The sequence below is a fragment of the Mytilus edulis genome, chromosome 7, assembly GCF_963676685.1.
Source record: "Mytilus edulis chromosome 7, xbMytEdul2.2, whole genome shotgun sequence".
Taxonomy (NCBI): domain Eukaryota; kingdom Metazoa; phylum Mollusca; class Bivalvia; order Mytilida; family Mytilidae; genus Mytilus; species Mytilus edulis.
Window position 1 is genome coordinate 65995596 of NC_092350.1, and position 72089 is coordinate 66067684.

At 32.6% G+C, this 72089-nt stretch overlaps 2 protein-coding genes and 2 long non-coding RNA genes across 5 annotated transcripts; all 4 read right to left on the reverse strand.

The window, feature by feature from the left end:
• Positions 1-4347: 4347 nt before the first annotated feature.
• LOC139483592 (uncharacterized) lies at positions 4348-20828 on the reverse strand. Its single transcript, XR_011655040.1, has 5 exons — positions 20687-20828; positions 19187-19235; positions 18595-18744; positions 12267-12370; positions 4348-4502 (listed from the first exon to the last, which is right to left on the reverse strand). It is a non-coding gene; the product is annotated as an uncharacterized lncRNA (long non-coding RNA).
• Positions 20829-24555: 3727 nt separating this feature from the next.
• Positions 24556-36142, reverse strand: LOC139483344 (basic phospholipase A2-like). Its single transcript, XM_071267367.1, has 5 exons — positions 36086-36142; positions 29644-29698; positions 28652-28802; positions 26594-26697; positions 24556-24698 (listed from the first exon to the last, which is right to left on the reverse strand). Exons 1-5 carry the CDS (start codon positions 36140-36142, stop codon positions 24580-24582), a joined length of 486 nt encoding a protein of 161 aa, XP_071123468.1. The 3' UTR covers positions 24556-24579.
• An 8464-nt stretch (positions 36143-44606) lies between these two features.
• LOC139482014 (acidic phospholipase A2 2-like) lies at positions 44607-55514 on the reverse strand. Of its 2 annotated transcripts, none has more exons than XM_071265650.1 (6): positions 55351-55514; positions 53069-53091; positions 52044-52092; positions 50995-51154; positions 47943-48073; positions 44607-45297 (listed from the first exon to the last, which is right to left on the reverse strand). In XM_071265650.1, exons 2-6 carry the CDS (start codon positions 53081-53083, stop codon positions 45164-45166), a joined length of 489 nt encoding a protein of 162 aa, XP_071121751.1. In that variant the 5' UTR covers positions 53084-53091; positions 55351-55514; the 3' UTR covers positions 44607-45163. The 2 variants fall into 2 exon arrangements, with proteins under 2 accessions (XP_071121751.1, XP_071121752.1); XM_071265651.1 differs by lacking the exon at positions 55351-55514 and adding an exon at positions 53646-53754.
• A 10468-nt stretch (positions 55515-65982) lies between these two features.
• LOC139483593 (uncharacterized) lies at positions 65983-71247 on the reverse strand. The gene is made up of 3 exons (XR_011655041.1): positions 71055-71247; positions 68576-68658; positions 65983-66266 (listed from the first exon to the last, which is right to left on the reverse strand). It is a non-coding gene; the product is annotated as an uncharacterized lncRNA (long non-coding RNA).
• Between the last annotated feature and the right edge of the window lie 842 nt (positions 71248-72089).

Sequence of the window (72089 nt, forward strand, 5' to 3'; positions counted from 1 at the left end):
AAAATGAAACTTTTTCTAAGTCACTATAGAAATATTTGGAAAAATATACTGTTAACAGGCTAAGGGATTATCCTTTTACCTCCTGAAACTGCACTTTATTGTATGGGATTCGACTTTGTTCGTTGATATTACACCTGTTGGTAATCAAACCACATCTTTGTTTTAGTTGTGACACTCATCAACTCCTCTAACCTATGACAGTGGTGTAGAACAAATCTAAAATATGTCTTTTAATATATTTTTGTTTTGTTTCTACATGATTGTTTTAAATATATTTGTGTTTATCTTCTTGATTCAGCCAATTCAAAAAGCTAAAAGCCATTTAGTGGACACACTACAAAACACACACTTCTTTTGGTATCTTCTTTAAATCCACCATTTTCTACTACGAACCTAACTATAGTATTCATGTTTCTCGACTTAAATACACATACATTATTTGTCACTGAACATTATACAAGCAGCAATTATTCAACCAACCTTAAGTGCGATGGACTTTATTGCTATCACTGGCAATTTATCTATGTTTATATATGTAGCATATTTTTGTAATATTTCTTTTTTAAATGCAATTTCAAAATCTAAAGGACTATGCGTAATTTTATTGTTCGTAGTCCCAAAGACAAAATGACGTCACTTTATTGGTTGAATTTCAATTGTTTAGGACGTTGTTGTTATAACCAACTAGAACACACCCGCGACATTCAGAGCGTAATTTAAAGTATGTAAAGTGTTGTTGGAAGAATTTCGTAAAATATTGAATGACTGGTGAATTTCACCAAAAGTATTATAAGTCATAGGTTTTTTTTTTATTTCCAAATTCCCAGTTTTAGGTTTTCTATCAATTTCAATATGAACATAATACATTTAGTATGTTATGGACATTTAAGTGAGGAGCCTGTAATTCAGTGGTTGTCGTTTGTTTATGTGTTACATATTTGTTTTTCGTTCATTTTTTGTACAAAAATAAGGCCGCTAGTTTTCTGGTTTGAATTGTTTTACATTTTCAGTTCGGGGCTTTTTGAAGCTTAGTATGGGGTATGGGCTTTGCTCGTTGTTGAAGGTCATACGATGACCTATAGTTGTTAATTTCTGTGGCATTTTGGTCTCTTGTGGAGAGTTGTCTCAACATGGCAATCATACCACATCTTCTTTTTTTTGTAATCAATGAATTTTGTAAAAGATTTAATGACTGAAGAACTTCAAAAAAGGTATTAAAAGTTCACATGAATAATTTTAGCGCTTATCTATATATTATGAACATTCATTACTATATAAATATAGTGTCTTCACTTTCAATTCTTAGTTTACTAATCGATCCATGGTGGTTATTGATATAGTATACAGACCCTCTCTATTTAATAAACTCTGTGACCGCCGTGGATAGTAAACTTGAATATGATAGCAGATAGAATTCTGAAAATACACTTTATTCTTATTTTATGTATGATCAAAGTATACAGAAAAACGCAAACCGGAAGTCTAATCAGACTTAAAATTTCGTCCAATGACGGGACAATATCCGGATGCCTTTTTTCTCGTTTTCCCAGAATAACAATCTGAATACTAGTAATTATATGAATGGATGACAAATGCGACTATGCACTGTACCTATAGGACACAGAGTCGTGTTGATTAATTTATTGTGGAAAGAAGAGAAGGGACACACAAATGAGGTCTCCTCGTTTAATAGTATAGATTAAAGGTAATTGATAAAGTTCATACATTTTTTTTTGTCTCTTTTCAAACGTAATAATGAGCATTTTGGGTTCGTCATAATAGAAAATCAAAGTTTCTAAAATACATGAAACTTTGATAAAAAATAACTTATACAAATAAGAGGTTATTAAAATACTGAAACAACATATATGCAATGATAATATAACACACAAGACTAAAACACTTGCTTGTGGAAACGAAATGGTAAATTAACAAAACTCAAATTTTTAGTTTAATTGCATCCTCAAAACATGGAAAATGGTAGAAAAAATATTTGGCATATCATGGGAACAAACGCTATAATTGTCAACAGTTTATGGTTGTTTTTAAATTGAAAGTTAAAACATGAATACTTCAATATATTTTGAATACTGAGTTTTCCTATTCCTATCTTTCATGAACAAGCAGGGAACAAATGACATTAAAAATTCAAAGTCATCAAAATATGAAACAAAACAAAACACAATTGCACTTTTCACAACTCGCCTGCTTGATAAGCATGGACGAGCTTCTATTTTCTGTATAGATAAATTGTCAGTTTCAAAAGTCACCCAAGGTTTTTGGCAAAAAGATAATATGTATCATGTCCTTATGTCAACTAGATATTAACAGGACCAGAAGATGTAATCATTAAATGAACATGCGTTACCTCACAAGTTTAATGTCTGCATCCTACTGTGAAACAATTGAGCTAACTAGTCTTTTGGTTACTCCGTACTCTTAATTGATGTAATAGATAGTTATCAAAGGCACCAGGCTTATAATTTAGTACACCAGACGCACGTTTCATCTACATAAGACTCATCAGTGACGCTCATATCAAAATATTCATAAAGCCAAACAAGTTCAAAGTTAAAGAGCATTGAGCATTGAGGATCCAAAATTCCGAAAAGTTGTGCCAAATACGGCTTAGGTAATCTATGCCTGGGATAAGTAAATCCTTATTTTTTCGAAAAGTCAAAATTTTGTAAACAGGAAATTTAGATATACAAACTATCAATATTGCAACAAGAATTATATATACATTTTTAATCGAACCAACTAGTCTATTGGTTACTCTGTTTTCTTCATTCATCAAGAAGTTTACAAATAATCAATGATGCCAAAAAAAATATATATATGCATCCTTCTCCTTGTCGATACATATAGTTTTGGCATTACACAAGTGATGTCTTCTTTGACTGTCCGTGACGTAAAAATACTAAATTCCTGGTATATGTTTTAGTTGATTTTAGTCTCTGATGCATTATCTTTTATTATTAATTGTTTTGGCTTTTAACTAGCTGTCAGTAACAGCGAGTACTTTCAAATCGTAATTTCTTGTTGATTTGACCTGTTGATACTATTTGCAATGTTGTTTTGTTATCTAATGTTTACATGTATCTGGTCTCTATTACAGCTTTGATTGTTTTGAAACTACTACAAATTGTCATTTCTTCGTACTATGAACATACAAATTATTCTCTTTCATTTTAAATACTGTTCCGGCACCTTTACATGAAGAACTCAGAGTTATATCGAGCACTTATTGTATTGTTGATATTCAACACACATGTACCAAGTTTCAAATCAGTTTTATTGACATACAAGAAATTTCTTGGTATTCCTAAACGGACGATTATAGAGACAGGAGAAGAAGTATACTTAACAACAAAATTATTTTCATTTACCTGTGTATAATATGACGTAATTATTTTCATTTACCTGTGTATAATATGACGTAGTTATTTTCATAGTTGATGTTTTTCTAAGATTGTTTAACATTTTACAGCGGTTTTATACTTTTACTTTAATTATCCGTTTTTTTACTATGTATTTACATTGTATCTCAGTTCAGATTTATTCGTTCATTGTTTGTAAACTTGTGTTACTACGTTTTTGGATTGAGTTTAGTCATTTCTATTGATATTTTATATTGTGTCTTTCTATGTTATGGTGTTATACTACTGTTTCAGAATAGGGAGAAGGTTTGGTACCATTTAAACGTTTACTCCCGCCCCAATTATTTAAACCTGTCCTAAGTAAGGAATCTGATGTTCAGTGGTTGTCGTCTATTTATGTGGTTCATAAGTGTTTTTTGTTTTTCGTTTTTATATATACATAGATTAGGCCGTTGGTTTTCCCGTTCGAATGGTTTTACACTAGTAATTTTTCAGGGTCCTTTATGGCTTGCAGTTTTGTGTGAGTCAAAGCTCCGTGTTAAAGGCTGTACCTTGATCTATGATGGTTTACTTTTATTAATTGTTACATGGATCGGGAGCTGTCTTATTGGCACTCATACTCCATCTTCCTGTATCTATTTTAAGTTAATATCATAAATGTACTGAACTTTCTTTTATTAAACCTTGTGACATCTATAACTTAAGGACAAAAGCTGTCTGAATAATTAGAAAAAGCGCCTTTGAATAAAATAACATTTGCGAAAATATATACGCCCAAAGCTGTTAAAAAAAGACACACGAATGATCAAATTTTTAAAAGAAAATTATCAAATTCTTCACCTGTTTGGCTTGATATAACGACACCAACTTTTTTCTCGTTTCTGTTTGTAACATATTTTGCTTTGTATCTCATCATACATTTAATGCAACGAAACGTGATAATGGTAATTCAAGTGAAATGACAAACTTTAATTGGTTAACACATTTATTAGTTACATCCATCATCACAATATTCATCTTGGTCAGCATTGTAATATTCCGGATTAAATTCTTTGTTCTGCAGGCAGTCTACAAATGTTTTGTCACACTTACATACTCTCCCCTCACAGGAATTGGGACTATCTAAAAAATATAACATTGAAATATCATAACACTGAAATTATAAAAAAAAAACAAGAATATGTCCAAAGTATCCGTACTATCATTTTCTATGTTAAGTGGACCGTGAAAATGGTTAGATACTCTAATTTGGGATTAGAATCAGATATATCACATCATGGAAAACATGTGAACTAAGTTTCAAGTTGATTGGACTTAAATTAATCAAAAAATACCTCAACCAAAAACTTTAACCTGAAGCGGGACAGACGGACAAACGAACGTTCGGACGAACAGACAAACTACGAACGAGCTGACGCACAGATCAGAAAACGTTATGCCCATCAATGGGGCATAAACGTACTTCGTTTGATGTAATTGTATGTATGAAATAATAAAGACTTAAGTGTTTATACTTGTGACAAACACACGAAATGAGTGACCAAACTTAGATAAGAAAATTTACAATTATAACAATTAAAATAAATAACTGAAGGAAAACTGACAATCCTAGTCAATGAAGATCTGAGTCGAGAGCACCCGCACGAGCGGGGTTCGAACTCACAACTTCAGTGTTTAATGTTTAGTTTTAACAGTAGTAACTTCTTTTTTTTCTCTTGATAAAATGTCATTCAAATATGTACAATGAAACATTCACCAGACAGTACCTGGTGTCACAGTAACTTCTTAGACCACTCGGCCGCCGAGGCCCCTTACTGAGATGAATTTCAAACGTACTAGTTAACACTGTACAAAAACGGACATATTATTCTGACTCCAGACAAACCAGTATTTGCTTTTTCTTAAACAACAATATTGCACATGCTGTTAACACTTCTTCATTGGTACAGCTATTTCAGTGGAGATCGCTGTATATTAGTAACAGGGTATCTTCAGGTATATTTTTAAATTCCATTAGTATATAATATATAGAAATTAATACATGGACTTTTCAATATCGGCCCGGGTATCATCCAGAAACCCCCATATCAGCCCGAGACGTAGTCGATTTGCTGATATGGGTCGAGGGATGATACCCGGGTCGATATGGAAATGGCCATGCATTAATCTCTTTATCATATACTTCCGACAAGTGTTTTATGCATGGCAAATTAACAAATAAAATAACTAAAACAGTCAAAAACTTTATATAAAAGTTAAATTATGAATCCAACAAATCCAACAAAAAAATGGAATTTGCCCAACAATAACATCACTACCTCCATATTTATTTATGTTACTATTTCCTAACGAGGCATTTTGAAACATTGAAAATTTGGAAGAGTTTTATGATCATTATTTATACTCCATGTTTGTTGTACTATAAAATGATTCATAATTGTCAATATATAAATAACACATAGCTGAGAGGGTGATAGAACAGATTGTTACCCCGAGCAAACATTGTAAACTTAGGCGAAGCCAAGGTTGACAATGTCTTTTCGAGGGGTAACAATCTGCTTTATCACCCTCTCAGATATGTGTTATTTAATTTATTATACTGAATGTTCTGTTATTACTGTCGATTAAATTTCAAATGCAAAGTAATAAACTATGACGTCTAGTACATAACAACCATCCGTATTTAATAAAGCGCACGCTTGATCAAGCGTCTCCGTGAAGGGTAATAGAGTATTTTGCATAGGATAGAATCGTATTTAATAAAGTGCACACTTGATCAAGCGTCTCCATGAAGGGTAATAGAGTAAATGAACACCCTCGTATTAGCCAATCAAAATCTGGCATTTTGACATGAAGTATAATAATGACATCTGTTTGCAAGTACTAAACTATCCCCACAAAAGTTCCCGTAAATTTTGACGTCGTCATAAAAAATCACGTCACACTGGAAAAGTAAACAACCGATACCGGAAATGCCGGAAGTAACTTGCACGAGAGGCACTATTATGGGTTTTGTGCACGAGATGCCCCTGATATGGGTTATCAGCCCGGGTGGGAAATTATGGCTTGTGTACTTCCGTTCATTACACATATGCAACAGCTATCATATCAACATGATCAATGCTAAGTATATGATAAATATATATTTTATTATTTTCTGTGACTGTATATTACATTAATTTGTAGGATCCTTTACTATAGATAATTTAGCTGATCTGTAACAATAACATCTTCATGCCTTATATATCATGTACTGTAGTACGCCGCTAGATTAAAACTGATGAGGAAAGGTAACACACGGCCAGCAAAAGCTCTTTTTTGAGAGCCCAGGTGGTCGTGTGGTCTAGCGGGACGGCTGCAGTGCAGGCGATTTGGTGTCACGATATCACAGTAGCATGGGTTCGAATCCCGGCGAGGGAAGAACCAAAAATTTGCGAAAGCAAATTTACAGATCTAACATTGTTGGGTTGGTGTTTAGACGAGTTGTATATACATTATGTACACAGCCATGTATCACCATCATTGATGACGATCCGATGGATACATCTGTTGTAGAGTTGTCACTGACTCAGACGTACTTATGAATATAATTATTTTCTGTGCCTGTATATTACATTAATTTGTAGGATCCTTTACTATAGATAATTTAGCTGATCTGTAACAATAACATCTTCATGCCTTATATATCATGTACTGTAGTACGCCGCTAGATTAAAACTGACGAGGAAAGGTAACACACGGCCAGCAAAAGCTCTTTTTTTGAGAGCCCAGGTGGTCGTGTGGTCTAGCGGGACGGCTGCAGTGCAGGCGATTTGGTGTCACGATATCACAGTAGCATGGGTTCGAATCCCGGCGAGGGAAGAACCAAAAATTTGCGAAAGCAAATTTACAGATCTAACATTGTTGGGTTGATGTTTAGACGAGTTGTATATATATATATATATATATATATATATATATATATATATATATATATATGTATATATATATTATTTTTCATTAATCCATTATTAATTATTGATACATTATTAATCCTTAATACATTATTTATCATTAATACAGTATTTGTCATTATTACATTGTTTATCATCAATACATTATTTTTTCCTGTAATAACACTAGTCAGTGCTTCGGTACTGACATGATTAAACAAACTTTACTAAAATTGTCCGTTTATAAATTTTGAAATTATTATGAAACTAAGGTTTCAACTCCCTCAGGCAAAGTTGGCTTTAGATGAATTTGGCTATTTATTTTAGGTATTTTTAACATATAGCTCTTCAACGATTTTCGGTACTTATACATCTTCGGATTTCAAATGTTTGGCTTTGAGCGTTCCTGATTAAGGTAAATCCAGAAAAGCGCTTCGGACGAAATAAATTATTAAACGTGTTGTTTTATATTTTTACATCACTGGGTCGATACCTCTGCTGGTGGACTATCAGTCCCCGAGGGTATCATCAGCTCAGTAGTCAGTGCTTCGGTACTGACATGATTAAACAAACTTTACTAAAATTGTCCGTTTATAAATTTTGAAATTATTATGAAACTAAGGTTTCAACTCCCTCAGGCAAAGTTGGCTTTAGATGAATTTGGCTATTTATTTTAGGTATTTTTAACATATAGCTCTTCAACGATTTTCGGTACTTATACATCTTCGGATTTCAAATGTTTGGCTTTGAGCGTTCCTGATGAAGGTAAATCCAGAAAAGCGCTTCGGACGCAATAAATTATTAAACGTGTTGTTTTATATTTTTACATCACTGGGTCGATACCTCTGCTGGTGGACTATCAGTCCCCGAGGGTATCATCAGCTCAGTGGTCAGTGCTTCGGTACTGACATGATTAAACAAACTTTACTAAAATTGTCCGTTTATAAATTTTGAAATTATTATGAAACTAAGGTTTCAACTCCCTCAGGCAAAGTTGGCTTTAGATGAATTTGGCTATTTATTTTAGGTATTTTTAACATATAGCTCTTCAACGATTTTCGGTACTTATACATCTTCGGATTTCAAATGTTTGGCTTTGAGCGTTCCTGATGAAAGTAAATCCAGAAAAGCGCTTCGGACGCAATAAATTATTAAACGTGTTGTTTTATATTTTTACATCACTGGGTCGATACCTCTGCTGGTGGACTATCAGTCCCCGAGGGTATCATCAGCTCAGTAGTCAGTGCTTCGGTACTGACATGATTAAACAAACTTTACTAAAATTGTCCGTTTATAAATTTTGAAATTATTATGAAACTAAGGTTTCAACTCCCTCAGGCAAAGTTGGCTTTAGATGAATTTGGCTATTTATTTTAGGTATTTTTAACATATAGCTCTTCAACGATTTTCGGTACTTATACATCTTCGGATTTCAAATGTTTGGCTTTGAGCGTTCCTGATGAAGGTAAATCCAGAAAAGCGCTTCGGACGCAATAAATTATTAAACGTGTTGTTTTATATTTTTAATATGCACTTCATATCAAAACAGTATCCCGTATTGTATTAGTGTTTGCTCTTACTAATTAAAGCTGCATTTTATAACATAAACTCTCTTATGTTTGTATTTACAAAGTTTTCTTATCTTATCTTATCTTATATGACTCGACCAGGGCTCAAACCCTCGATATGTCGCACTCGAGGCAAGCACGTTAACACAACGTAGACACAGTATAGCATTGTTCCCAGTCATACGTTGAGATGAAGCTGCGTACAAACAGTAATATGTTTCTATCAGATTGAGCGTTTTTCAATTTGTAATATTGAAATGTCAGCAATGACAATCTTTGAGATGAAAATTATTTAATCAGATTTGAAATAAATTAATAATTGTTCTCTCGTATATCACTGTACAAACCGCAATTAGACTTATTTATTCATTTTATGTCATTCATTTTCACACATTATATTGTAAGTATGTATAATACAACACATTAATTACACATTTTCATTGTGCAATAAACTTGTATGAGGGTAGTAGGCTTATACCCAGTTGATATTAAAGAAAAGAAATGAAAATCTGTATTAGAGAAGGCCAAGTTGATATAATTGAACTGCTTATATCATACATGTTTTTATTGGCTCTACAAGTGGTATACAGGTTCTTTATCTATATAATTTTTTTTCTTAAATTATGGTACGGAGCTTCACGGTATTTGTAAACTTTTACACTTAAGATTTTTTTTTTAAAACAGTTGATTGTTGTAGGTGCAAATACAATGTATATCTTGCTTGTACATAAGCATAAATACAACCGGGAAAAATTTCTCCAAAACTTAAAAGATTGTTTTTTTAAGCATAAATGTGCATCTCTTCACCCGACAACAGTCTTTTGAAAAAATCACACAAATTAGACATCTAAAAACTTGTAGTCTGCCCATTCAACAAAATATTTAATTAGATTTATTTTTAATGTTTTTGAACTTTCATAAACTGATGCTTAATAGATAGTTAACACATTTGTCTTTTAAAATACAACTGTCATATAAGGGTCGTAATGATGCTGTGTGAATAAATGAATAGGTTTTCAAGAGCAAAATTTACACCTCATCAACTTGCCATAGATTAAATTTGTATTGCGCGTCAACCCTAAACTGGCTTACAATTTTACGATTGAGTAATAAGTAGCGTAATGGAGACATAATTTTGAAAGAGTAGAATCTTGACTGATATATGGGTGTTGCCCGGGTAAACACATATGGAAGTCTCTTATCTTTTCTAGTTCGTCATTAAAATTCCATCGTCCTGGATTTATATTGAGATTAGTATATGTTCAGTCATGTATGGACATTTACTTCGATTAACGGTTTAAAATGAGAGTCACGATATCTGCAATTCAATGATCCCGTTCAACTATAAGTTATATGGTTCGCTACTGACCCCCTACGGATCCATAGAGGGTAAATAAAATCCATAGGGGGTGAGGCCGGAGGTCGAATTCCCTTTGGATTTTATTCACCCTCTATGGATCCATAGGGTGTCAGTAGTTAACCGTATAACGAATTTATCGCACGCCGGTCTTTTTCAACTGCGTTTTGTTGAAAAATAAACAATGAAACACAACAACATTAATAGATGACGTGACGGCGTTAAACCAATAACAACGTGATAATTTACCCGCGATGCGATAAAAAAGTTTACTCTACCCAACACACTATTTTTTTCCATTCGCAGTCCCAATATGTTTCACTGTCTTAAGGGGTCACCTATATACCAGCATAACCATACAATTTTATTTAATTGTTTATCTATTGTCGTCTCAGTTATGCAACAATGATTTAACTTAATCTCAATATCCATCAAAAATTCGAATATCAATTATGTATGGTCCGAAAGCAATTAAAACAAATGATGAATAGAAACTAGAGGCTCCAAGGAGCCTGTGTCGCTCATCTGCTATTTTTATTTACAATTGATGCATGAAAGAGTTCAACCATTATACCTTTGTTTTAACTTCAGGTATTTAATGCATTTTACCCCTATGTTATATTTATATCCATGTGGGCCATGTTGGTTGGCAAGCGGGGTCGAAGGACACATTTGGTAAACGAAAATCCCCTATGATGATAGTGGCCAAGTTTAGTTAAATTTGTCTCAGGAGTTTCTGAGATTTTGGTAAAATTAAAATTACCAAAATTTACGAAAAATTGTTAAAAATTTACATTAACAGGCAATAACTCCTGTACGGGTCAATTGATAAATTAAATAATTAGACATAATAAGACATACACCTTTATTTAGAGTCGGTATTACAAGTACAAACATAAGCTCTGAAGAGCTTTCAAAACCGACAGAGTAGCAAGTAAAACAAAACATACATATCCAGTAATGCACACATAAATTAAACATATAAAGCAAGAGTTCATATCAGTATATAAACATGCAGCACACAATAATAGTCAAGATAATAATCAAAAACTGCAAAACTTCCTTAACATTACAAATCAGGGGCAGCAACTTATTAACGTCTTGACTGAATTGTCTGAAAATTTCAGGGCAGATAGATCTTAACCTGAGGAATATAGTTTACTAATTGCAAGATTTGCTCTAAATCCTTTAGTTTCAGAGATATATGTCAAAAACTGCATTTTACAATATGTTCTATTTTAAGCAATGTCGGCAATGTTTGTTGTCAGGACACATTCTTTTTTAACTAAATACCATTATGATGATTTTGGCTAAGTTGGGTTGAAATTATTAAGGTAGTTTCAGAGGAGACGATTTTTTGTAAATTATTATAAAAATTAATTAAAAAATTGACTATGAGAGCGAAAATTCCATAAGGGGTCAACTGGCAATTTTGTTAATGTTGACACATTTGTAAATCTTACTTTGCTGAACATTATTTCTGTTTACACGTTATCTTTATCTATATTAATATTAGAGATAATAACCAAAAACTGCAACCCAACAACGGATTTTCTTATTGGTCTTAAAATTTCAGGGCAGATAGGACTAAACATGATGAACATTTTATAGGAGTAAGATATACTTTAAATGCTTTAGTTTCAGAGAAATACGCCAAAAACGGCATTTTACCCCTTTGTTTCATTTATAGCTATGGCGGCCATGTTGGTTAGCAGGCGGGGTCGTTAGACAGATTATTTAAACAAGATACCTTTATGATGATTGTGCCAATTTTGATTAGATATGGCCTAGTAGTGTCAGAGAAGTTTGTTTGTAAAAGTTATCAGACGATGACGGACGACGAAGACGAGTGATGACGACGGACGACGACGACGACGACTCGGCCCTTTTTGAGCCAGGTGAGATAAAAAGTTTTAAAAGGAGAAGTATAAAACAAATCTAGGGGAACTTGAATATTTAAGTGCATACGACACAGTTATTAAACCATTCAAAAACGACGATAAAAATTTAACAATATTGTTTAACTTACTTTCACAGTTGACTGTTTTGTTTCCAAGATTAAATTCATAAAACAAAGTTTTAGGCAAACAATCCTCTTCACGATCATAGCAATCTTCGTGGTTTTTACAACACCTGTGAAATAAAATGTAGTATAAAATTGAGAATGGAAATGGGGAATATGTCAAAGAGACAACAACCCGACCATAGAACAGACAACACCAATGGGTCGTTAATGTAGCGAGGATTTCCCGCACCCAGAGGCGTCCTTCAGCTGGCCCCTATATAATTATATATACTATATAGATATAGGAAGATGTGGTGTGAGTGCCAATGAGACAACTCTCCATACAAATAACAATTTAAAAAGAAAACCATTATAGGTTAAAGTACGGCCTTCAACACGGAGCCTTAGCTCACACCGAACAACAAGCTATAAAGGGCCCCAAAATAACTAGTGTAAAACCATTCAAACGGGAAAACCAACGGTCTAATCTATATAAACAAAACGAGAAACGAGAAACACGTATATATTACATAAACAAACGACAACTACTGTACATCAGATTCCTGACTTAGGACAGGTGCAAACATTTGCAGCGGGATTAAACGTTTTAATGGATCCAAACCTTCTCCCTTTTTCTGAAACAATAGCATAACATCACAACAAATAAAAACATACGATAAAATATCAATTGGCAGACTTAACTCAATCAAAAAACGTATGATTAAACAATAAACGAATAAATTTGATCTGCGATATCTGAATACAAATGCACAGTTAATTAAATATTAGAGACAACTAGTTCAGTGATAATAAATCCCATACTAAACTCCAAATTCTACACAAGAAACTAAAATTAAAAATAATACAAGACTAACAAAGGCCAGAGGCTCCTGACTTGGTACAGGCTCAAAAATGCGGCGGGGTTAAACATGTTTATGAGATCTCAACCCTCCCCCTATACCTCTAGCCAATGTAGAAAAGTAAACGCATAACAATACGCACATTAAAATTCAGTTCAAGAGAAGTCTGATGTCAGAAGATGTAATCAAAGAACATAAACAAAATGAGAATAATATAGTCCATAAATAAGGGCAACAATAATACACCGCTGTTCGAAATTCATAAATCAATTGAGGAAAAACAATCCGGGCTACAAACTTAAACTGAAGGAAACACATCAAATGTAGTAGTGGGAGATATTATGGACATAATTGTGCAAATCGTGATACAAGCATGAAATTTGGTATAAAGGTTAACTAAATGATACTTATAAAAAATCCGCTGCTGGCCAGAAAAAAAAAATCATTTTTTCAAGATGGCCACCACACATTTTGAAAATGGCGAAATAACAAATTAGCCATTATTTGTTAATCCTTTGAAAGGTGTGTTATATGTAAAATCCATTGTTAAATTTGATAAAAAGAAAATGACAGTTCATAAATTACGACTAGACAATACATTAATGAAACTTTAGGTGACTTCCGGTTTCAAAATGTCGGCTAACGAGTCAAAAATTTCGATTTATTTTACTTTCAAGCAATTTTACAAGGGATTTTAATCCTTGAAAGGTGTGTCATGTATAATCCAATGTAAGATATGATAAAACGTTAAAAACAGCTCCTTAGTACGACAAAACAACACATTAAAGAAAAAAAATAGTGGTTTCCGGTTCCAAATTAGAGGCAAATACTTAAAAAATATTTTAATAATTTTCATCAACTTAACAAGTAATAACACAAACATGAAATACAAGCATGAAATTTGGTATACAGGTGGACTAAACGATAATTAAAAGAAATAAGTGTGCTGGCCATAAAAAAATTTCCATTTTTTCAAGATGGCCACCGATCATTTTGCAAATGGCGTCATATCCAGAAGTAAATCTTTGAAAGTTGTGTTATAGGTATAATCCAATGTAAGGTTTTATTAAGCTTTATATTACAGTTCTTAAAGTACAAAAAACAACACATAAATGACAAAAAAGAGTGATTTCCGGTTTCAAAATGGCGGCAACATTTTGGAAAACGTATTTTTTTTTATAATTTTCATCATTAAACTTAACAAGTGATATCACATTCTTTGTTAAGATTAAATGCCTAGTTTTGTTAGAAAGACAGGTTCGGTATCTTAAAATTATCGGACAGTAGCCAATAACAAAACTCGTACAAGAAAGGACAGAACGGTAGCATTTACAGTCACCAACACAATAGGATATTTCGCCTCCTCATTTCAAAAGTTTCCGACAGGAGGATGCAACTTTAACGGCAGCCGAAGAAGTCCTCGATTTGTTTCTTTCATCCAACCCCAGTGTTCATGAATTGGTACATAAATTAGGCTGAGCCCAAACTTATCCTCCTTGATACGCTGCTCTTTGGATGTCCTCCGAAAACAAACTCTTTTAGGCGGAACTACATCACAATGCCGCTGCTTCCTTGGTAAAAATTTACATCGTGCCTCGTTAACAGCAAATAGTGATGTTGTTCTGTCATACATGATGCAAACAAATGCTTATTTTGTGTCCTTGTATGTGTCTTTATACTTCAGCAAAGAAATAAGTACGTCCCTTACATGTTGAAATACTTCCCATGTCATCCAAACTTACCTAGTCCCTTAGTGTCACATGCACTGAATGTATGAATGAAAGGAAGAGCAGCTACACGAGGACCAAACGCATTTGATATATCACGTACAGGAAGCCATCAAAAGTCTTCATTCCTGCCAAAACCTATTCACAGTTTGTTCCACCATATTTTTGGAGTGCTGCAATTTTTAATACTACTACATCTGTGTCGGTGCTACCTTAAATTACCGTCGAACAACAATTTTCATAATCAGGCCGAACATGGACACAAATTCGTATATCTGCTTCTCCATGCTTACAAGGGATAGATGGAAAGTATCCTTATTAGTCTCTACAGAAGCATTTCTGTCGGCAAGACACTTCGTTTCATTGTCATCTTCATAGAGAAAACTACTCCAAAACCCAACTTTTGTCTTCTCACATCTAGCCTTTCAATGATCCATTTAGTAAATCTAACACAATATCTACTCTTGAATACTTATCGATGCAATATTTTATTTAAGGCCGTATAACACAATTGCAAAATCATCCAATATTGTTCCCTACAAGGTGGCCTGGAATTATCCATTGCTGCTCTATCAACGATAAATGCGTTAGAATTTGGATCTGCAAATTGCAAAATGTTTCAAGTTTATCCATTTGCACCGATTTAATACCACTGTTTAAAATGACATCCGAAGACAAAAACGGAGGAGCAGTTTGTCTTTATAGATTAAGAAATATTCCAAATCAATTTGTCCACTGCGACAAGAAATAAAAGTCTAGAAAAGATATATCTAAGGTTCTCTAGCTTTGTTTTTTACAAAAACGTTTACAGTTTTATTTTACCGACATAATAGGAAGTTGTTCTTTTTGATCTGTTTATAAGAAACCGGTTCTCCTTCGTTTTGTATTTGCTTCAAACGATCTACAAATTATTTGCCTTTGATCTTTTTAAAGAAATCCTTTTGTGTTCATTAAGTCGTTCATCTATTATAGAATGCCTCAAACTACTAGATCTTGCAAATTCATCTGATAGTCTACTGACTTCTGGTCTAGCTATCATCAATACGTCTAAATGAGGGCTTCGGTTAAACCTTTGACAACACATCGCCCTTTACAATTGCATTATTCTGTTTTTGTCTGATCAATTGTGTTATAAGAAAAAATATTTTCTGGTCTTACGTACAATAAAATTATCATTTTCAAAATCAATTGCCACCTGTGGGTGACTTAAGAGAAGGAAAGCCATATCTCGGAGAAGGTCGGTCGCGATCGAGAATATGTTACACGATCAAGACATAAATGAATACAGTATCATGCTTTATACGGACTGTTTGTACAAAATCTGACTCATGAAATGAGCATACTACCAAATTCACAAGAAGTTCTTATTTTATAATTTAACGCCAGGAATTGAACTGTGGTAGAGATGACTATATTTTCTTACGCCAGTCTATCAAATCATTGAACGTCACAGAGTCATGACATGATTATAATTTCTGTGTTTAGCTTTCTTAAGCCGATATATACCTTTCAAGCTAAAACACATAGAGTTATCTGATGCGCGTGTCTAGTCCTAGGTACATTTGAACATACATACAAGAATATGCCGTTCTATGTGTTGCAATACTGTTTTTAGTGAGGAAACATGACACATGTGTCCATCTACCTTCACGTTATATATCACCCAGAATTTTATAACAAGTCATTTCAATGTGAAATCCACCTTACAATCCTTTGTACAAATCAGTCAATTCCCACTGAATATCCATTACCAAAAGTGGCTGATCTGCCGTTACTATCGATGTTTTTCTCGTTTTTACCACATTTTCCGTCTTATCCATCAAATACCTGATTATTGCAACTGAATGGGCTTGTTTTTAAACAGTGGCATCATAGATTTTACACTTACTTGCTTTTTAGAGTAATGAGATGAACTATGATTTATACCAGTTTGCCCTGGTAGTGCATACAAATCACTCATTATGTCTATAAATAGTTTGCGCATGCGCAAAATTGTTAAATCATATGTGTCATAACCTTGGAAAATGTTATCAAACCAGATCATAATATCATTGAAAATCCCAAATGACTTATTTTATATTAAATAGTTGAAATATTTTTAAATGAATTTTGTCACATTTTCGCGCATGCGCAAACCCTGTATGTGTGAAATATTCATGTCTAGTGAATTATTCACATGTGAGGAAGGTAGCTACCAAACCTGACAGTAGTTTTTCACTAAAAGAAGGTAAACGAAAAGTTTTCCTGAAATCAGTATTTTCAAACTGAAAAAACAGCCATTTTAGAAAACGGCGGTGGCCATCTTGAAAAAATGATTTTTTTTAATGGCCAGCAGTTGTTTTTTTAAAAGTATATAATAATGATGCTTTGTGGTAGTTTTCATGCTTGTATCATCATTTGCACAATTCCCTCGATTTTGCCTGCTAATATCCTCCACTATAGGAGGTAAATAATGAAATAACAGCAACACAACACTAAAATGTTTAATTCAAAGAATATCTCCAAATATATTAATGAGAATTGCGATAGGGTTGATTTAATAATGGAAAAAAACTTTTTTTCTTAAATGAAAATAAATGGACATTTTCGAAGAATACTATAGTTTTTAATTTCTGTGTTATTTAGGTCTCTGGTGGGTGAAAGTTGTCTCATCGGCAATCGTACCACATCTTTTATTTTATAAAGAATAATAGATGAGTAAACAAAATACAGAAATAAGGACTCTCACTTTCCATTCTCTTTAAGAATTGAAAAATTATATGATATAAATCGATCGAAGATATTTACAAAACTGTCTGTTTTGTTATTGATATAATTATCTCTTACTATGTTAAAGAGATATTGTAATGTCCCTTCTGTGTTAAAGATTTCTCAATGATTATACATTTGTTCATAACTTCAGACTAATGTGATATTTTTTTCACTGCATTTCTTGTGGACCAATTATATTTTCACTTATGTTTGTAACAAATTCTTCGTATTGTCGAACAGGACTCTTATCTGAAACCAATATTGAACCAAATCTGCAATTTGATGCATTGAAACAAAGTTTTGGTATGTTTCGTCACGAAAAATAGGGTATGTTGTAGTTGGGCAGACATTTTTTTTCTACATTGGCTACCTATGTAAGTGTACAGATTGTTGATATCTGATTTATCACTTGGTGCGTTTTTCCGGAATGTTTTGCTTATTGCAAGTAGTGTTATATCTTAACTGCGACTATCCTTTCATATAACGTTTTTTTATTATTTATTTTTATATTCTTCTAAATGAATTACAACTCTACGACATACTTTCATCTTAGTCGGTTAACCAGGTTTATTTCGCAACAAATACATCAGCTTTATGATAATATAAAAAAGAAGATGTGGTATGATTGCCAATGAGACAACTGTCCACAAGAGACCAAAATGACACAGACATTAACAACTATAGGCCACCGTACGGCCTTCAACAATGCGCAAAGCCCATACCGCATAGTCAGCTATAAAAGGCCCCGATAAGACAATGTAAAACCATTCAAACGAGAAAACTAACGGCCTTATTTATATAAAAAAAATGAACGAAAAACAAATATGTAACACATAAACAAACGACAACCACTGAATTACAGGCTCCTGACTTGGGACTGGCACATACATAAATAGATAATACTGCTTCAAGCTGTTGAAATTAGTTTTTTATAAACCTGGGACGAATACGAAATATAATGCAATCATATCGTATGCGATTTATTGTTAAACTGTATCATTCGTGCATACTTACTGGTCCACATCATCTAGTGGGTCGCTTTCACCAGACTTTCAACAATAACATCATAGTTTAAAAGTGCAGTGGCTCGATCTTTTCCAAAATGATATTTTATTTGATATTCAAGCTGCTGTAAAGCTCTCTTATGTCTCAGAGTTCTGGCCTCTGCAATGAAATTGACCATTATATATGTTTACATAGAACAAAGAATATTTGAATTATAACTTGATACTAATGTTTACCTTTGCACATTTGTTGTTTTGATTTTGTTTTTATTTTATTTGAAATATGTTTTATGGCATACAATGTAAAAAACATATAAACCAACCACAGTCGTGGATCAACCAATGTCAGTTTAAGCAACAACTTATATATATTTCCCCCATTTGTCTTTCCTTAGTTAAAGTTAAAATATACTAACGACTTAAATGAACATGGGGGTCTTTGAGAATAGAGAATAGTCATGTTTACTGTTACTGCACTAGCTTACCAATCTACAGTATAACAACGCTCACCTGTATGAGTTATCGGAATTAGGCTGTAACACCTGTGTAAAGGCCCCGAACTGACTACATGTATTTCTATTCTCAACCTACAGTTTACGTACCTCCTTTATAACTGTACACCATTATACACATTAAGCATGCAGCAATATTCTTAAATTTAAAAAAATGTTTTTTTTACCGTTTAAGTATCCTTGTTTGGTTTTAGATGTGTTCATATTTTATACGGCCTACAACAATGACCAAAGCCCATACCACATAGTCGTCAGCTGTAACACCTGTGTAAAGGCCCCGAAATGATTAAATTTATTTCTATTTTAAACCTACAGTTTACGTACCTCCTTTATAACTGTACACCATTATACAAATTAAGCATGCAGCAATATTCTGAAATTTAAAAAAATATACATATGAAAATAGGCTATGCAAATGACGAGATAAATCTTTCACCGAATTAGAATAATTACGTAACATGTATGTTTCACGAGAATCTGTTAGTTTGATTTGCTGATAACAATTGCGCGTCATTCGAAAACAAATCTTACTTTCGTGATGACTCGTGCTTTCACAAAATAAAGAACACACTTTAAGTAGTTCTTCCGTTATCTTACTGTGACTGTGACACAGTAAGATAACAGAAAAACTACTTAAGACTTTTTTCACGGTTTTATTAGCATAACAATATAATTATAAGAAATGAATGTTCTTTTTGTAATTTTATTGGTGTGTTAAAGTGTTGATCGTGCATACATATTTAAAATGAAGCGCGAAACATACAAAATGTGCTTCGTTCAACACTGAAACTCCACTAAAAGAATTACAAAAAGAAGCATTCATTTCTTAATAAAGTACAATAAATGATTTGTTCTTCATAATTTAAAAAAAATCAAAAACATTTTTTATTGATATTTCTACAGTAACTATGAATATAATTCAGTTTACACTTATTTCATAAGTTATCTTGATGATTGCTCTTTTTAAACATGCATGTCTAAATAAGAACAATGAGATGATTCGAATAAAAAAGTAAAATAACAAAAAATAATCAACTCCAATTAAAATTCAATGCGGAAAGTTCCATATCAAATGTCAAAGTTAAAAGTTCAAAGACATCAAACGAATGAAAAATAAACAATAATAAAATGCAAGTGTGTTGGTGCATACAAGTTACATACATCATATACATTAAACAGGTTTAAGAGAATTGAAAATTCCTAGGAAATGTTCTGACCTGAAGATCATTGATTATATAAATTCATGAATTGCCAAATTCTCCCACTAATTTAATTGAAACTGTCTTTTTTTTGGTTGTTGCTCTTGTGGTACTATTTAAAACGATTCGTTTTTGTAAGTTAACATATAGTTCAATCTTGTTATTCCTCGTTTGGTTCCTCTATGGGTAATTCCAAACAAAATGAATTCCACAAATATCCTACGAAAATGATATTATTCAATTGAGAAAAAGCAAGATATTCAGCCACCAAAAGCAGGATGTTGAAATCAGATATCCATCAAATAGTTAGAGCTAATATCTGTAAACCAAACGGCTTCAACAAAAGACTCGTAAGTGACACTCGATCTTGATACTATATTAAGTTACTCACACGTAAAAACTGCATAATTGGACCCTTTTCGTCTGCTATTTGATAAAAAGATATGCAATATATAAACGAATTCAAAGGCCGTCTTGTAAATAACACTGCTATTTTCAGACTTATCTAGACTTCTACTGACATTGTGTATATATACAGGTCAAACTAACCTAATTTGCATAACAGTTGCAATGTACATGTTTGTCATAATGTCAAAAGATGACGTTAAATTATACGATGCATGTTAGAGGTAACTGTTTCGATTATGACATCTGTTCTGTCTACTTACAATTTATTAAGGATATACATTAAGTAAGTGGATTTTTATATAAGTCGAACCGATGACGGGATAGCTCTACAATACGATGAAATTTTACATATAATATTTAATAACGATATCGGAATATTGGTGTATGTATTAAGCCAAAACTTTACAGAAAGATCTGATAATATTAAAAAACCGGCACTGCTAAAAAAAAACTGTCAAACTGTGCTGGCTTGAATTAAATTTGTATTAGGGTAAGTTGATTCAATCATACGTTTTATATTGTTTCTTAGATAGTTAAAGGCAAATAATGTTTAAAAGAATACATAATAAATCATAATGTCATGAAAGTGTAAACATTCTAATTTGTGAGCTATGAACATCAAGTAGTTCGTGCATTAATCTGAGTAGGTTTTAAAAAGTTTCGAAAAAATATACGTTACTTTCCTGTGTGTCTACTCTTTTAATTTTACTTTCTCCCTTTGTTCTGTGTTCCAATTCCCACAAGTTTTGCGAGGCTTATTGAAAGATGTTCATTATTTCACTTATATATATTTGTAATTGATTTATTTTTAATTCGTTACAACATTCATAAGTTTAAAAGACTGTTGCTCAATCGTGTATTACAGATATGTACTTTTTTCGTTTTTTTTAAATATTATATACTTATATAAAGTACCTTTCATAATTTTATAATAAAAAAATATTTATCTACATTTCTGTAAGTGTCTATTCAACGACCTTTCCAACCAGAAAGGGAAGCCCTTTTGACACAAAATAATCTTGCGATTATGTAGTCGGAAAACTGTAGTATGGTAATTATTGTAGTTTGTTTAATGCTGTGTAAAGTGTGTTCACATTTAACGTTATGTAAGGTATACAGTGTATTACAAATAAAGGCAACAGTAGTATACCGCTGTTCAAAACTCATAAATCCACAGACAAAAAACTAAATCGGGGTAACAAAATAAAACTGAGGGAAACGCATTAAATATAAGAGGAGAACAATGACACAACATTAAAATGTAACACACACAGAAACGGACTAAGCATAAGACAAAATCATATGAGAAAAACAAATATAACATCAAAACCAAATACATGAATTTGGGATAGATAAGTACCGTGACACGTCTTATAGTAATGTGAATTCACACTCAAAAATAAGAGAAAACAAACGACACAACGGAAACACAGCGTTAAAATGTAACACACACAAAAACGAACTATAATATAACAATGGCCATATTACAATTGTGTTTCATGTGACATCTGTAGTCAGTCTGTCCGGCATGAATAAGGTGTTTTAATTTATATTCCGTAGCCACTTAGGTGCCAAAGATGAAATATAGAATATTTCTGTGCGCGACTGTTTATCTTGAATTTCAAATATAAGTCTTTGAGTGTTGTTCTTGATGAAGTAAATCCAGAAAAGCTCTTCGTAACGAGTTACTTTTATTTCATTTTTTTTTGTAAACCATTCAGTTATATGTTTTGTGTATAGTATGTCTCGTCAGAATTCAGATGAAGCAGACAAATTGTCTTGTTTCACACCCTCCCCCTTTTTTCTCCTCCAAAACAACCCTTCAGACACACATATACACACAAACACGTGTACGAAACCCCATAACCACCACTTTTAAAAGACTTTAATATAAGGTCAAATGTTTTAGTGAGAGTTTATGACTGATACTTATATTAGCTTTACATCACGGTGCGGAGCTATTAGTTTCCGTCGACATAAATGCCATCTTGAAATAATTACTTATCCCATATATATTATGATTCCTTGATTTATGGTGTGGCTGAGAAATAACGAGTGCTATTGGATTAACAGAGAAAAGAATTACAGATTTTTCTTGTCTAAGGATAAGACATCAAATGCCGGAAAATTAACTATGTGTATCAGTTCCGATCAAATGTCACGAATTCAAGTTCGTTTTATTATGCATATATTGCACACTGAAATTAATTTGCTTTGTCAATCTGCAATATGCGTAATATGTTTTGCTAAACATTGTTCCTATACAATTTTTACAAAAATGCATTATCTGTAATTTATAATTCTGACAATCTTATGTCTAAGCACATCTCCAAAGTCGTGTCTTTTGGTACATGTTTTAATTTTCAACAAGTAATTGCAAAATTTTAAAAGCATGGGTGTATAACGTACACTCTTATAGTTAATCCATTTCATATCAATCAATATCTAAAAAAAACACCATTCCCAATACTAAATCAACAACCACATGCACACCTTAAATTAAGAAATAACGAAGCAGTCCATAGCTTTTAAGAAAGCTCAAACTTGTAGGCATTTTACTTTAAAAAAAAAGTCTATCTGAAAGACAAATTTGATTATCTCCCCGTAAGGGAAATCAAGAACCCAAATGACCACAACAAACTACAAGAGGACCTTAAATCACTAGAAAAATGGGCCGACTTGGGTATGCTAACGCTAACAAATGCTATAGGCTAAGTCTTAAAACCAAAAGCCAGCGATTTTACAACCTTAACAACCACACGTTCGAACAAGTGTCATCCAATCCATACCTTGGATTACAAATACGGGAAGACATTAAATGGACGGAAAAAATACATGCAACAAAGCTAGTTCCTCGCTAGGCTTCCTTAGGGGAAACCTACAACACTGCCATAGACAATACCGTAAAACAGCATATATAGCACTCATAAGATCAATTATGGAGTATGGATCAATTATTTGGGACCTATAAACGCCAAAAGACATCGATAAATTGGAATCCATACAAATTGAGGGGATATATTCATCACTAAGTAAAATTAAGAATGGAAATGGGAAATGTGTCAAAGAGACAACAACCCGAAAATAGAGCAAACAAAAGCCGAAGGCCTACAAGTCAAGAGATGAAGGACGTATGACAAAAATACTAGTATAACTTCAGCTTCCGTCACTACAATCAAGTCGTCAACAGCAACGACTGATTTTCTTTTTAAAAGTGGAGGGGAAGATACCAACACTCCCCCCTGACGACCTCTTCAAATTTCACAGACCAAAATGAGAAATTAGAGCAACAAACCCTTAATACATGTAACTTTATGACTAAGGACAGTATAGACTAACAAGTCCGTAACAACAAACGAGCAGTCATAGTTCCAAACAGTAAGACCGACCAATTCAAAAATTCTACTTTTGTGCGCACTGCAGTAGTTTGGAAACTTCTGGAGGACTCAGTAGTGAGCGTCACCACAACCGAGCTAGGACTTTAAATCAGCACTCTTCAGCAAGCGCCACGAATTTGTGTGCAGACCAACAAGTCACACAATAACCGAAAGGAATCTGTGACGTACCCATCTATAGAGAAAAGTAGTAAATACAGATACCTAGGATAGTGGTGTGTAACAAACTTAAAATGTGCCTTTCAATATCATGTTTTTGTTGGTTTCAAAACGAATTTTCTAAAATATATTTCATGTGTTTGTCTTCCTGATGTCAGCCAATCGAAAACATATATTCAATCAAGTGGACACAAAGAAAACACTTCTTTTGGCCTTTATGCATTTAATGATCACAAGTTTGTATCCATAATTCAATGAAATATGAAAATACTTATGTAAGAAAAGTAACTAAGAGTAATATGTTTCAAATTTATTATCATCCCTAACAATGTTTATTTTGGTCTACATCATGATTGTCCGGATTATACGTGTTGTTATGAAGACAGTCCACAAAAACTTTGTCACACATGCATATTCTCCCCTTACAGGAACTGGCACGATCTGTAAAAAAATGGCAAAGCATTAAACTAAAATGTTAGAAAAATTATTGACATGGAAAGTGAAAATGCTATAGGTGTCAGACAACCAATTAAAAGTCCCTATCTGTTCAACCAAATTTTCTAATTTTCAGAGCTTTTAAAATATTTTACCTTAAGTTTAACTTTATAAAAACTATGTATACCCTGAATTTTACATGTATCCGCTTTCTACATGCCAATTTCCAACATAACTTTAAAATCATGCAAGAAATCAGAGGTCTCCCGAATAGAGGTACCAATTAAAATAACCCCTGGTTTTCTTGAAATCTTAAATCAGTATATTATCGATAGCATTAATCCTCAATGGTGTATGCAAACTCATAGACAAAAAAATGTCATAATATATTTCTCTTGTGTTGGTTAGTTAAAGTAAATAATGACATCAAATGCACTATTTTTGTCCGGGTAGACCTACATTCACTAAATTGGAGGGAGTAATTGGTGATCTGACACCTTGACTTAAAATTAGCAAAGAAAATAAGCTTCTTATTTTGAATAATTTTATGTATCTCATACTCTGCGTTATACTTAAGGTGGTACCTAACACTACAGGGAGATAACTCTGTAAAGTCAGATAAACGTTTTAATTACGTTGTGTTGTAAAAGGAATATTAAGCTTCTCAATGATAAAAAATTGGTGTTTGTCAAATTGCTATATAACCAGTGTAATTTTTTTGACAAAACGGTTGGTTCAAAAAAATTTAAATTTTAAAATTTTTATTTAAGGCTCAAAGTAAGTACTTTGACAAAACTTTATGAAAATTAAACGAACCAAATTAATTTTAGTGAAAGTGTTGTGTACCACCTTAATATTGTATTCTCATGTATAAGAGTGATTTGATGTATTTAGATGTCGTTAACATTTTATGTCATGTCAGTTTATGTGATATGTTTCATGTATTATTTATTTGTCATACAGGGTATATACAATGCATATATCCTATAAGCTGTAATTGTTTTGGAATTAAATATTATATAATTTAATTTTTGATTCAACGCGTCTTCTGATTGGCTGACGTTATTTTTTTATGAGCCCATATATATAATTTAGTCATGTGACCGTGACATCATCGACGTTTTTTCATGGTTTTCTACGGTTTAAAACGGAATTTAGAATTGAATTATAAGAAATGACTGTAATATTTTTTCTGCCTATTCGAAATAACATAAAAATGTGGTGCACACTGTTAAATAACTCGCTACGCGCGTTATTCAGTGTGCACTAATTTTTTTTATGTTATTTCTTCATAGACAGAAAAATATATTACAGTCGTTCCTTAAATAATACATATACAGATTATCACAAGGAATTTGTCATTCCAAACCCTTTAACGGCCCTTAGGTCATGATATCAGCCTAAGAGCTGCAGTTTCAATTATGTCTTTCTAATAAACATGTTAAATATTAATTCATTTTTGACCCTCTACCAATTTGTGAAAATTCTAAAATCACTTGCGGTTTTCTGCTCTCTAGTTTCGTTTTTTAAAGACTCGACACAGGCAGGCGTGTTGTCTTTCATGTTTACAAACAAATGTTCGGAAATGAAGAAAGGTGCATGCGATGAAAGTCACAGACTTTAACGGAAAAGCATGTGATAACATTCCGAAAGCAGTTCATTAAGGTTCGTTTATCAGCCCGCTTAGGAAATTCTTAGGAATCTGGTTAATAAACACAGCAATCCTTTTATAGCCTATTAAAATTTTTAAATGTTATTGAACTGTAATATTGTATACAAGTATATTATGATAACGCTTATTATCATTTGAAGTAGTAGTAGTAGTAATGGTAGTAGTACTATTATAAGTATTTTTGTTTATCCTTATCACCATCATCTTTATCATTATCATTATTAATTACTTTGACAATTGACTGTTCCGTTTTGAAGTTCATATAAGTATGGCCAAATCTTAGGCCAACATTCGTCTACATGACCATAGCAATCATCGTGGTCTTTGCAACATCTGTAATATAAATAAAGTTTAAATAATTAATGGTTGATGGAAATCAATACAAAACGAGAATTCACAAAACAGTTTATTTCTGAACTCAGTAATGTTTCAACCTATAAGTAACTAATTTGTTAATGTATCCATAACCTCAAAATTGAAAATGGGAATGAGGAATGTGGCAATGAGACAAAAATTGGATCCTAAAGTGAGGAGCATACAGAGAAGTTCTCGCTCGGGCATGCACTCCATAAGCGTGTGCATGGATATCATAAGAGCGTTAACCTGAAACACGGTGAGACAAACGCTTTAAAAAACAGAATCTAACCTCTACATTCGGAACCAAAATGACAAAGACCCGATCATAAAGTAATGAACATGGTGAAGTTCTCGCTTGGTCAATACACTTCATTATCGCTATTTTATGCATTTTTCTTTTGATCTTTTTTTGAGATAATTTTTCATATCATGCTACTCGCTTGAGATGAAAAATTATTGATAAACTAAGGAGGCATGTGGCCTTGCTAATGAAATTGACATGTAATTGACAACGTCGTCATAGGTAAAATAGCGATACACAGATTATCATTGGTCATCTCAACTCGATTGCGTTTCTCGCTTTCGCCGTATCGGCTTAAGCGAGAAAATCAATCTCGTTGAGATGATCAACGATAATCTATAATTATCTTAAACTTGAGAAATGAAATGAGGAATGTGTCAAAGAGACATCAACCCGACCATAAAACAGACAACAGCAGAAGGTCCCCAACAGGTCTTCAATGCAGCGAGAAATCTCCGCACCCGGAGGCGTCCTTCAGCTGGCCCCATAACAAATATATATTATATACTAGTTCAGTGATAATGAACGCCATACTAAACTTCAAAGTGTACACAAGAAAATAAAATTAAAAATAATACAAGACTAACAAAGGCTAGCGGCTCCTGACTTGGGACAGGCGTAAAAATGCCGTTGGGTTAAACATGTACATGAGATCTCAACTCTCCCCCTATACCCCTAGCCAATGTAGAAAAGTAAACGCATAACAATACGTACATTAAAATTCAGTTTAAGAGAAGTCCGAGTCTGATATCAAAAGATGTAACCAAAGAAAATGACAATAATACATAAATAACAACAGACTACTAGCAGTTAACTGACATGCCAGCTCCAGACGCCAATTAGGCTGATTGAAAGATTATGTATTCATCATATGACTACCAGGCACAATCCTTCCCGTTAGGGGTTAAGTATTATACCATCATAACATATATGAAAAGAACATAACCCGTGTCATGCCAACAACTGGTTTTTAAATAAATGTGCTTAGTTCCAATGCAAAGACCCTATAAGTGAATCAATATTAACGCCAAAGTATGCAATCTGTAATGACCTGACAACAGTATCGTAACAATATCCCTTCTCAATAAGTCTATTTAAAGGTGTTGTTAGCTACTGAGGTGAATACTAAAATTTTTGTGCTTTATAAAGAATATTTCCATAAAAAATTGGATGTGATATGCCTGAACGTATGAGAAGTCTGCATGTTGAGCTATATTTATGAATGATGTCCTTATACCGATGATAAAATTTAGTAAATGTTTTGACTAGTTTATGATATCGAAAACCCTGGTGTAATAATTTAGCAGTAATACATAAATTTCTCTCGTTAAAATCTAAAACATTAATACATACACGAGTGAATCGTACAAGTTGAGATGTATAAACACCGTAAGATGGTGACAAGGGAACGTCACCATCTAAAAATGGATAATTAACGATAGGAAATGAAAAATCATATATTTTAGTATTAAACTTTCCGTTAATGATAAAGATATCAAGATCGAGGAAAGGGCAGTGGTCATTGTTAGTACTAGCTTTATTTAAAGTAAGTTCAACTGGATAAATTTCGTAAGTATACATACTGAAGTCGTCATTATTGAGAGCCAAACTATCTTGTATATTACTTACTGATCTACTCCATCGACTGGTGCACCACTACCGTACCATCCACAAAAACATCCATAGTCTTGAAGTCCAGTGGCTTGGTCTGCTCCAAAATAATAGGTTAATTGATATCCAAGGTTCCAAATAGCTCTTTTACTTTTCACGCTTCTCGCCTCTGTAACACAAATACAACATACATAATTATGAATATTAGGTCAACGGTCATAAAAGTTTACACAGTACTCGGAACACTAAATAGAGTATTGTGATTGGTTAGTTTTTAAGTCCTACAACGCCAGTATCATTATAAGTATGGCTGCAAGGCCAGAATTTTGCATACAATCACAAGTTTATAATTTAAGGGGGCTCCTGGGTACAAATCAATTTTTTTTTCTAATTTAGGATTTCGCTATATTTTTTTATAAATGAACTTTGCCATATAATTAAAAGAAAAATGAAATAAAAAAATGGGGTCACCGTTCATTTAAGCTCACAATCTGCCTCCGGAAGAAGCATATATTTTTGTTAACGTCCTTTTTTCTGTTGAGCTAATAGGAGAAATAGAGGTAATATTGAAATAAAAAAGTAACCTAATTACAGAAATCGCTTAAATTTTACAATTATTTAGTTTATGTACAGCTTATTTGAAAACACTAATAAAATATATAGGTCACCGATGAGTTAAAAAAGATATTTCAAATTTTATGCCAAAAAATGGCATTTTTGCACCAAAGGGAGATAATTTGGAGCTTTTTCAGTGATATAAACATTTTAAAAGTCATCTGGGGCCAAACCGATTCGTTTTATTGGGTTGATTTTTGTACCTTATAATAAAGTTATAACTAACAGGGTAATAAATAAAATTTGTAATGAAAAAATAAAGGTTTAATTTTTTGCTGAAATTTTTGTACCCACGAGCCACCTTAACTTCAAATTCTATCAAGAATTGATAAACATGTCGGGGAATTTTAAATCGGCTAAAGATACATATAATGGTCTACTTGTTGCTTACGTACCAACTTTATGATGATCAATGGAAAGAAGGATACACAATACACAGACAGTAAGGTCCTGAAAAAAAAAAAAAAAAAAAAAAACTTAAAATATTTTATAAAACAACTTCGTATTTTGGATAGTAGTTTTGCATGCATATCTTGTCACTAGTCCTATAAGAAATGTTCTTAAGGTGGTATGGGAGTCTAAAATAAAAATGATAGAATTTGTTCATACTTTGCCAAAACGTTGTATCTATTGATACATGTTGAAAAATATAATAAAAATGATAGGTCACCGCGCATTTTCTCAAGCTACAGGACGGGACAAAATGACACATTTTGTATGGATTATACAGGAAAAAACACCATTTTGTGATTAGAAACTAAACAAAATGATAGAATTGTTAAATACTTCAGGAAAAGATAGCTTTCAGACACTGCTTTGAGAATATCAAAAGAAAAGATAGTGTCACCGTACGTTTTTTCTGGCTAAAATACAAAATAGGAAAATTCCATACAGAATCCTTCAGAAAATGCACTTTTTTAGAGTTACCTCCCCTCAAAATCCCAATTTAAAAAAAAAAAAAAAAAACAACCAAAAATAATTAACATTTGCAAAAATATCAATATTTAGAAGTTATATTCTTATAAATTGGTACTTTTAAATGAAAATGTACATTAAACATCTTCATTCCTGCATCAAATTTTGCTAACTTGATGGAAAATCTGTACCTTTGATTCTCTGTTTTTTACAATCCAAGATGGAGGAAGACACCCATACCACCTTAAGCGTTCTTAAGATAATTACTTATTATTTTTTCATTTTTCAGTTGATGTCAAAATTTAAATATGTATTCCGGTCGACTGTCTGCTGAACCTATTGTTTTCATTTATAATGTGTTCTCGACTTGAATACAAATCAAATATTTGCCACTCGAAATTAAACAAGCATCAATTGATCAATCGACATGCAGTCAGATGCACTTTTATATATTAGACATAATTACCGATCAGAAATGTAGAAAACTTTGTTATATTACCCTTTTAGATATTATTTACTTTATAATAAGTGTAACAGTAAAGGTCACTGATAAATTGTATACATATAATCTCTTTTCAAACATAACATGCATAATAATTAGCATAGTGAGTTTTTTTGATATAATACAAAATCAAATTTCTGACGTAAAAATACATAAAACCGTAATACAAATTATTACATTCAAATGTGAGTTTATTGGTCACATATAAAGATAAAAAGATGTGGTATGATTGCCAATGAGACAACTCTCAACAGTAGATCAAATGACACCGGAGTTTAGGCACTGCATGTCACTTTTCAACCTTAAACAATGACTGAAACCCAAATCCCATATCATATAGTAATTTGTAAATACTAATTTATTTAAGGATATGAAATCGAATAACAGAAACGTTCCTCGTTCACACTTAGAATAACTGTTCTTTTTATGAAAACCAAACGGTTAAGAGTGAAATTAATATGTCGTTTCTTTAAATTGTAATCAAATCATATCGTAGGGAAGCTTCTGAAAAAGGCGCTGAAGTTCAATCCCTATTTATTGATAATATTTCTAGGTTGATCATGTTGATGACTTATAATTTTCAGTGATGTATAAGGGAAATGTCTGTTCTTTAGATTTTTAGTGCATCGTTTTTATTTTTGTGTGGAATTCGCGAGTGTCAAAGAAAATGAAACAGTTTTGCGAAAGCGACAAATTTCATACAAAAAAGAATATTCTAAATCCCAATTTCCCCATACCTTATAAATATTAATTGAAGTGTTAATTTTCATTTTTTTTCTTGGGGGGGGGGGGGGGGAATGACAAAGAAACCCCAACCCCCTTGAAGTTAAATGGTTGCTCCCCGATACACTGTATACATAATGTTGTTCCATTTACAACATACAATTTTAGTACACTGTGATATCCAATATAACGATACAATGTACTTACACGTACAATCAGCATAATTGGACTGTTTTCCGCCTGCAAAGTGACAAAAAAAAGTAAAAATATATCGACAAGGTCAAAACACTGTTGGGTTTGAAATTACTTGACTAAGTATGGTCACGAAACGTTTAGAGAATAAGAAAAAAAATTCTAGAATATTTAAACAAAATTTGATCGTCAACACTTCCAATTACGTAGTGGACATGCACCAATAGAATAAGCGAATGATTTTCCACAATACTGATAATGTATGAGGTTATTGATGGGGTTTTACAAATAGAAAATGAAGTGCAAAAATTGAAGAATAAATGGGGAAAAAAATAGACAAAAATAGGCATAAAAAGTAACGAATAGAGACCAATTGGCAAAATAGATAAAAATACCGAAAAATGACATAACAATTAAAGACTGCAGAAATAAAATACCCCCATCAAGATCTAGACCCTCCTAAATGCATGTTTGTCATGTCGTGAACATGTCGTTTGTGGTTTTATGATATGTGTAATTGTTTGGAATATATATATTATATATATATGACATTTATTGTGTCAATTTATTAAGGAAATTTATTTAATTAGAAAATAATAAGATATACATGTAGTACATGTATCATGATTGTCAATTAGACAGTAAATCCACAATATATTAGATCAAATGAAACATTAGCGCGCAACTATATGCCACTGCGTGGCCTTCGATGAAAACCCAAAACCGTATAGTTAGGGAGCTAGGATGAACAATGTTGTCTTGCATTTTTTTAAGTTGTAATATCTGTCCTGGTTTTTAACTTTTCATCCTATTCGGTCCTGCATTTTCCGTTGGGTTTATCCTGCCATTTTTATATCCAAATTATATCCTAGCCCCTCCCCATACCCCCACCCCCTCACCCTGGACAAACAAAATATTAAACCACTCAAATGAAAATAACCGCTGCAATTAACAAAAGTTTGTATGTTCATTTTTAAATTGAACGTTTAATCATAAAGTCAGACAGCAATACATTTTAAATATTTAGTTTTCCTATTCCTTTTCGCAACTCGGCTGATTGACATTCCGGCATGGACGAGCTTCTATTCTCTATGTTATACGTGTGAGATTCAAATTACGCATTCTCTTGTTTCTAATGGCAAAATGCATAATTGAAAGTAGAGATACCATAATTGACAATCCTACACCTTTCTCTATTTTGCATACAAAAGTAAAATGATACACTAGCTCTGTCAAAATTATCATTCATGTCATGTCTTTAAGTCAACACTCTGAAACTTGCGAGGCAAATAGGCTCTCTGATACTCTGAAATGCGCACCTGAGTAGACTCAGTCTGGTACCTGATAGAAGTCATATTGGATATTTTACTGAGGAAGCCAACCTAGTACCGGAGAAGTCACCAAGACTTGTTTTATAGTCTTCGGTTAAATAAGCAGGATATATTTTCGTGTAACCACATTTTGACCATCGCAGACAAAAAAGAACTCACACCAAAATCAAGAGTAATATCTTTCATTGTTTCATACAGCTGTTCTTACCAGTGGCGGATCCAGAACTTTTCATAAAGGGGGGAGGGGCTCCAGTCATGCTTCAGTTATTCCCTTTATAATCAACAAATGTATCACACGGAAGGGGGCCACCCCCCACTGGATTTACCTATGCTGACTATAATTGTTTGACGACACAGTAATGGTCAATTACGTATATCTTTGAAATATTTTGACTGTGGGTGATTTTCCCTTCCTTAGAGAGTGTTTCAGTCAGCTAAAGAAGTAAGCCACGAAAAAAAACCTTACCTGATTGACAATTCAATGGTACTATTTACACTTCAAGATCACTGAATATCATTAAGAGAGATTTGGCTAACATATATACCATTGCTCAAGGAACCTGTTAAATTCCCCATTTGAAACTTAAGACAAAGAAATACTTTTAATTAGATTATAAAATTTAAGGTGTATACATTTGTTAGATGATTTCCAATTAAAAAAGGGATCGTTTTAGATATTTTAGCAATACTGTGATATTAGCTAGGAGCAAAACAGGAAAAATAAAATAAAAACGGGAAAGAACTTATAAACCACTACACAATGACGCCATTACAAACAGAACTCGGGTTTGTTAAGACCGAGTTCTTATCGACAACAAACTTATGGATCATAATCTTTTATATAGGAACTTCCTTAGTGGTTGTAAAAGGGCTTATATTTTGTAGTTATTTTAATAACATTATATATTTTTTCTTAATTCATTGGGAAAATATTAATACACCGTGACGTATTAAAATTTTATAATGTATTACACTGCTGCATTCCTAAACCGTCATCATCTACTCGTCCAGAAAAAAAATTACTTTTAATATTTAGAAAATGAATTTACCACACTACGCCTGTATAATGAATAGGCGTCCGGGGCAGTTCTTGGATTTACTAACATCAGGCAATGTTGGTTGCATTTTATTCAAAATGACCTGCTTTGTATAGGTTTAGAAAGGTGCTTTGGGCGCAAGAAACGTGTTGTTTTCATTTTTTTACATCACTGAGTCGATACATGTACCTCTGCTGATGGACTATCAGTTTCCGAAGGTATCATCAGCTCAGTAGTCAGTACTTCGGTATTGACATGATTTAACTAACTTTACTAAAAATTGTCCGTTTATAAATTTTGAAATTATTAAGAAACTAAGGTTTCAACTCTCTCAGGCAAAGTTGGCTTTAGATGAATTTGGCTATTTATTTTAAGTATTATTGACATATAGCTCTTCAATGGTTTCGGTACTTATACATCTTCGGATGTCAAATGTTTGGGTTTGGGCGTTTCTGATGAAGGTAAATCCAGAAAAGCGCTTCGGACGCAAGAAATTATTAAACGTGCTGTCTTAAATTTTTTAGGTCATACTTGGTTTAATCAAGGTTATTTTATATAGAAAGTAAACCCTCCTGTACTTTTAGTTGATAATTAAACCTCATGTGTGGTCGTCTGAAGCATGATGTCGACAGCCAACTGAGTAATTAATATAATTATACCAAAAATCGGTTAAAAAGGATTAACCCACCAGATCGATATAAGGCAGAAAAAAACAAGTAACAAAAAAATCCAAGACCGTGTGGCAAGGTGTATACATTTCAACAAAAAAGAAACTAAGTATAGATCTAATAGTACTCGCAGTAACTGGCTGCTACTTTAAAACGAATAAGAGAATAAAAAGAACGTATGTATTTGAGACTGAATTCATAGATGCGGCTACTATAGAATGAACTAAAAGTAAATTCAATGGTATGCTACGTTTGTCTATATAGATACTACATGTATAATGACCAACAAAACTATTGTCACAAACATTAAGAAATAACACTACGTACCAGATGGAAGTTTGTAAATCTTGGTGACAGCGAACGGATTTTACTCGTCCATATCCTAACTTATCTACAGCAACTAACACTATAATATATAGTTTTTTACATATCAAGCAACTTTTCTTAGACAACAAATGATGTTTCCATTTAGGTTGTATTAGAACAAAGACATTGTATTGTAATGATTTATTTTACTTTTTCATCTATAAACGCACTTTTAATATAAAAGACAAAAACTATTGCCAGGTGACGTCAGGTAGAGGTAAAAACTTCGATGATATAAGACGACTGCATACCATGTTGTCATTAAATGCCAATTATGTCACTCATTTGTGTGTACTTTCGTCATTCAATTCATCGTATTAATATAAATGTACATGTACATAGGTATTTCCTCTGAGTGTATAACAATGACTTCTCAGACATTAATGTAACTTGTTTAAGAGACTGAAGGTGTTATGGCCTTTAAAATTTAGTTACCTTATAGTGTTATAATGATTTGAACCAAGATGTCGTGAAATGTTGGATACACAGGCACTCGTCTCAGAAAAAAAAATCCTATATACCTTTATCTAACAAAAGGTACTTAACTCGTGCTTTAGAAAAATGTCAGCCGGGTGGCGAAATTCCGTTATATGCCGATTTTTTGGCTATGCAAACCCCACTAAAACTTGTTATGCCGTAAATCTAAATTGATTTATCTTCACAATGCTGTATAACACGCCTACTTTTGTTGTCGGAGTCATCCGTAGCAATCCTACCCATGTATGTCAATCGTAATTATTTCGTCTACCGACGATGGATTGGACACACACAACTCGCAGTAAATGATTAATTACACAAAAATTGTTTCAGAAAAACTGTTTGTTTTGTCTGAATAGAACTTATCACCTAGTTAGTAAAAATGTATAAGATACCGTGAACAAAAATCTAACAATTGCAAAGTGTTATTTGTGGTATGTCTAATAAGTTACGAGTTTCCTTTTTTAGACACAAATTTTCCCATGCCGTCAATATCATTCAGATAACTCCGAGAATCATTTACACTTTCCAATAAAATTTACCAATCGGAAACCGATATATTGAAAGAGACGAGACGTTTATTTCCAATCCATCGTCGGTAGGCAAAATAATTACAATTGACATACTTGGGTAGGATTGCTACGGATGATTCCGACAACAAAAGCAGGTGTGTTATACGCCATTGTAAAGATAAATCAATTTAGATTTACGACATAACAAGTTTTAATGGGGTTGACAGCCAAGAAATAGGCATATAACGGAATTTCGCCACCGGCTGACATTTTTTTCTAAATCGCCAGTTAGGTACTTTGTGTTATATAAACTTTTAAAGGTATATACGAATTTTTTTTCTAAGACGAGTGCCTGTGTTTGGATACCTTACATTTATAATGTTTTCCATAGCATATGGTCAAACCGTTTAAAGACCCCATCCTAAATTATTGAAATCTAGCTATCAACCTGCAATATCAATTAATATCTACATCTGTGTATTTACATTATATCACCGTGACAGATCAAATTTATTCGATCATTGTGTGTAAATTTGTGTTACTAGTTACTACGTTTATTGATTGAGTAAAGTCATTTAAATTGATATTTTATAGTGTGTCTTTCTATGTTGTGATGTTATACTAATGTTTCAGAAAAGGGAGAAGGTTTGGTACCATTAAAACGTTTGATCCCGCTGCAATTGTTTGCACCTGTCCTACATGTAAGTCATGAATCTGATGTTCACTGTTTCTCGATTTTCGTTTTTATATAGATTAGACCGTTGGTTTTCCAATTTGAATGGTTTTACAATAGTAATTTTTGGGTCCCTTTATAGCTTGCTGTTCGGTGTGAGCCAAAGCTCTGTGTTGTAGTTGATTTGTAAATACTCATGTGTTTTGGGAACGTTACTTTGTAAAGCTAATTGCCTTCACATATTGAGTGATATACATATAGATTGATTGCCAACTTACCCGCAATTACAAAACAATTCTAATCTTAAGTTCATTTAAATTAACAGTCTCAGCGCCTTGTGTGTATCTTGGGGTTCTAAAACTGTTATGAGACCAGGTTATTTCTAACGAGATGACCAAGACTTAGTTTTAAAAAAGCCCAACACCTTAGCACTGACGAATTTAGCTAAGATTTTAACATTTTCCACGGAAATATTAAAAAAGATCTTTTGATTAAAAGCCGAACTGTGTTGTTAATAAAAATACAAACAAAGTTGTTCGGTTACAAAATTAACTTATTTTGTTTAAAAACGTCTTTAAATACATCAAAAAAAGATATTTTGTATAGTTAAAGTAGTTTTGCTAAAGTAAAAAGAGGCATTGCAAAATCTAGCGTGGAATAATTTTATTATTTTATTTTATTGAAGATAGGTAGAAGTGTTTTGAAAAGTTCCGAATATACAATGCAGGCTCTTTATCAGTACTCTTTATTATTGTGATTCTATTAATCTTTTAAAATTCAGATTAATTTTCCGACTCTGTGAAATAAACAAATACAGGGGAAATTGTTCCTGTCTCTATATTGAAATCTGGGTTTTCAAAGCTTTTCAACTTCGTACTTTATGTTGCTTTATCAACATTTTTTATTCGAATGTCACTGGTGAATCTTTTGAAAACGAAAAGCTTCATCAGCTGGTGTACAAAACCTAAATACAAGTTAAGTGTATTTGACCAGGTGTATAAAAAAGCACCTGCCGCCACCTAGTCCAAGATTACTCTGACGTCCAATGGCTGTCGGTATTGAACATTTATTGTAGCCAACCATGATAACTATCGGAAACACTCGGATATTTACCTACCTTGCATCGTAAATGGACGAGGTGTTACATTATGTATTCATATTGAACAAGGGTCATTTGCATAAATCAGCTCCAATAATCCATTGTGCCTTACTTTTTCTCGTTGGTCACATGTCAATCTTTCAAAATGAAAGTTGAAATGCCGGAATTGATTGGTCACTGTAAAAACTGTCTTAATATGAGAAAATAAAGAGTAGCAGGTAGATGAAACTTAGAACATAAATGAAGAGATAAATGAAAAATGAACAAATTGATACCTGATTTACATAATTCCAAGGCCGTTAGTCGGCACTAGAAGCGACGTATGTCCAGTGCACGATGAATTGACGATATTGCCGATATTGTCAACTTCTCTCAACATTGTCTACATCGTCCCCCTTTCATGTCTACATCGTTGACATCGCCGACATCGTCTACATCGTTGGCATCGCCGACATCGTGATGTTGACAACATCGTAACAACATCGTCTACAGCGTCCCCCTTTCCTGTTAACATCGTTAACATCGCCGACATCGTGATGTTGACCACATCGTGACGACATCGTCTACTTCGTCCCCCTTTCCTGACTACATTGTTGACAAAGCCAACATCGTGACGACATCGTCTACATCGTCCCTTTTTCCTGTCCTCTTTCCTGTTCTACACTATTCCGACATCGTGATGATGACAACATCGTAACGACACTGTCTACATCGTCCCCCTTTCTTGTCTACATCGTTGACATTACGAGATCGTGATGTTGACAACATCGTAACGACATCGTCCCCCTTCCTTGTCCCCTTTCCTGTCTACATCGTTGATATCGCCGACATCGCGATGTTGACAACATCGCGATGGTGACAATATCGTGATTACATTGACTACATCGTCCCCCTTTCCTGTCCATTTTCCTGTCTACATCGTTGATATTGCGGACATCGTGATGTTAACAACATCGTGGCAACATCGTCTCCTTTTTCCTGTCTACATCGTTAATATCGCCTATATCGCGATGTTGACAACATCGTGACGACGTCGTCTACATCGTCCCCCTTTCCTGTCTACATCGTTGATGTCGCCGACATCGCGATGTTGACAACATCGTGACGACGTCGTCTTCATCGTCCCCCTTTCCTGTCTACATCGTTGATATCGCCAACATCTCGATGTTGACAACATCGTGACGACATCGTCTACAACGTCACTCTTTCCTGTCCATTTTCCTGTCTACATCAATGATATCGCCAATATCGTGATGTTAACAGCATCGTGACGACATCGTCTAATTTGTCTCCCTTTCCTGTCTACATCGTTGATATCGCCGACATCGCGATGTTGACAACATCGTGACGACATCGTCTACATCGTCCCCCTTTCCTGTTTACATCGTTCTCATTGCCAACGTCGTGATGTTAACAACATCGGGACGACATTATCTACATCGTTTCTTGCTGTCCACATGGTCTAATTAAAATTGATTTATGAAAAAATATCATATACAGAACTATTTCCGTATTAACTTCAAAACCACTAATTTTTGCAACTGGATGAGGTGAGGGGGGTTAACTTTCTGTAATTATTCAAATATTGTAATTATTATTCATTTTGCAAGCGATTTTACCACAATTTTTTATTTATTTTTTTTTTGGTGCCTGCGCCTACGTGACCCATATTTTTTTTAATTTCAAGGGCATGAGAACTGTTTTTGCTGTCTAAATCGACATATTTTTTTTCCGCGTCACGTAGGCGAACGCTGTTAAATTTTAAGAATTAATAGTCAGAAATCGTTATGTGGTGCCCTTTTACCCCCCTCACCTCACCCATTTTCAGAAATTAATGGTTTTGAAGTTCATCCAAACAAACTTCAAACCTAAGGGAATATTTCAACGTGATAAGCAGCATTTCAAAACAAAATTTAGAAAATGAGAAAATAGGGGGGCCAAAAACCGTCCTTATCGTATCTTGTCCTTTGCTGATTTAAATAATTTATTCATAAAGGCATATCATGAATAATTTAATAACTAATAAATGTATAATATGTCAAAGCAGTTTGTTGTTTGTACTTATTTTATTTTTATAAATGAAAAGGTTTTAGTTTATCAATTTCATTTCCAAATAATATATTTATATTACGCATCTAACAGTGTTCTTAATATAGAAGAACTTATTTCGTCAGTTTTTTTATGTTTGCAAATCTCTATCTTATTCCTCCTCCTCCTCGTCGTCATCGTCAGCTTTGCGATGTTTACATTATAGATTATGTTGTAAAACATTGTTATGCCATTGTCCTATTCTCAATGTCGGCTCAAGATGTTCAAAGGATATCAACAAAGAAGTACAATACCATGTCAACAACGTTTTATTCAAAATTAATAACATAAACCCAAGAAATGTGAAGCAATATCGGCAATGTCAACAATGTAGACAAGAGTATGAAACGATATCGACAACATTGTACACTAACGTGTTGACATTGTCTACTTCGCGATGTCGTCAATGTCGACGATGTAGACAATAGTATGAAACGATATCAAAAAGGTTGTACAATATCGTGTCAACATTGTCTACCTCGCAATATCGTCAATGTCAACAATGTAGACAGGAATATGAAACGATATCAAAAGGGTTGTACAATTTCGTGTCGACATTGTCTACTTCGCGATATCGTCAATGTCAATGTCAACGATGTAGACAGGAATATGAAACGATGTCGACAAAGTTGTACAATATTGTGTCCACATTGTCTAATTTGCGATGTCTACAATATCGGTACTACTTAATACACTGGACATGAATGCTATTTTGGACGGGCAAATATCCACTTTTTGATATGGGACGTGCTAGCCGCCACCGTCTTCCCCCCAAAAACAGCATATCAAATGGTCGTCCCCAAACAAGATCGTTTTAATGAGTAACGCTTTTTTAGAATGCGGATCAAAGGTTGTGATCGAGTTTGAAGCCTGCGTGTGGCAGGTCCTTTCGACTCCCATCTAAATTGACTATAGACTCAGTTTTCCTACCGAAAGAAGGTGTTTTCTTCGGGCACTCCGGCTATATCCGACAAAAATAACTTTACTGCAAACGAAATAGCACAATAGTGCTTTATATGGCGTTAAACACCAATCAATTAACCAGTTTAATACAGGTCAACTGATAAATTATTTAGAACCACTGACGTCGATAATCGCAGATTATGTGTACCGTGAGTCTCTCCACAGCATTAAAAATGCTCTTCGACCTCGTACTTTATTTGACGTATTCATTATGTTTTTGTATCCGACTGTCACTGATCGAGTCTTCTGTAGACGAGACCATTGGATGGTGTACAAACCTTAAATCCTGGTGTCTATGAGTATCCTGTGTACGTGTTTCATTTGCGCCACGTATATGTTATACTATGATACGGTAGTTCGCTAAAATGCGATAAACATTCAAATTCTGAATTACTGAAACCATATAGTCACATAGGAATAAATAAATATCAAGTATGACTTTGATGGTTAATCATCTTAGTTAAGTCGTTACGGTGTGTAAATAATGAATGGAGACGTCTAACACTACGAATCCCGCCGAAATCTGCGGAGGGATCCGAATTCCGAGGAGCAATAATAGTGACAAGTATGTAACAGTGGATGGCGGGGAAAATCTGCATCCAATTTCCACGGAAAAATTATGTTCCATGTGAATCGGATCTACATTTTACCTACCCAACGTAGCAACTTTTTATTGATTGCTCCTCGAAATTCGGATCCCTCCGCGGTTTTAATCGGAATATCTATTGTGAATATCCTTCGGTTTTCCCAAAACACGTTAGATTGATTTATGACTGCTTGTTTAACTTCTTTATCAAATATGTTATGCAGATTCAGACTGTGAAGAAACTGTGAAAATAATACAACAGATTGTTTTTCGAACTTATGTAAAACGGGTTTAAAGTAGGGATTATAGAACATTTAAATTACAACATGTCACCCACGGAACCTAGGAAATGTAAAGTCGTAGCAAGCGTCCCATGAAGAAATCGTGTCATTGGAAGAAGGAGAGCAGCAGAAAAATAGAGATGAAAGGCTATTTAAGGCTTGACGAGTTAAGAAGGGAAGTAGCATAACAAAATAGTCAGTTATGGATTCATCGTTCTAGTTCGTTCCAACTGGACGTGCTTGCGTATATATAGATCCGGCACAGTCAAACGGACCCAAGCAAGAAAAATGTAAACTTTGGTTGAAAAATATCCAATTAAAGAATATATGCATGGGCATGTACTTGTACACTTCTCTGTGACTCAAACGTTATAGTATCTGATTACAAAAAAAGAAGAGAAAACAATATAGAAGACACTTTCAACAAAGAAAGACTTCCTACAAAGGTCCGTAGTTCTCTCCGGACTCTCCGTCTATCTCCACCATTAAAAACTGACCGTTACGAAATAGCACAATAGTGTTGAAAATAACGTATATCACCAATCAATCAACAAAGAAAGAAATATACCATATTTATGCAATTAAATTTAAACTTGGAAACATAATTCAACATTTGACAATTTTGGTAGCCTCCCTCTTTTTCCCCATGCAATTTCAAAAAGCTGGTTTTGAAAACTTTTTTAATGTATTTAGAACTTTAAATCTGAAATCATTCTTCATCCTTTATGTTTCGATATTTTGATACGTGTTCAAATCGATTGTGATAGATTTGAGGATTACTATAATTTTTTCTTCCGAAGTTCGGTGTGTTGTTTTCTCTTCGAATACTCCGGCTTCTTTCGCTGATCAAAACTGGCCCGTAGGATGAAGCCAAGATGGAATTAAAACACCACCAATAACATTAACAAATCAGGTGCACATTTATTAATTTCTATAAAATTTATACTTTAGAAAATACATATAGTCTTGCTTCAAGAGTGTCTTCATCATCAATGCTGAAGAACAAATATAGATCTATCTATACACCCTGACAAATTTATGCTTTGAAAATAACCACAAATAAATAAATTTGGTGTATTTACTGTCTTCTGATTGGTTAAAATTATTAGTTTTATTTTCAACGATGTCAATTTTGATGGCCGACACGCCCACTCTGACGTTGTGTATTCATACGCCAACATGTGTGTACGTTGTTATTGTTAATATGAATAATATAAAATGTTCCTTGAGCCTTATTTTTGATAAAAAATTATTTATAATGAATGGCAATAATTTATTTTGATTTTATTGAACCATAAAACTAATTTTTGACTCTTCACATTTTACATAATCCGCGAAAATGTGAAGAGTCAAAAATTAGTTTTATGGTTCAATAAATTCAAAATAAATAATAGCTATTCATTAAGTATTACATGTCTAAGTTTAAGATGTTTAGGATTGTGTGTAATATCTCATCACATTTCTTTGTAAGCACATATTATAATGTACGCATCTCTTGAATATCAACCATTTTGATAGATATAGGAAGATGTGGTATGAGTGCCAATGAGACAACTCTCCATCTAAGTAACAATTTATAAAAGTAATCTATTATAGGTTAAGGTACGGCCTTCAACACGGAGCCTTGGCTCACACCGAACAGGAGGCTATAACGGGACCAAAAATTAGCAGACTGTGAAAAAACATTCAAACGGGAAAACCAACGTGTGTTTTAGCGTCAAAGAACGTAACACAATCCTAAACACTTCTTTAACCAAAAAATGTTGAGAAATATGACAAGTTTAGACATAAAAAGAAGCACAAAAAAGTGTGATTAGAATTTTAACACTTTTTTACAATGAATAAATATAGTATATTGCTATTATTTAGTGGAATACCCATATATCTAAAGTTAAAACGTTTAAAAAATATCAATTTATAAAACAGTACACCAAATTATAATGAAACAAAATGTGTCCATAGTACCGAATCGGCACTATCATTTTCTATGTTCAGTGGACCGTGAAATTAGGATAAAAACTCTTATTTGGCATTAAAATTAGAAAGATCATGTCATAGGGAACATGCGTACTAAGTTTCAAGTTGATTGGATTTCAACTTCATATAATTACATTAAATGTATGTTTCACTATATTACGTTATTCTGATTGGCTAACTGTACATCACGTGTTATTCCTTAAGCAGAGTATCACACACTAAAACTTTTCATTCATGATGACACGAGGTCCCACAATAAAGTGCACTGGTATATGAAATAAAAACTTGATAAAAGGCGTGTTTTCATGATCCTATAGGTAAAAATGTAATTATAAGTATTGAATGCTTTTTTTTGTAACTTTATAGGGTTGTAAAAGCGTTTACCGTGCGCTCATTTTTAGTATGAAGCGCTTCTATGTACTTCGGTCAACGCTTTTACACCCCAATAAATTTACAAAAAAGAGCATTCAATTCTTAAATAAAAAAAACTACCTCGACCATAAACGTTAACCTGAAGCGGGACACATGGACGAACGAACGGACGGACGGACGGACGAATACACAGACAAGAAAACATAATACCCATTAATGGAGCATAAAAACGTTTTAAACAATTTAAATTGAACTACTGATGTGTCGTAGATTTCACAATTCTCGATAATAACTCTGTCATGTGTTCAGGTAGCAATTTAGTAAATAGACAATAATAGTGCATTGAGTTGACATATCAACGATATAAGGATGAGGCTTAGAAACGGGGAAATGCGAGGCTGTGCCGAGCTATTTTCCCGTTTCGGGCCGAATATCTGGTCAGTGACTGTATATGACATAGAAATATACAGTCAACGCATTTTGACTGCTCAAATAGAACGAGTGCAGTATAAATAACTATACTAGTCATCACAAGAAACGATACAATGCTATGCATTTTCCATATATAATGAAGTTTGATTCACTGTACCAAGGTAATGGTTGCCTAATAAGTTTAATATCTACAGACTGCTATTGTCTCATCAAAACCACGTGCACTGATCTCAGGCAAATACCGAACTTTTTGATTTTTGTAATTTCAAAAATCATATTTCACCAAACAATTTAAAATATTATAAAACTTCAAACTTTAAAGATGAAAATAGTCTGCTTAAATTTTTGAATCAGGCCTTTGAAGATATTTGAATACTTTAATCTCATCTTAGAAATTAAATATCGACTTTTGTTATCAGTTTCCGCAAAAAAAATTGACCTCTTTGTTCAATAACACGTTTTTTTTCTATCTTTCCAATATTGTCAAATTCTTTTAATCATATGTAATGTATTTGCTTTGCAAATGAATATTTTTTACTGGATAATGAAACAGTTTGTCCTATTTATCATATATTATGATAAATTCGATCTCAAATTGTATATGTTTTCTCATGTAACACATATTTTGTGTCTGAGTGTAAATAAAGTATTAAATTGTTAACTAGTACAAAATGTATATGTAAATAGCACGATAGCACATTAAAGACATTGCGTGTAGATTCTATCTCTCTTCGCACTTTTCTTCTGTATCTAAAAATAAGCTTTCATCGTTGTATTCGTCAATGTGTAAATGGATACAATCTACAAAAATCTTTTCACACATACACACATCCCAATGACAACTGTCTTTTTCGTCTGAAAAAAAACCAAACAAGAATGCGTCACTCATACTTTCATTTTATATGTTAAATCGACCGTGATATTGGGGTCAAAACTCTATTTTGGCTTTTAAATTAGAAAGATCATAAAAAATTATCATAGGGAACATGTGTACTAATTTTCAAATCGATTGGACTTCAACTTCATCAAAAACTACCTTGACCAAAACCTTTAACCTGAAGCGGGACAGACGGACGAACGAACGAACGGACGCACAGACCGAACACCATAATGTTCCTAAAAGATCATAATGTAAACGCCCAGTTTTTTCAAATTTTTAAATAGCTTCCATACGTTTTAAAGCTTTTTACTGGATATCCGTATTCTAATTTTATTCTTAAACAAACATGTATATAGTGTTACATTATGAACTGGTACATAAAGGGTCCGACTGAATATGTTGTCGGGGGATTCGGTGGTCGATTGGTCTAAGTAGTTCAACTACTATTATACCAGCAGCTTGTCGACAATAAGGTTGTGGGTTCGAAGTCTGAACGTGGCAGATGCGTTTGACTCTAATCTTAATTGACTAGGATTGTCAGTTTTTCTGTCTATGGTATATGGGTTTCTCTGGTCTTCCTCTAAAAATAACTAACCCCATGATATAAAGCCGAAAGTAGCGTTAAACACCAACATGTATATATGTATATAATTCAATATATCCCATTTAAATGCATTCTTCGGATTTTGTATCTAATATTTGTCACTGGTCGGTTAGCAATCCCTAATAAAACAATCCACTCATCAAAAAATGCAATAGGGCAAACCAGGTTTTTTTTTTATTTTCGTTGTGTCCTGTTTGTTTTTCAAAGGCAACTATAAAGCAGTGTAAAAACAGAGGACAAACACGCAAATTTACTGAAAAAAGTAAAATCACAAAAATACTGAACTCAGAGGAAAATCAATTTGAAAAGTCCATAATCACATGGCAAAATCAAAAAACAAAACGCATCAAAAACGAATGGACAAGAACTGTCATATTCCTGACTTGGTACAGGCATTTTCAAATGTAGAAAATGGTGGATTAAACCTGGTTCTATAGCGCTAACCCTATCACTTTAATAACAGTCTCATCAAATTCCGCTACATTTACATGATGCGCCAAACATATCATATACCTAGAAACAATCTTTTGTTTAAACAAGAAGACCATTATTTTTTTTTCAACTGTTTTAGGGAATACTAGTAGTATGACTCATTTCAGATATTGATGTATACTCAAGGTTGCAATTCTGTAAATAAAGACAATGTAATTTCCCATAGGAACTCCCTTTGCGGCTAAAACTGTGCCACTTTTAAGGTGGTACCTAACACTACAGGGAGATACAACTGTAACTCTGTAAAGTCAGCTAAACGTTTTAATTACGCTGTGTTGTAAAGGGAATATTAAGCTTCTCAGTGATCAAAATTGGCGTTTGTCAAACTGCTATATAACCAGTGTATTTTTTCTGATAAAATGGTTGGTTCAAAATGTTAGAAATTCTTATATTTTTGTTAAAGGGTCAAAGTAAATACTTTGTCAAAATTTTATGAAAATTAAACGAGCCAAATTAATTTTAATGAAAGTGTTGGGTACCACCTTAATATGAAGTTCTGTGAAAAATTATATCCCAGAACGGAAAGTTGATCTACACTACTATATTATTCAACACTATTTTATTTAAAGATAAAAAAATATATAGAGCTGTGCAGTGTGGCATATTTTCAACATTTATATGCCCTGAATTTCTAAAAGTTTAAACTTATACTAAAATTCTATACTACCACTACCTTCTATTTTTGTAGACTTACTAAGAATTAAATTTTAGGCGCTACCATATTTTTCTATACCGGTAACATTCCCAAGTTGTGTCTCTATGAGATGAAACACAGAGATCATATCTGGGAATCAGTACGTTAAAAAATTTATATATCTATGGATATTATATATCTTCCCAAAAGAGGCGGTATTTAAATTGCAAAAGTGAAAAAGACAACATTGACATTATACATGTTTGACTTGCAGATATCAAAGATGTGAAATTGCTTCTTCGTATGATCATTGAAAAGAGATGATTGACATTAAGACAACATTCAAAACTCCGTGGACAAAACAAACCTTGACAAAAAGTTAAACAAGATCACAAACGATACAAAGTACTACTAAAGTGTCAATCAATACCAAATAACACAACAAAAGACTGTATACTACCTCCTTTTAAAGTAGCCTAGTTCTACAGACAGATAGATTGGTTATCTGTCGGACTAGTCTACTCTTAAAGAAGGGTAGTTTAACTAACCTTACACTGACTTCACGGTTCAGCTAACAAGCAAGCTAACCAAAGAAATTACCTTTGCCTACAAACTCAATGCAATCGGCTGTAACATTTAGATGCTGTCTTTTACAAGGACCATTATACCTCAAGAACGGTAAAAGTTAAAATCACCAATATTAGACTTTGACCTCCATTTTGCCACCAGTAACAACATATTAAAACGGTTCAATGGTTCATGAGTAAATGCACGGGCACCGTTTGGCAGACGCCCACTAGCCCGCCGGAACATCCCCATCGGAAATCCGGTTAAAATATGTTTTTGTACTGAAAAACTTATACATTTGTAATTAATTATATTAATCGTACCTTTACATTCTACTCTGTTTTTCCCTGTTACGTTAGAAATAATATAATCATAAGGCGTCCATTTAGGATGAAACCAGCATTTGTTTTCCTCTTCTACCATGGTGTAGCAAGCGTCGTGGACTTGACAGCAACTATAAATAAAAAATAACACGATACTGGTACATGTATCATGGTAACAGGGTATTGCAACATTTATATCATTTTTCCTTTTTTCTATACTTTTTAATAGGGGAGGGGGGGGGGGGTATCGGTTGAAGGACCCAATAAAGATCCGTCGTTTAATTGATAAATTTAATAACAATTACTGTTACCTTGGCAATATGTTGGGTTTGAATATATTCAAAAAATCTGTAATTACAGTATACTACGTAGTACAAAGGGACTTGCTTAAAATGAATCTGAATTAATAGCAGACCTTATGATAATTTTTAAAGATTTCATGTATTTCTTTCCGCACGGGAAGCTCAAATAAAAAAAATAAAAAATATTTGTTTTTTCAAGTTTGGCTGTACCTGTAGAATTCTTATTACAAACGAAATGTCACATGTACCCGGTGAATAAAACCTATACATTTCTATTGGATATATCTAATTTAGGGATTGTTTTCAATATATTTTTCAATCAATGACATTAAGGGATTGGGGCATGTGTCCTGGTATTTTAAATAATTTCGACGTCTTTAAAATTTTAAGACGTCCAATCTGTGTAGTATATCTATTTGGATCCATCTGATGAGTAAGGCCTTTTTCAACTGATTTTTATAGTTCGTTCTTATGTCGTAATGTTACACCACTGTCCCATGTTAGGGGAAAGGTTGGGATCCTGCTAACATGAATAACCCCTCACATTCTGTATATATGTGCCTGTCCCAAGTAAGGAGCCTGTCATTCGGTGGTTGTCGTTTGTTGCTGTGTTACATATTTGTTTTTCGTTCATTTTTGTACAAAAAATTAGGCCGTTAGTTTTCTCGTTTGAATTGTTTTACATTTGTCATTTCGGGGCATTTTAAAGTTGACTATGCGTTATGGGCTTTGCTTATTGTTGAAGGCTGTACGGTGACCTATAGTTGTTAATTTCTGTGTCATTTGGTATCTAGTGGAGAGTTGTCTCATTGGCAAGTATACCACATCTTCTTTTTTATAATAATATTTATTTTAACTAGTAGTATCCTGGAAACAGATTCTACGCTGAACAAAAATAAACGTCTTAGCAAGGCTATTACTTTAGGAATATAGAAAAAAATATGTAATTGTTGGGTGGATATTTTAAAAAAATGTTGAGATATTGAACGATTTACTTTGTGAAGGAATAGACCATAGCCCTCAGGAGCAAATCCTTATCATTGGTTGTTTAGAAAAGTCTTTCATTGACGATCAAGTATATACGGTTTCGATGTGGATATGTGGAAATATCAATTATTTGACCTTGAAGGTCGAATGTCATATTCATTTATACGCGACAATTCAGCTTAAGATACTATACCAATTAGTTAAATATCAATTCGAAAGAACCTATGTCAGTAAGTAATTATTGGCACAATGTCAAAAGGGCAATCAGTTTTTATTTATAAATGTTTATTGACATATATATACACAATTATACACTTAGCTAAATGTTTTTAAGCAATATTAATTTTAAAAAATCATTATGAACAATTATCTTTCATAAATATCGTATTCAATCCGAAACCACACTAACTGTGATGTCAGATCATTGAACAAATGATTTCCCAAATTTAAGGTAGATTCATGGTATACCGCCATCTTAGATTGTACAATCCCAGTACAAAAATGGTCTAGTTATTTGACGGAATCTGCAAATTTGGAGACATATTTGCCATTTATTTGATAGACTATTTACTTCTAAAAAGAAAACTTGGTGATTTATTGTATAACTTAAAATATTTAACCAAAAATTAAATTTTGTGTTTTTAGAATAAATTTTTACAAATAAGCTATTTAAGGGGAGATAACTCTTTTAGTAAAAAATATATACTGGACTGATAGGGAAATTTTAGATTTTTACTTGTAGCAAGAAAACAAGTTCGGTGACACATTTTTTCTTTTTGTTTTCATAAAACATATTATAAAACCTATCTTCTCACAATTTATTTCAAGATTCTATCTCACAGATTTTTTTTATGCACACAAATGTGTTTTTTTCATGAACAATCTAACCAAATTTAAGCAGTTTTCAACGACTCATAACTTGGAAAATAGCACGGTGACCCATACTTTTTATTATATTTTTGAAAAAAGCATAGTAAAATGTTCATTTTGGCAAAGTATTAGAAAATTCTATTTTAGAAATATATACCTATGATCTACCTTAATTGATAATATGATATGTCCATCCAAATGAATGATGGTCGCACACTGATACAAGTATTGTAATTTCAAAAAATCTAGCACTAAAGATTTAAATGTAAACCCTCTCAGGCTTGGTGTTAACGGTATCCCCAGCATTGGATTGTTGAATTTTTGTTTTCAGTACGTCCAGTGGCAATTAGTTCGTGCATATGTAGAACGATAACACATTAAAAAAATGGGTTCTGTTCAATTTAGTCCTGGTATCTACGATGAGTTTATTCACTGGACAAACTGGGTTGTAAGATTAGAAATCCAAAATTGACCAAGAGGAAAGAAGGTAATAGGGGTAGATATTTTGACTTCAAAGAAACAACACACAGACCAATCAAAGAGTCGGACATGACATTTTTTTCCCCTATTTCGATTCGACGAGTCTGCGTATTTATACATCCCGCATTTCATGTTATTTAGTACTGGATTAGATTACTCTTGTTGACAAAACTTGAAGTTCCAGTTTTTTTAAATCGGGCGATAAAATGATACCGAGAATAGTAATAATGAATGTGTCAAAAGGACAACAACCCGACCAAGGAGCAGAAAACAGCACAAGGCCTCAAATGAATCTTAAACACATTGAGAAGAACCCCGCACCTTGAAATTATGAATATATATAAAGGATGTGTATAACATTCGGATATCTTAAATGTGTATCCATTATTGGTGACTCATGATGTTAAACTTACTTGTCGATCGTGTCAACTGATTCACCATGACCCCGATATCCACAAAAACAGCCATAGTCAAAGAGAAAAAGGGAATTACCCAATCCAAAAATAGACAACATCTGATACGTAAAATTCCACCAAGCTTTCTTTTGGATTGTACCCCGTTTTTCGTGTCTTTCTGAAATAAAGTAATTAATATATTAGCATATACATGGACATACACGTTACATGCAATTCTCAGTTACTTTACTGATTCAAGGCATGTAAAAACTTAATTAACTCTTTATCATACATGTCATAGGACTTTTTGTATTGGAAAATTTCGCCGTTTGAAATTTAAATGACAATTATTGAACGTTTCGTTGTTCTAATTTCATCGGTTGAATGATACATTTTTGTGTATTTTTTAAGTAATCAGTTTTATTAACTATCATCATAAATTTAGCATTTTCATCAAGTAGAATATTTGTCATACAATCTGTAAAACAACTAATTCTTAGTCTAGCTGACTTTAACTTAGACAGAGTGGTGAAAATTCTCCGTAAACTGATCTGTGCTGAGGAAATGTACTTTTAGAATAAGTGATGAACACGGTATATTTAAAACTTCATACAAAAACATTAGATATAAAACATTTTACTCCAATTCTCCGGCTATGTATACAAAATTGTATGGCTAAACTCATGTAGTAATACATGATAGATCGGTTACAAGCACTATGTATACCATAGTTTTTACGAGTTAACAAAATTTAAACAAACGAATCCTAAGTAAGAGACATGGTATATAAAATTTGTAATATAAATAAAATGATTGACAGCTTAAACTAGCATAAGAAATTAATTGATCACGTTACCATTTTATGCAATGAGATAAAAGCTCGCGCAAATCAGATGTGCGCCCCGTGTTTGATCGTCTGGCTGCGTTGTTCATTATTTAGAAAGTATAGAAAATGCGTTCAAGTGAAGTTCTTTGAAATAATTTATACATTATAAATAGTCTTCTTTTTTTTCAATGGTAAACAATGATCGTGTTTAGTCATGACATCTTCAGTGCAAGAGGCTTACCTGCGGGATTTGAAATCACAATGATGAACAAAGCACATGCTGCCATATACTGAAATACAAAATAGTTAATTACGGTCTGGAATCCTAACACAATAGTCGCAATACTGTAAGCGGACTTCCGGTTCCATACCCGTTGCCAGGGGGGTTCGGACCAACCACCCTTGAAAACAAATAAGCACTGTTAAAGTCAATGTTTTGTTCGAATTGTGACTGTTAAAGTCGAGTTTGTGCGTCCAAATACACACCCCCCCCCCCTTTCCACCTTGGACATTCCTGGCTACGGGCCTGGGATTCGAATATAGAATGTACATTTGAATTGAAGCTTGCAAAATGGAAAATATTTCATCAGGATTCTATTTCAGGTTTTACGGTGTTAATCACTGCACACTGGTCAGGTTGGTATAACAATTACTAGATTGAACTGCAGTAATTCGTTCATAACTAAGTAATGTATTATTTAATAATTGTTTATCTATAATTTATGTTTAGTACATGTACAAAATACGGGAGGCTAGTCTAATACAAGACAAAGACACACACTAAAAAGGAGGCAAGTATCGTTATTCGGTAATAACAAGGATACATTATACAGTTAAGAATTCAAACGGGAATATTTTGTCAGACAGACAACCCGATCAAAGAAAAGAACACAAACCAATGGCTCTTCAACACACGGGGGAAATCTCGCACTCGGAGGTGGGCTTCGACTGGTCCTTTTACAAAAAATGTGTACTAGTTTAGAGAAAATTGACGTCACTCTTTAACTCCGAAACATAAATGAACCAAATAAAAAACAAACATAATATAAGACTAAAAAATAACAGAGGAAGTTGCACATAAATTTGGTGTTAATAATATTGTATTATGAAAATATTAACACAAACTTTACAATAGGAAAGTTTTATAAGGATTGGAAGTGACCATAACAACTGGGTTTATCAACCAAATAAAATGATTAATTAAAAGTATTAAATAGGAAAATGTTACAGAATAATAAGGTATCAAGTATCATAATATATACTTACACGCAAGAAAATCATGATTGATTCTGAAAAAGAAGAGAAATTGTTTTGAGCATAATTATCAATAAAAATTAGTATTGAAACAGGGAATGCGTAAAATAAATAACAACCCGACAAGAAGCAGAAAACAGTTAAAGGCCTCCACTGAGTATTCAACACAACGAGAAAATCCGTAGGTCAGCTTCATTTTTGAAAATTTGCTTTAACCTGCCACGAATTTATTAACCGGTCATTATTAAAAAAATTCCTCTGACGTCAGTAGTTTTATTTTTTTATAAATATATTTTTGTTTTGTCATTTTGTGTATGTTGTGAAACCCTTTACCACAAATTTATCGGCAACTTTCACAATCGCCCAAACACATGCTTCCTGTCACTACACCGATTGTGACGCTTTGCAACTTTACCTTTTTTTCATGTATACCACACACGTTCGGTACTTCTCGGACATTTAATCTAGCCTGGCATCCTGACCCAATCTAATACTTCGTCGATAGGCTAGAGTAATGAGCCAGGAAACATAGGCTAATATTACATACCGATTAGTAAATTAGTAATTGTAACGTTTTAGTGATAATTACCTTATGATGACAGCTACTTGTATTAATTTCCTCAACGTTTGAAATGAAGTAGCGAAAATAACTAATTTGCACTACCACTTTCGATGCAATTTTGAAATTCAAAATTATAAATTCTGAGCCAAAGAGTTTAAGATATGATAAGATGTACTTAAAACATAATAAGTTCACCACATGGTATCAAATCTAACCTTTTACATTTATGTTATTTATATATCTATATAATATATATTTATCACTCATGCATATTTTGTTTATTTAAAAATTTGATTTGGGTTTAAACGAAATTTCTTCGTACGTTCAACTATTTACTTCAAAGAATGTTGACGTGTGTTTCGATTCGGTTCTTTAACGACATTTATTTCATCGTACATTCAACTTTTAAATTCAAGAGACGTTTAATTTCTTACTAAATGATACAGTGTTTGAACTTATTGAAACAACTGCGTAGATATATATTAAACCTTTACATGTTGTATAACTAGAATATTTAATGTCAGTTGCAAATGTTGAGGTTTTACAAAAAAAGACATTTTATAAAACTTTGTCAAATACTTCACAGGAAAAAAAGTAGGAAGATAAATAAAAGATTTACATTATTCTACAATTACGGCATGTTTTTTTTTGTTTTATCCCATAACACATGAAAACAGTTACAAGCAACACCGCATCACAGAACGCTCACAAAATATATTTTAGATTCGGCTCAACGCACTGTAACCTGATATTTTGAATTTATTTATCTTACGGTAATATTATTTTCTGTACGTCACAGTATATTTCATATATACAACTACAATATAAACAGTAAACGACCATCAGTAATGCTCAGAACAATGCCCGCCCCAAGGAATATGATTATTTATATGTGGATTTTAGAAAAAGATAAATATTGATGTGTACTGTAGTTATTGTTAATTTGTTCTGGTTCTGAACTTCCATGAACTATTTGCCACTGGGGGTTAAGTAACCAACTGTCAATCATCAGAACAATACATGCACAGGTGTACATTTACAATGACCACCATATTTAAGTCTTACTAAATTTAATCATAAATATGCAAATGGATATTATCCGAAAAATACCCGATGCAATGATACTTTGCAACAGCCTTACATTCTATGTATTCGATGGAGTGTTCTTATTGATCTCTCCTTTAACAAAGTTATACAGTAGTGTAAACTCTTTTTGGCCATGCTATTACAACAAAAACGGACATTTACAGACAATTTTAACAGCTCCAGGCCACCAATACTTAATGCTGCATACTTGGGGTATGAAGGGAAAGAGAGGCGTAAGATACAAAAAGAACATCCATATTTATACGCGCGTTATAAGTTGAAAATAAACTGATAACGCCATGGCAAAAACAAATTACGAAAAAAAAAAAAACACCAAAAAGACAGACAACAGTATACCAAATACAACATACAATACTCAAGACTGAGCAACACGAACCACATAAAAAAACTAGAGACCTTTCCTATTTTTAAGCATGTACATGTAGTTCGATGCCGCTATGTTTCGAGCCAATGTCCTCCCAATGAAGAAGTTTGCACCAAGCAGACCAATGATGTTCCTGATTATCTTACTATTAAAGTTATATTTTATCTGTTAAAGGATAATAAAAAAAATATTTTCTTAATTTACTTTTAAATTAAAAAATTAGAAAATTAATAGTACTATATTCCAGTATAATTTACATACCTTTAATGTGACAGGACACTACTTGCTGCAATGGTTTATGGCAACAATCTGAGCGAGTTTGGTTTTCGTCAGTTTACGTCGATCTGTGTTCGTTTCATCAAATTTCACCCACATCAATATATCAAGACAAGACTTGCATAATTGTTATGTTTTTAATATATTTTATCAAACGAAATGCTAGCAAAATTCTTATGAATTGTTACGATGAATCTTCACGTATCACTTAACAAAGGTGTAATATTCATAATTGTTCGTAATCAACATGAAAAAATGCTATTAAGTAAAGTCTTATTCAATAGAATTAATACCTGTAAACAACCATTAAATCGTCATCTATCAGATTCACGTTAATACTTATACAATTAAACGATGATTTGGTTAAATTTAAAGTTTTAATACTAAGGTAGGCGAGTGATGTTCTTGATCTTGGACATTTAGTTAAAGTACTCTCTCTCTCCACATTTTACTGTTGTTTTTTTTTTAAATGAAAAGAAACTGAATGTTTTATTTGAAGGCCGTTTTTTTTCTTTTTGCAACAATCGACTTTTGTATGAGGTCGATGCGACGTTCCATACATGTAGACATAAGGGAAGAATATAGACTGAGGACTAAGTCCGAGGTCAATATGGCTATCTAGGTAAATGTAACATCGTGTTGGCCTCAACCATATGCTGCGTTTGGTATATTATAATTCATCAACAACTATTGCACAAATATTTAAAAAAATGGGATTTATACAATGTGATTGATCTACGAAAAACTAAACGAAACAGTAAAACTGTATTGGCGTGCAAACTGATTAAATACAAATGTAAATTAAAAAAAATAATAAACCGTACACGGTTCTGCATCCGGATCACTCTGCATGCAAATAGTGTATCATATTTTTATAATATTATTATTTTAGTACTATTGTATTTAATACAGCATATATAAAAGTTTCCGTTTCATAAGTCAGTTATGGCTGGAAACTGATATTTTAACTTCGATTTAAATTTTTATTATTATACTTATATTATGATGTATGATATTGTTCTATATTCGTATGTGACACTATAATACAATATATTATGTCTGTGTTCTGGACGTATTTAGTTGTTTTGTTTAAATAATCATGTACTATCCGCAGGAGTTCTGGTTGTATTTTAAAGCCGTATAATAAATGCGTGACTATTTTCGTATCCACTCTGTATATAATGCATGAATTGTGCCATACAGATAAGTTGGCATAATACAACATGTACAAAGCCTCATTTCAAAAACAAATTCTAGATTTTAAGATTTGTTTGTCCATCTTTCCCGACAATAGTTACTTAATTATTCAGTATATACGTTCAAATAACGCGAACACGTCTATACTATAATTATTAATAACGGATCATACACGGGACGCCGTGTGTACGCCGTTAACCCTTTCGAAACAGTTTGAAGTTTCGAAATGATAAAAAGTGAGCCATAGATCAAAAGTTTATACTATTTGAAGATGCATGTAAAATATAATAATCGCATGATATGAAATATGACCTGCTTATTTTTAATTCGAAAGTTTTGATTCTGTTTTGGTTACGAACTTTATCATACGATCCACTGTTTACTTTAAAATAATGTTATGTTCGATTCAGTTCTTTTGCGAAACTTCGCTGTGCGTTAAACATTTTACCTTAACAAAGTGATGTTAGATTCGGTTTATGAATTTAATAAAACTAACTTTATCGTGCGTACAACTTTTTATTTCAAAAGAAGTATAATTCTTACTTACTTATATAGTGTTATTATTTATTAAAAGTACTTTGTGTACGTAGATGCAAGTACATTCAACTGTAACAAGTTTTATAACGTATAATTGAAACAAGAGGTATTTTTTTGGGATTATAGAAGACCAATATTTAAAAGTATTTTCGTTTTTTTTTTAATAAAAAAAAAAGACGAACGACCTTAACAATGCACAGACTGTAGGTTAACAATATCAATCAAAATGGTGACTGGTAAAAAACATATATGTACTTTTGTAAAAGCTTAGGAAACGAAGGGCAGTCGTTTGGATGTGCGGGATGTAAAAGTATGCAACAACCTTCAGTCGCAGAGGGATAATTCAATCCGACGCTCCCCACACAAATAGAATGCCACGATCTCTACACGTTAAGAATTTTGCAACAACTTTTCCCTACCATTATCCCGGACGGCCACTTTTACAGAACAAACCCATTGTATTTATTGTTTTATATTTATTCGCGTCCGAAATATGTATGCATAACTGCCACTGGACTTCAAAGAACCTACTGCCAATCAATCAGAACAATTCATCCACAAATGTGCAATGCACAACAGATTTTAATCATACTGTATTAAATACCAAATGAATATAAATTTTATCCGAAAAAAATCCAAGATTCAATTATATACTTTGCAGCAGATCCAGAGTAATAGGGGATCGCTTTTTTTACTAATTTCTTTAGAATTGTTACCATTTTTTGTTACATAAAGATGTAAAACTGACATTTTAAACAATTATTAAATGTTGCGTGCTTAATGTATGATTAGAAAAAAGAGGCAAAAGATACAAAGGAACATTCTCATCGTTAGCCGAAAATAAACTGAAAACGCCATTATGGTAAAAATCAAAAACCAAATAACAAACAAAAGTACACAAAACAAAACAAAGAAAACTAAATGCTGAGCCCACGATCCACACCAAACACTGGGGGAAATTTCAAATTTAAAGTATTTTGTTCGATGCAGTCATGTTTCGAAACAGTTTACCCGCAGAAGGTGTTACAATGTAGCAACGAGAATCTAGGCTGCTACTATTAACATGATTAAGTCGTAGTTTTAAATTACAACTGTAAAATAATAGACAAACTAATTTCTTATCCTTTTCAATTGCTTTAAATTAAAAAAAAAAAAAACGAAGTCAATAGTATATTATACATGTTATATTACCATTTACATACATATATAATGTGACTGACACCACTTGCTATTTTACGAACATCTACGTTCGTTTTTTATAAAATGTCCCCCGCATTTACATATATACATGTATATCAATACATAACTTGCAAATTATGCTTTTAATTATGATGCATTTTATGAAACGAAAAGAAATAATAGTGCAATCCTAAATATAAACCTCCTGAGAATTTAGCAGTATTTTTGTTGGTAAAGGTTAGGCGAAAGATACTAAAGGAGCATTTAAAGTCCATAAATCTTCGCGTATCGCCTAACAAAGGGTTAATAATCGTTAATAAAAGTGCAAAATGTTGTTAATCAACATGTTATTCAATAGAATTATCAGCTGTTAAAAGCTGTAAAAACTATTTAAAAGCGTCATCAATCAGATACACGTTATAAAATTAAATGATGATTTGCATAAATTTAAAGTTCCGATCCTAAAGGAACATGTAAACAAGTCGTATGAGACTCCTTGATTTTGCATATTCTGTTAAAGTACTTTCTCTCTTTCAACTGTTAAGTTTTGGCCCACCTAGGGACATCATATTTTTTGGTTTGTCTCTCCGTTTGTTTGTTTGTATGTCTGTCTGTTCGTCCATCCGTTCGTCCTTCTTTTCCGTTTCAGGTAAATGTTTTCAAAAGTACCAATCGAGATATTTATACAATTTCTGGAAAAGTATTATAACAAAATATTTCCCCATCTGTAACAGTAAACCTATCGGCGATATACAATGTATTTTATGACGTCCATCTGTCTTAAATAAGATGCAACACGAATTCCTATCGATTGATAAATAAACGGTGACGCTATCCATCTATAAGGGAGATTAGTCTATATATAAAATTCACCGAATTGAATACCAAAATATGCCTCAGATGATTCTTGCAATTTGACATGGTCATAGCCCGACTTTTCGTTATTATGTTATTGTCAATGCAGTCTCTTGAGCTTACCTATACTCAACTCATAAATTATCCAAACGAGTAGGTATATATCTGACCCATAAATTAAGTGTCCTGTCGTCATGGCATAGCCGTAGTTAACTTAGTTATTGTTCTGTAAAATTTCTGTATACTTGTCTTTCATTGATGTTAATGTTCTTTGTCTGTATGCCTTTTTGTGTTTATTTTAGACATATAACATCCCGTCATTGTTTAATTGGGCTTTTGTAAATTTTTCGTTCTTATGATAATAACATAATGATGACTGCTGTGCCCTACTTTGTGATATTTTTACCTATTATGTGTCTTTGTTTTGTTCACATATCGTTATCAATATTATGAAATTTGATGCAATTGTGATACCAGTGAGAGGTTTAGCTAGCTATACATTGTTTTATTAACAATTCATAAAAAAAAAATGCTTGTACCAAGTCAGGAATATGACAGTTGTAGCCTATTCGTTTGATGTGTTCGAGCTTTTGATTTTGCCATTTAATTAATGAATTTCCGTTTTGAATTTTTTTTCGGAGTTCATTTTTTTGTGATTTTTACTTTTGGTGATACAAATGGCATACAAACCTCAGGGGGTTTACATTCATCTTCCCTTCCCAAAAGACTGATGCACCCATTTGAATGTTTCTTGCATATTTCCAATGATGTAAAACAGATTAATTCATACAAATAGCTGCATTCTAGAAATAATTTATTGGGCGTGTTTCACAATTAAAATATCTTCCCTTACAGTTTTCCGTGAAATGTTGGAAAAACTCTACCTAATCAACTACATCTTTAAGCCATTTCATTACGTCTTGATGTGCATTTTCAATAAGAATAAGCTTCCATTCTTAGACTGATACAAACTCGTGTAACTGTCCAGAAACAATGTCACCAGGGTCAACTAATGTTAAGGCTTGTATATCAAACAAAACATTATAATGAAAGACCTATTCCATACATGGACTGCGTTTTGTAAGTGATCGAACTCTGTCTTTAAGAATCAACCATGCTGATTTATCCCTCATTGTAACATTCAAAGGATCTATACAATTGAGAATGGAAATAAGGAATGTGACTAAGAGACAACAACCCGACCATAGAACAGACAACAGCAAAAGGTCACCAACAGGTCTTCAATGCAGCGTGAAATTCCCGCTCCCGGGGGCGTCCTTCAGCTGGCCCCTAAACAAATACATATACTAGTTCATTGATTATTAACTCCATACTAAACTCCATATTACACAAGAAGGTAAAATTAGAAATAATACAAAACTAAAATGGCTAGAGCCTCCAAACTTTGGACAGGCGCAAAAATGCGGCGGGGTTAAACATGTTTATGAGATATCAAGCCTCCCCCTATTATACCTCTAGCCAATGTAGAAAAGTAAACGCATAACAAAACACATAATAAAATTCAGTTCAAGAGAAATCCGAGTCTGATGTCAGAAGATGTAAAAAAAGGGGATCAAATCAAGTTTCTAACTGCTCAAATTACTATATAGTAACGTGTTGGTTTGAATACCACATACGAGTAAATAGAATAAAAGCGTCTTAAAATTATTTCTTGTACATTATTATCTTTTATTACAAAAACGTTATATTTTTCAATGAATAATTTCATTGGGCGATTTCATCATTTCACAGTCGTTTATCTGATGTCCGGTACTTTCACAAAAATGACATGCACCTCTAAGACGGTTTAAAAATGACCTATCCCCACTAGGCCTTGTATTCCTTAACTCTATTAAAATGAGCATAAGGTTGCACGCCTTAATAAGCTGGTTGATACATTACGTCATTGTGTCCATGAACGGGTTAGGAAATGGGGAGAACATATCCCAAATGAGAATCATCGCGCTTTTGGGCACCATCCCCATCATAAAAAGATTTGCTACCAATATTTTTATCAGATTTTTTCTACTTTAAGCACTTTGAAATTAGCCTTCGTTGCTTTTCCATATGAACCCGACAGATACAAACTAGAAAAATCAAGTTCATACTAATGCCTATTCTCCTGCCTATCTAGCTCTTCGTAGACTTTCGCGTCATCGTGGTCCCTTTTTTCAGAGGCCGAGGTTTAGCTTGCTATAAAACCAGGTTCAATCCACCATTTTCTACATCAAAAAATGCCTGTACCAAGTCAGAAATATGACAGTTGTTATCCATTTGTTCCATGCATTGGCGCTTTTAATTTATCCATTTGATTAGCATGATTAGGGACTTTCCTTTTTGAATTTCCATCGGAGTTCAGTATTTTTGTGATTTTACTTTTTAGGCATTATGACGAAATTATTATGATTTTATCATATACGGAATATACCATATACATGTATACAGTGTCCAGTTTAGATGTTTTGCCAAGAATTTATATTTGTTTATATTCTACTCATCTTTTTGTAGAAATCAACTTGACACTATAGGAAAAAGCCGACATGTCATTAATCAAATGTATCTGTGCATCGACATATAACATTCAGTATCTTGGAACAGTGTAAGATTCATATGCAGTTCAACGTGATAATGACCGAATGTTTTAAAAAAAGAGAAGCACATCCTGCTATGTATACATCATACATGTGTTTAAAGTACATGGCAAACCATATACATTACATAAATCCAACAAACAGTATTACAATGTCTTATTTGTCTAAAGGTTTCATTATTCATTTTATGTGTTTGAGCTTTTGATTTGGCATTTGATGAGAAACTTTCTGTATTAAAGTTTTCATGGAGTTCGGCATATTTTCAATATACTTTTTTGAGTGTATTTCTTTTTAAAATGAAGGGGCAACCTTGATTAAAGCTAACACAAAAACATTTGAATTGAAACAAGTTTTTTATTTAGAAATATGTCATACGTAAACGGATAACATCAGTAGATATAGAGATATTATAATCATATAAAAATAGAAAGGCATCCACATGAATGTAAAAATAATCCTTTTCCAAACGAATAAGATATATATGAAAGAATCAGTCTTCAGTTAAACAGCTATTCAAATTCTAAGTAACAAATGAACAGTTACTGTATTACACTGAATCAGTATTCTATCTTTAGATTTCGATCTTCAATCAAATATGGTAGCCTGTAAAAAAACAATATCGCATGTTTTCATTTAAACATGTTATAATTCACACAGTATTTTGTTTGGTTTGTCATATGTACAATTTCAATTGTATTTATAGAATGCTGAATTAATCTTTTGAATGTTTTAATGAACGTCTTTAATATTGTTTCTGTATTTGAAGAAATTACATGAAAAATGTGATGCTACTGAATAACTCGCGTAGTGGGTTATTTTAAAGTGTGCACCACATTTTTCATAATACTGTGGATTCATTATTATTCGTTGGATACCAATTTTCGTGGATTTCGTTGGTAAAGGTGAACCACGAATTCAAATGTTCAACGAACAACATAGTTTCAATAGTTATTGTACGCAGATATTGGGAAAACCACGAAATCAAATATCCACGAATATACAAGCTTTCACTAATCCACGAAAATTGATACTGACGAAAATAAATGAATCCACAGTATTTCGAACAGACAGAAAAAAATATTACAGTTAATTATAATTTAGTACCAAATTCCATCTCAAGCCGGGGTGAATCATTAAAAAACGTTGATGACGTCATGGTCATAGACAAAATAATGCCCATGAGCTGATAAAGACGAACACTGTCAGCCAATCAAACGCGTTACACCCAAAATCTTATTATAGTTCAATGTTGTCAGATTAAATGTCATGATAATCATAATAACGTTGAACAACAATTTAATCTATTTTGAATCGAGTTTGTTTTTCAAAAATTGATCCTTTTATTCAAAATAATATATTTGTCCTCGGAAAATTTGCCCCAAATTTTGATATATTGATATCGTATGTCTTCATATCACATGTCTCACATATTTCATTATTAATAACGCATTTCAATAATATTTGTAAAAAGTAAAATCGCAAAAATACTCAACTGAAAATTCAAAACGGAAAGTTCCTAATCAAATGATAAAATTTATCAAACGAATGGACAACAACTGTCATATTCCAGACTTAGTACAGGCATTTTCGATTGTAGAAAATGGTGGATTGAACCTGATTTTATAGCGCTACACATCTCACTTGTATGTTTATTAAATTATATGCTAATAAAAAATTAATAATCCATAACATTATATGTGACTACTATATCTTTTTTATGTTATATAGTAAATTCACACATATGATTCCTAAAATCAAATCGGCTTAATTCATTGCGCATGACATTTCATGAATTTTACGACACAAGAAACTATTAACCTGAATAAATTATATTCTTAGAGAATAAAACAGTTTTTTTTTCAAAATAACCATTACATTACAGAAACCTCTGGTGATATGAAATAGTAGGTTCCAAAATAATCTTTCTTGTAAATTTAAAAAAAAAATGTATTTTGATGATTTTTAACGGTCGATTGATGCCTGCAAATCTGCAAGATTAGTAATTCAAGTACAACTGACAAAAATCTTTGAATAACAAACACCGATCATTTCCCTAAATCTGAGCTTGCGCGAAAAAGTTACAGACAATCAATTGTTGAATAAGTAGTACGGAAGCGTTTAAAGCAACAATAGGTTATGGTTTTCAAAATTAGTGCCTTCATCAATAGGCTATGTACACGTTCTGACTTATCTGTTTTCAGATTACTCTCATTTGGCATGTTTTGGGTCAAGTCAAAATAGAACAAAATTGTTCTTAATTATTTTATTTATAATTTGTAACATGAAAATAAAATTGTAAACATGCTTACTTTCTCACAGAGAAAATTAGTTAGAGAATGACACCAACCATCATCAAATTTATTCCCTTTCCATATCTGAATGCAGTCATGTCCTTTTGGCTCACCAGGGGGCCCATAGCGTGTCAGTTACTTGCAACTCTTTGCCAGAAGTGGTCCACTGATATTTTCCGTTATAACGTCTGCATCCAATAAACACAGTAGCTAAAATTCATTTTTAGGATTAGTTATTAAGGATGCTCGCTCCCCTTGTTTTTGAATGTTTGCCAAATATTTGGAACTCTCTGGTTTTATACATGTAGTGCCATTAAACATTTTGCCCACTAACCCCTACTCTTCTTTCCATAATTTGATTACATATACTTTAAAATGTCATCTTTGAAAATCTTATAAAATCCTTGTCATATTTTCCTTGTTTTTGAAAGAAAAAAGGTGCCAATGTTAAATATATGAAAAATTTAGAGAGAATCATTTCCCGCCAAATATTTAACGGCTAATATCTTGAAAATAAGCACACGGACCCTAATTTTTCTTTTTGTTTTTTTAGTTCTTTTATTTACATACAGTCTTTTTAAAAAGCTTGTTTTTTTTAAAGAGAGTAGCGAACATCCTTAATGTAATTTGCACTTTATTTATAATTCGAGCTTGACCATTAAAAAAAACGTTACTTACAATAACTAAAGATGATCACTATACTATACTTGATATTTGATTGTAATTTTGTGCTTAGACAGGGTTTTTCGGTTCTAAAAATTTAGAAATTTCAAAGGAGAAATTAAAATATGTCATAATTGCCAGCTGACAGACTAAAGTCCTTATCATTGCTATTGATAGATTGATTATATATTTTTTCTTTTATTGCACGAAATAAAAAATGTGTTATTTTCAATATTTCTTTCTTGAAGATAAATTATTTAAATCATTTAATCAAATATACATTTATACGTTTCTTTTTGCGTATATGGCTTACCAATCAAATTGTTGAAAATGTATAAAACATTCTAAATTCAAAATGAAACATAATTATTTCAATGCATATACCTTTTTGTGTTTCTTTGTTACATATGACGTGGTTATGTACTTATACATCCCGTCATTGTGTTATTCTGCCATGGTAAATTTTTGTTTTTCATATTTGTTTGTTTTTTCTGGTGATTAAGATAATATTACAATGTTGACTGCTGTACCCCCATATTTAACATTTTTACCTATCATGGCTGTTTGTTTTGTTCACACATCGTTGTCAATATAATGGAATTTTATATTGCTGTCATACAAGTGAGAGGTTTCTCTTACGAAAAAAACAGCTTTAATCCATCAGGGACGACCTTGCAAATAGCAAAATCCATCGAGTTCAACTTTGACTGACAAAGTTCAAACCATAATGTCTTCATAATTTGCTACCAACCTAACATAAACGGATATATCATATCAATCATAGAACACCGGCTCCTAAACTGATGCTACTTTCGGTTAGAAGCAATCTTCTGCCAGTGATATCGACCAAAATTAAGTATATTATAAATGAACACAAATTTTTTTTTAATAATTTAATAAGGCCGATGCATTTTTTAGGATTAGCCTTCCTCATAAACGCTCAAACTCATCAATCCGAAAACCTAGAATGTATGTGTACTTGAATACGTTAGGGAGCTATATGACAAAACAGGACATACAAGGTTTAGCTTAATTAATCTATGGTCGACCTTTTCCAAGATTGTTGAAACCTTATTTTTGTAATAATTGAATCAGATTAAGTCTTATAGTAAGCTTCAAATATATTAACTGCTGTAGACTTGGTGAACTTTTTTGTTTTGCGATTGTCATTCAAGTGAGAGGTTTAGATAACTGTAAAACCAGGTTTAATCCACAATTTACTACATATGGAAATGCATATACTAAGTCAGGAATATAGCAGCTCTTTTCTATTCGTTTGAACTTTTGATTTTGCCATTTGATAAGGGACTTTCCATTTCGAATTTTCCTTTGCATTCGGTATTAATGTCATTTACTTTTTGGTAGTGTTAGTACTTTAGGCTTGGTGTGTATAGAGCTCTACTCAGTCTATTTTGTGAACGTTAAAAGCCGGTATTTTCATATGAAAACATGAATACACAATGAAATCAATCGTTTTGAAAAGATATAGTTCAAAGAAAAACAAACTGGTTATTAATGAATCCACCAGCTGAAATTCTGCTTCATCTGTCACTTCTGCTAGATATCCTCCATAAGATACACAGTATTTCTACAATAATCAATCAGATTTTGATTCTCTGTTAAAGAATTACAGAATTATAAAAATTACGGAAAGCAACATAAAGTAAAACGACTCATGTTCTTGTGAAAGTTCTGGCCTTGCGGTCATAAAACTTTGGAGCAAGATTTTTGAACTCAGACTCAAGAATCAACCAATCAAAATGCTGGATTTCATGTTTCGAGCATGATTTTTGTGCTCCGAGCACTGAGCAAAGTTTTATGACTTCAACCCAAGAAGTTCCTCATCTTCGAATAACAGTACAATGATAAAACATCGGTGAAGAGTTGAATTCTTGTTGACATTTTTTCATACTTTTCATAAATGTTGCATTGATACATGTGCAAATTAAGAAGAACCTATTGTTCAAACAGACATTATCCTCAGACAATGTTGACCTTATATGAACTAATATTGTAAAACAACCCATAGTCAGGTATATTTTTGGATTTCCATTTAGGTTTCTATCGTTTCTGATAAATTAAAACGGAGAAAAGTGCAGCAGACGCACACTTTTGATTTTATTTTCATTTTAAATGTATGTCTTTGGTGATATTCTATCGGAACAAATATTAATCACTGCAGAACTCTTTAGCATACCCATTATTGATCCAATTTGCACGTGATTTATAAGATCAGTTAATATGCTAAAAACTAGCGACAAAAATTGACTTGATAATAAAATCATGTGTTTCAGACAAACTGAAACTAGCTATTATAAACGGTAGAACGTCATTGTTAGAAAAACTATAAACATGATCAATATCGAGATTCAATGAAATATGTATTTGTGAAGAAGAGATAAACACTTTCCTTGGCTTCTTTTTTGCGGACGCCGAACTATACATTATATATAAGTTTTGAAGAAGTTTTACTTTATCGTTTGAAGTGAAAAATATTTGAATCGACATTTTAAATTGATACAAAAAAAAAATCGAATTTCTGATCTATAGATTTCCTTTCATAAATGAGTCTGAAATATATATCCATAATAAATGCACCGTATCAAATGCATATAAGAGAACACCTACTTATAAACTGTTACGCGTCGCATACTATATATAGAGACATACATAATAAATCTAAACTTAAAAAGGAATTCTTAAAGCCTTCTTAGATTTATTTCCCCGAGGGTATCACAAGCCCAGTAGTCAGCACTTTTTGTGCTGAAATGAATAGTCATTGATATTGTTATATCTATAAATTTACTGTATACAAATTTTTAAATTTTTAGGCTTTTCTACCTCAGGCATAGATTACCTTAGCTGTATTTGGCAAAACTTTTAGGAATTTTTGTTCTCAATGCTCATCAACTTCGTACTTTATTTGGTCTTTTTAACTTTTTTGGATTCGAGCGTCACTGATGAGTCTTTTGTAGACGAAACGCGCGTCTAGCGTATATACTTAATTTAATCCTGGTATCTATGATGAGTTTATTTGACACATTTTAAACTAACTTCATTTCAACAAGTTTAAATTACATGTTCTAAAATAGAGCTAAGAATTGTTTGCATCGTAGTAAATTTAAGTCTTTAAAAAATTTATTAAAAATACGCTATTGAAAATCACTAAGAGCCAATAAATACAATAATTTTGTGTTTTATAAATTAGTGCCTTCAATAAATAAAAGTCGTCATAGAACAGTCTCATTTTCAAACCGGTATTCGAAATGACTCGTTTCATTGCTATTACAACAAATATGTCATAATAACATGACAGAGAGTTTTGTTTCGGAATATTCTAAATAAATATACAAAATGCAAATTTTAGACAATTTCCTAAGCCTGGAATGGCTAATCACAGATAGGTAACGGCGTTATTCTCACAATGACGTCCTACCTCCATAAGCCTGGATATGTAGTGGCTGGTCACATATTATCAATGTAATGCGACTGTCATACGATTGAGATATTTACCTAGCTTTACAACCAGGTTTATTCTACCATTTTCTACATAAGAAAATGCCTTTGACGGTAATTCGTATATTTTCCCTTCGATCTTACTGCCTAAAATTTTCGAGTATCAACGTACTGGCTGTATCATTGAAAATATTAGGCAATATATTGTGTGACGTCATAATTACCGATAAACAGAATAATAGGTAGTTTTGTTTTTGATACTGACTATATCATTTGGAATATCTTAACTCGCCCTATGTATCAAGTCAGGAATATGAAAGTTGTGTTCCATTCGTTTGATGTATTAGACTTTTTAATTTTGCCATTTGATTATGTACTTTCTCTTTTGATTTTTTTGTTGTTGAAAAAATCATTATTTTTGTGATTTTACTTTTCACTTACGGTTGCGTCATCCCAAGATAATGTCATGGTGTTGTCGTAAAAATAGCAACTGTTTCCTAACAACTTCCAGTCAGCAGGACAAACTATAACAGACAAACTATTGTTAACAATTAATTACAATTTATACTGACCGACTTTAAAACACAACACTAGATTATTTTTGTGTTATTTTTGAATGAATGTGTCAACGTCAAAAGCGATGACTGCCTGTTACAAACGCCAAAATGATTGTCAGAAAGGTCAACAAATTCTGTCTGACATTTTTTGGATTCTGTTTTACACCTTCTGATTTTGCATTTGTTCAACCCATTAATTGGTTTTGGCAATTAGCCGGTTGAAACTTGAGGGCTTTACAGGTTTTCCTCTAGTCAATTCTTTGGCAATGCAGTTCATGGGAAACATTTATGGCATGAATCTGTACTCATGGCACTCGGCAATTTGATTAGCAGTTGACGTTGCGGCCGTAAACATGTCTGGCAAATGACGTTGCACAATCAAATTCTGTTGATGTTTCATTGTCACTGCACGTTGATCTGTTCATTGATGGCCAACAAAAAATCTTGTCTACTTGTATCGTTGTCGGGAGGACAGTAAGACGAGTTTCTGAAGTCATACTGTATGGTTGCAGCACATTTATGTTTTCATGTTTACAGTATTCTTAAGGGCTAGCTCAGTTTTTTGGTTTTGTTATTTCTCAGTCTTGGCAAAATGGAGATGCAACATTTAAAAAAAATAAGTAAGGCAAAGGATTGAAAGAACTGTTTCACAGAGCAAAAAAACTGAAACAATCTTTCATGGGACCAAAATTTCGCTTTAAGAAATTCGTGCGACTTAAAAAATTCGGTATGTTCAATAACCACAGGTAAGTCAGATTTTGTTTTTTGTGAGGAGAAAAAGCATGATAAGCATGAAAAGTAGTTGTAAGAGAATCAAAAAAGATTTAGTAAAAACAATCAACAAAATGAGTGTTGCGTTTCTAAAGTCGTTCAGTATATTATGTTACATTTTTTGATAAGTTGTCCCAACTTGCTAAGTACAAATGGCGTAAAACTTTGCAATCCCAAGTTTCCTTTAGTGAGGCAGGTGGCTATTTTTTAAAAGTAAAATAAAACTTTGCAGGAAAACAAAATAGCAAGCGGTGCAAGCTCAATATTTCACATTCCGTTGGATAGGAATGACATCGACGAGACTACCATTATCATAATACAAAAGTTTGCGCTTCATCTTGATTCAAATTTTCAGACGACTATATCATGTATACACATAACACAATCTCTGTATCGTTTTGTTCTATTTACATCACCGCTACTTCTATATCTTTCAAACTTTTTCAATTTGAGCTTTTATTCGGTAAATCTCTCCTTCCCATGGAATTTATTAAAACAAGTTGAATATTTTATGTTGGGATTTGGTAATAGAGAGCAATATATATTATTAAACTGTGAAAACAAAATTATATTCTTTTTTTTTCATTCTGTATTGGTATCTTATTATAAAGTTTCCCATTTTCCGTTTTGTTAAGTTTATATGAGAAAAAGAAGACTTGGCATGAATACCAATCAGAAAACTTTAGATCAAAGAATGAAGTCAGATTTCTATCTTTATTTCACAGTACGACTATACCAACAGATGCGCATATATATCACTGTCATGTTTAAAGTGCGAAATTGTCAAAAGTATATATCGATGCAATTCGATGTTAACTTCATGTTTAACAAATTTTACAAGACACAAATTAACTTTGTTGCATACAGGTAACTTTGTAATCTTCATCGGATAATATGCTTCGAGATTTCTTACAAGGCGAAGGGTAACGTTCCAAACTTGTCTCTTTTTAAGGGCATACGATACAGTTGCAGGCCGAGGTAATGACGTTGATAACTTAAATTGTTATTTACGCGACGTCAAACTGTGATATATCGGGAAAAGATACATTTTTGACTGATTTTTAATACTCAAACTGATTTAACTTAAAAACGAGTTCATTGACCCCTTTTAAAAATGGCATTTGGTTTGATTATGCGAGAAGATTAAGTGTGCCAATTTTCATGAAAAAGTAAAAAGTGCATTTTCTTTAAATTTGATAAATATACAGCAAACAAGTTATTTCTTAATTAAAAATGTATAAATTTTTAGAATACTTATAAATACAGAAATTAAAAATTATTTAACAAAAAACAAGTTGTGTTTATCTTTTAAAACCAAAAAGGTATGTCTTTCTTTCGAAAGAGAAAATACGGCCACAAATCCGAATTTTTAGCAAATATACAAAACTTCGACCTCATTTTACTCAAAAAGTAGCACATGAAGGTATATTTTTTATTACATATTTGATTTAATCAGGTAAACAAATAGTCGATATGGACATTTTCATCAAAATGTAAATACGGGATCTAAGCCGTATTGTATGCCCTTAAACTAACAATGAGTAACACTTATGAAAAGACAAGCATTGGATAACATGCAATGTTTTTCTTACCTGATATTTTTGTAAAAGTCATTCGTCCATTCTTCTTAGTATTTAAATCACAGTTTCCAGTACCAAGTCTCTGATGCAGACGACACATGTTAATCAAATCATCGTAGGTAAAAACATTGCATTTAGCAATTTCTGTGCACAATTGTGCACAATGTATAGCTGATACACAAAAACTGTTTAAGAACGGAGTTTTGTTAACAGATAATGTCCCTACTTGTATACATTTTGTATACGCCCCTAAATACTGTGCCAGAATTACAGAGACGCCGAAATTGTATAAAACAATACAGAATGCAATATAAAGCATTGTAGTCTTAAAATAAACCTCAGTTGAATGAAGTTATCTGGAAAATACTACGATACAACATTTTCATGAGAGAACTCAATATATATGCATCCACAAATATTCATTTAATTGATTGGTCCATTATAATGTTGACCTCTTATTTTCAAATATTTTATCTAAATTTCATCGAGTAAACGACGTAATCAATAAATACGAACGTAAATGATTTTTTTGTGTAAAGGTACTGATAATAATGAAATATTTTAAAAGAACAAAGCAAACATTTCTTTAAAAAAAATAACAGAACATTTATCGGATAGAAAAATAGAAGTGTTTGGATTTTGTTTAAATTGTACTATTTTGTATATTTTTGTTCGTTACAAAGGGACAAATAATATATCTATGTATCATGTGTATTGTGTCAACTATAAGCAACGATATAAAATACTTGAGTGCAAGCACGTTGGATTTTTTTTTCTTTCTTATGCATGTAAAGTTGGGGGTTGATTCTACCATTTCGTAGCTGCGACAATAATAATTCATATAATCGAATAAAATTATTGATTTAAATCCATGTCAAATATTTGTTTTCATGCAGGAATTTTTCATTGTGTTTCAAATAGCACCAACATCATAAATAAACTCATCATAGATACCAGGACTTAATTTAGTATATACGCCAGACGCGCGTTTCGTCTACAAAAGACTAATCAGTGACGCTCGAATCTAAAAAAGTTAAAAAGGCCAAA

Coding starts and splice junctions, on each gene's coding strand:
- LOC139482014 (XM_071265650.1), bottom strand. Junction 51,155..52,043: donor TGTGATTTCAAATCCCGCAG/GTAAGCCTCTTG, acceptor ACTTTATTTCAG/AAAGACACGAAAAACGGGGT. Junction 48,074..50,994: donor TCAGTTGACACGATCGACAA/GTAAGTTTAACA, acceptor TTTTATTTATAG/TTGCTGTCAAGTCCACGACG.
- LOC139483344 (XM_071267367.1), bottom strand. CDS start 36,142: ATGGCGTATAACACACCTGCTTTTGTTGTCGGAATCATCCGTAGCAAT. Junction 29,699..36,085: donor TCCGTAGCAATCCTACCCAA/GTATGTCAATTG, acceptor TTTTTTTTTCAG/GACCTTACTGTCTGTGTATT. Junction 24,699..26,593: donor CGGAACAGTCAATTGTCAAA/GTAATTAATAAT, acceptor ATTTTTTTACAG/ATCGTGCCAGTTCCTGTAAG.